The sequence below is a fragment of the Copadichromis virginalis genome, linkage group LG18 (genome assembly GCF_057382275.1).
Source record: "Copadichromis virginalis isolate Kocher_CV1m ecotype Utaka linkage group LG18, C_Virginalis_male_GT1.1, whole genome shotgun sequence".
NCBI classification, from domain to species: Eukaryota; Metazoa; Chordata; class Actinopteri; order Cichliformes; family Cichlidae; genus Copadichromis; species Copadichromis virginalis.
Window position 1 is genome coordinate 35,159,422 of NC_140635.1, and position 58,491 is coordinate 35,217,912.

Genomic DNA, 58,491 nt, shown 5'->3' on the forward strand with positions numbered 1-58,491 from the left:
CAGGTTTCCGCACTGCTCACATAAATAAATATATATATGTATTATATATATATATATATATATATATATATATATATATATATATATATATATATATATATATAAGATGCAACATATGAATTCAGCTAACTGCAATAATTTCATGAGTAAAGCTGCTGAGATGATTTAATTGCACTTTTAGTAAGTGTTGAACTTTCTTTGCAATTTCTGTTTTTAGAATCAATAGCCCACATTCTGATTTATTTATTATTATTTTTGCAAGTTGCTGATTTCACACAGATCCACTGCTGAAATGTGCCTTTGAGTTTTTCATCATTTAACAAGAACAGTCTCAGGCAATAATTAGGCTTAATGTATGCGACAGTACATAAATGCAAGCGACAGCACAAAATGACTTTCATGTATCTAAATCCAACCCGTTCTCACTCCCGACGCGTAAAATACTGACGATTTGTCACGTCCCTTAACTTCCCATGCTGACGGTAAAGCTACCCTTCCACGTTTCTATGAGACGCTGTGGGTTGTCAATTCATTCCAATATGAACCCGCTCGTGGCGATAGGAGATGCTTCGAGCAGAGGCTCCAGCCATCCATTTACTCCAATAATAACCCTGTCAACGCGAAACATGACGCTGTGAAGTACAATCTAACTGGAGAACCGGGTACCCTCTCCCCCGACGTGTTTTTCTCCCTAATTTAAAGCTTTCTTTTAATGACATCGTTAACATTTCTCAACAAAAACATGAAAGTATCACTGATAATTCAACAATAAAATCGCTTCATGTTGTGGCCATCACACAGTGTTTTCCAAAGTGATTCACAATCTGAAAGTGCGCAGATTTAACGTACATAATCCTTTGTTAGGTTTATTATTTTTATTTCATAGTTTTATTCACCACTCCTGTTAGTTTTGGATGCGCTCAGCTCTAACCAATCAGACGCAACATGTGTAAGCAAAGGATGATGGGAGAACAGAGAGACCCATTTATATGTCGTGTCCAAATTCATGGGCTGCATCCTCCTGAGGATGTAGACCGATTACGTCACAGCGACGCGCCGAAGGCTGTCTCCTCCGAATGCAGCCGACAAATGCGTCCTCCTTTTCCCCGAATTTGAAGGATGGGTCGGGTGTGTCCTTCGTGGCCTACCATATCCCAGAATTCATAGCGCGGCCCAGCCAGATGTCGTGTCCAAATTCATGGGCTGCATCCTCCTGAGGACCCAGCCTTCGCGGTCTACGTGGGCCGGGTCCTCAGAAGGTCGGGTAGGCCGGAAGGCTGAGGAAATTGGACGGTCTAGCCTTCTGATTAGCGTCACCGCTGTCTCGGTGGAGTTTAATAAACTCGGCCGTCTGCTCCTTGCTGTCTAAAATATAACCAGACACTGGCATAAATTCTCGACCGTCTCACACTTCTGTTTAATAAGTTTTCTGTTTGATGTTTAGTCAGCTGTGTAAAAACCAAGGAGGAACCCACCCCGGGGATTAATAAAGTTTTATTTTATCTAATGTAATAATTTTAAACTCAGCCAAACCGATTTACTCACGAACAAACAAAACACTGAAAAAAGCCCAACAATAACATTTTTAGGTTGTCTAAGTGACTTATATATTACGTTTAACCCGAGTAACGAAAGTTAGTAACGGCTGCCACTGTTGGAAACTGGAGTTTGGCTGGGCTGCGCTATGAATTCTGGGATATGGTAGGCCATGAAGGACACACCTGACCCATCCTTCAAATTCGGGGAAAAGGAGGACGCATTTGTCGGCTGCATTCGGAGGAGTCTACGAATTTGGACAGCCTTCAGCGCGTCGCTGTGAAGTAATCGGTCTACAAATGCGGCCTCAGGAGGAAACTCCAGTTTCCAATAATGACGGCCGCTACTAAGTTTTAAAATTACTCTTACTAATCTTTCTGGTTCACAAAATAAACTTTTAACATATTTTCATCAAACATCAAATAGCTGCTCGGTTTATCAAGATATCGCATATTTGCAAAAGTGCTTCGACGTTTTCGGAGACGTCTGCTACCCACCAGCTCGACAGCTAGCCGGGAGCTCGAGGGTCACTGAAGCCGCCGAGAACGGCACAACTCCCGGTACATCATTTTCAGATCACCGCGGACTTTTGCTTTGAGTTGACGTGACGGCGTAATGCATTGTTGGAGCGCGGCGCCATTTTCGGGGTCTATAAATCAAAACAAACACAGTGTTGGAACGACGACTACAAGAAAGATGCTTAAAAGCAGCTCAAAAGAGAATGGACTGTATTGCGTTCAGAGGCGAAGCAGCGGTACTTGCAGAAATAGCGTGCATTGGAAATGTGGACCCGTATGACATACGGCCGTGGAGTAGAAACCCCGAACACCTAGCGCTATTGACGTAGCCTGACATATTTTCGTACCTTGTCTGTGGAGTCAGCGCGTACAAGTTGTCATTCAAACAAAGGCAAGTCAGCTCGGGTACTGCGAGTGAAATGCGTTTGATTTCCCTCCAAACATTCAGATTAGTGCAGCATAAATTCATTCATGAGGGGAAATTACAGTGAGAACATGTGGAGGCTGTTAGAGAGATAACAGTGAGTTCAGTGCATTGATGTGACATTGCCTGAAGGATTTAGTTATTCTTTATGGTTAAAGAAATTGCAATAATTTATTCAGATTTATTATAAATAATTCTAATTATACATCTTGCTTCAATATTTGTATCTTGTGTCACTAACAATACATTTTATTTTAACTGTATATGTAACCCAACCAGTGCAGGGGCCTCCCTACACCCCGGACTCTGCGTTGTGTAAGTTTGTGTTGGATTGGGGTGCACAGTAGAGAGAGCAGTCGGACACAGGCGTTCAATTTGTGGCTCGGACCGTGCCGTTTATTCAGATGCTGGGGCAAACACCACTCCAACTCTGCTGCTGGCCCTTTTCAAATCACAGTAAACACTGAACCAAGATGGTGCCCGCGCGAACGAGAAATCTGAACTACGGTGTCCTGCAGAAGACAAATAGTCAAAATTGCTTAGATCTACCATACATATGCAGCTCAACAGCGACACCTTGTGACTTATTCCAGTCACTGCCTTACATATACATTGATTAATGACCTGCAGAATCTCCTTATCATATTAAGTGATTCATAATGGTCACTTTATGCTTTCTCCATTTTGAAAGTGAAGACATCCTTGCATTACATACTTTAGGTTTATTTTCTGCAGGCAGGTTTCTGAGAGAGAACAGGCAGATTTACACTATAACATGCAGCGTTCTATAGATGGATGCATAATAAAATGAAAAATTACATGTATGTACATTTATGATAAAGTAGATAAAACACATTTATGTCGGCCTTGGCTCATTAGTTCTTGTCTTTAAATGAAGTTTGTGTATGTTTCAGGTCCTGCACTCTCAAAGACTGAATGAACCAGCATTGCAGCCATGGGTCACTGTGAGCATCACAGGGAAGGTTGAAGCCGCCCACTGCACCTGTATGGCCGGAGTCGCGGAGACCTGCACCCATGTCGCTGCTCTTCTGTTTAATGTAGAAGCAACAGTGTTGATCCGTGGCACAAGGACTGTTACAGATGAACCTGCATACTGGGTTTTGCTGGGTAATGTGACCAAGATACAGCCAGAGGTTGGCCATAAGACAGACTTCTCCTCTTCAGCTGCCCCAAAAAAGGCTCTTGATCCAAACATAAACAGACCATCTGTAGTGACAGGTAAAAGGAGCCGTCCTCAAAAAAGAAAACTCCCAGCTGCTACTGTGGAGGAGTTGTCACTGCTATAATGCCATAATGTTTTATCTATAGGGGTCTAGATTTATGCCTGTAGTGCACTGCCGTGTAAATAATTTGCATTTACTGAATATGTACTGACTGAGTCCCGCTGTTCAAAAGTTGAATAAAGAAACAAACTAATTTTTGCCTCTTTTTTTATTTTATTAAAACCACTTTATAGAACATCACATCAGTTACAATGATGATGTCATTTATAGTTTACAAATGACAAAATGTTTACACCAAATCATGACAGTGTTTACATGATATCACCCACTACTAACATTACTTTATTTACTGTGTCTTTTGGGGAAAAAATACAGCTATTTATACAGCAAAAGACTTAAGAATATTTAACAGGAGCAAGTTTAATTTTTCCCTGGTGTTACTACCACACTGTTCAACAAACCTTCACCATCTTATCCAGAAGGGTCACCTCTTCACCCTCACATGGAAGAAGTAATCTGATTGGCATGGTGGTTTGTTTGAAGCAGGTCCCTTGTGTAGCGCTGGAACTCAGTCACGATTTCATCCTTGTCATAGGCTGGTTTTCTGCAATAATGCCAAATAATTAGCAACTCTAGAAATAGAAGGTAGTTCTGCAAAATCACTCAGTAGGATGTTTGTTCTGACCTCGGAGTGCATCGAACATGAAACTAATAGGCTATAAAGAGTGATATGAACTAGAGCAGGGAGATATGGCCAAAAATATTTATCACGATATATATCTGAAAATTTGCGATAACGATATAACTGACGATATAATTGATGCGAGACAAAATCCAACTCCACAACATTACTAGCGCAAAAAAACACCATCCATTTATTTTCACTTAAGCAAGAAGCTGGTTTTATGGGGGAGGCTAGTGGATGAACAGAGGTTGGTGAGTCTAAGGCTGGCGGAGCTACGGGCAGAGCTAAAGATGGTGACAACGCTGCAGCCTGGGCTAGTAAAGCTGGTGCCTGAGCAGGGGACAGGTCAGCTAGCCTAACTAGGGATAGTCCTAGTGCATGAAAGGCAGGATCAGGAGGTGGATGAAGTGGTGGAGTGACAGGTGGAGAGGCTAGCTCTTCCGAGCCTCTAGCGAGGTCAGGCTGGGTTCCGGCTGCCCTCAGCCTGGGCGCTGGGACAGGCACGGGAGGTGGCTGGACACCAGTCACCCCCACCCGAGAAACAGGAACGGGTGTGGAGACAGACTGGGTCACAGCTGCTCTCGTCCTGGGAGCTGGCACAGGTTGGGGTGTTACACGGACAGGCTGAGCCTTAGCTGCCTTCACCTGAGAAGGTGAAACAGGTGAAGGGGAAGGCCAAATCTGGGCCACCGTGCTGGCAGGAAATGGCTGAGCGATGGGTGAGGAAATAATGAGGGAATGGGAGAAACTATCAGGTTTAGCGGGGATAATGCCTTTAGCAGTGGCTTGTGATGGTGGAATAGTCTCTTTGGAGGCAGGATGGTGAGTATTAATTGGGTAGTCCAGAATATAATCATAGTACACAGTCTTTGGCTTAGGTGGATGGTGAACAGTCTCTGGATTATGGCGAGGTGAAAGAAAAAAGTCAGTTTCGCTCACCACCGGATGCTGCTGCTCCGAACAGGAAACGTGGTGGCGGCGTGAACCTCGCCTACTCTTAGATGTAGTAGCAGGCGCGGCGAGCGACAGAGCCTCCATCGAGGCGAGATGGGAGGCAGATTTGCGGCGCCCTGGCGACGTGGAAAGTGCGATGAATGGGGCAGGCGGTGGGTGAGCGAGGAGCGGAGTGGCGAGAGAGGGAGCGGCCGAAGCGTGGCGAGAGACACCCACTCTCTGAGGCGAATACTCCGGTACAGGTGAGGCAGCAGATGGGAAAACGCCATTTGACCTTAGAACTGAAGAAGCTTCTCGGATGAGAGGTGAAACGTCTTCAATAACTTAAAGAAGTCCAGACGCTTTTCTTTGCAAGCTCGTTTGAATAATCTGACTAATGACACAAGCTGACATTAATGTAGATGGGCTCAGCAGGTAACACAGCCCTTTGTGTGGTATAGATGGCTTCAGAGAAAGGACAGGCCCTGGTGTGCTTTAGATGGCTTAGTCAGAAGCACAGGCCTTGGTGAAATGTACATGGCCTCATCCGGCAGCACGGGCCCTGGTGTAACGTTGGTGGCCTCCGTCAGCAGGACAGACCCTGGTGTCGTGAAGATGGCCTCACCCAGCAGCACAGACCCTGGTGAGGCTCTGTTTACTATTTGCTGGAAGCCCAGGTCCTGGTGTAATTAAAATGGCCTCAGCAAGCAGGAAAGTCCCTGGTGTAATGTAGATAACCTCAACCAGGAGCACAGACAGTGGTTAGCTTTAGATGACCTCATCCAGCAGCACAGGCCCTGGTTAAATGTGGATGGCCTCATCCAGCGTGCAGTAAAGGCTCTGGTGTGGTGTAGATTGCCTCAGCCAGCAGCCCAGGTCCTGGTGTACTGAAGATGGCCTAAGCATGCAGCACAAGCCCCCTTGTAAAGTAGCCCCCATCACTGGCTGGTGATGTTGCTGACATCACCAGCCAGTGTGGAGGAGAGGAGGCTTGACGACATCACCAGCCAGGGCAGAGGAGAGTGGTTTCCTGACATCAGGGTAAAGGAAAATTCGCTTGCTGAACTCATCAGCCAGGCCAGAACCGAAATCACCAGCCAGGGCAGAGGAGAGTAAATTACTGACATCACAAGCTACGACAGAGGAGAGTTGATGGCTTACATCTCTAACCAGGGCAGAGAGGAGGAGGCTTGCTGACATCACCAAATAGGGCAGAGGAGAGTGGCTTGCTGACCAGTCAGGAGGAACTGAAAACATCAGAAAGGGCAGAGGAAAGTGGCTTGCTTACATTACCTGTGAGACTAGCGCTGAAATCACCGGCTAAACATGCCTCTACTGCTCTGATTGTGTAGGGGCTCAGAGAAAACTATAGATGGTAACAGATGACTAATATGTGACATTGTCTACCAGCATCACTTTGCAGTCATCCTATAGACTACCATTTTAGTAGCTTAGAGACATTCCCTCGTACCACCATTCTGCAATTCAGTTCAGTTTAGTTCAGTTCAATTTTATTTCTATTTCGCCATATCACTACCGCAGTTGCCTCGAGAGTCTTTATTTTGTAAGGTAAAGACTACAACAATCTGCAGGCTCCTCTTTACTTCACATTCCACCTCTATAGGACTACGAACGTGTGTAAATGTTGGATAGATAGCACTTACTTAGAAAAAAACATTTTTAAAAAGTGCTTGGGCAGATTGTATAAAGTGCTTTGTGAAGAGAAAAGGGTTTACAAGAGCCAGTATATTAATCACCTGAGTGCACAGTGAATCTACCTCCGGTGCTCCTGGCCTTACTTCTCTTCAACCTGGCTTCATCCACATACATTATATCTACCTTCCTTCTCTCCTTCATATCAACCAGCTCTCATAGTCTCCACTTTTAAAATCCCTAGTCTCACCTCCAAAGTCCATGTCTCATTGCTTCTGAACCACCTTTCCCTTCTTTGTTTTATTTTGGCGAGCAGTAGCACAGTTTCCTCCAGGACATTTTTGGCCAGCAGCACTGGAGGGTAGCCATTGTTAACCCATGCCCTGAACTATCTGCTATGGACATGTCATTCTAGATAATTCATGTTTAATATAGCAAAGATTTTATGCCAGATACTCTTCCTGATGCAACACCCGTGGCTTGGTTAAATGTGAATCAGAAATTGCATACACCTAATGATAATCAAATGTGCATCACAACTACTAAAAATCTGCTCATTCAAGTTTCAAGCAAATATTTATCCAAGCCTTTTTATGTTTTATAATCAAAACCACACGCAGGTGTGCTTGTTTGAAACTATTTACTCACACTCATAGTAGCATTGTGTGGGCCACACCTTATTTTGCCTGCAGTCCTTTAAATGCAGTACACTGACTAGCACAGTGTTTGTATGTCTTAGGTTGTATGAACTTAGAACTAAGTAACCGTATTGTTTGTTTATCCAGTTTATATTCTCGCTAAGAAAAAGTGAAGCTGGAAATATGTTTCTGAGGATGTCTCATCTGACTGCTTTTTAATTTATAGTGGGATGCAACCAAGTTACTTTGAAACATATTTCAGCAGTTGACTCTGATTTGTACGGATATGAATTTCCTAAAGCTGTCAGGTAAGAGAAATTGCTTTCCAAATACATGTTTATTAGATATGTTGGACTTTAAGATTTTTGTTTTTGAAATATGCAGTTTCACTTGAAGAGTTTGTCATGTTAGCTGCAGAGATATACACTCTGTTCAGAAAGTATTTTTAGTGAAAATACCATGTGTAGCTGTCATATACATACATATACATATATACATCTCTCTCTCTCTCTCTCTCTCTCTCTCTCTCTCTATATATATATATATATATATATATATATATATATATATATATATATATATATATATGTGTATATATGTATATATATATGTGTATATATGTATATATATATGTGTATATATATATATATATATATATATATATATATATATATATACATATATATATGTATATATATATATATGTGTATATATATATATATATATATACATATATATATATATATATATATATATATATATATATATACATATGTATGTGTGTATATATATATATGTATTAGGGGTGCAACAATGCACAAAATTGATGGTTCAGTTCGGTTCGATACTTTGGTGTCACGGTTTGATATTCTTTCAATACAAAAAAAAGTTCATGCCATTTATTAAAATTATAAATATATATTTTAACTCAGAAGTACAGTTTTTAAATTTAATGTTGCTGAAACAACAAAATAATAAATCTAAGATCGAGAAATCACTCATCTTTGGAAAAGAGAGTTTATTACAGAGAAATGTCTCTTTCCAAAATAAAAGCTATACTATCCGCTTCTTCTGGGCTATATTCTCAGCAGCATATTAAACATATCAGGTCCCCACAAGGAGAATCATGTGCTAACGGCTGTCTAAATGACTCGGGTAAAGTTTGTAGCATGCGTGCTTGTTGTTTTTGTCTGCTTCCACTTGTCTTTGCACTAGGATGATGTCGGCGTAAATGTGCAGTCATATTCGTTGTGTTCCCACTAGTGCTGTCAGCGTTAATCTCGTTAAAATGACATTAACGCCATAACGTGGCAAATCTCCGTTAACGAGTTACCGCGGATTGCCCCGTGCATGGGGCTGGACGGCGTCAACACGTTAACGAGCTAACTGTGCTAACGCACTAGTTCCCACCAATTGAGCATTGCGTGGCACATCCAACATACTGTTTTACTTTAGTCCATGACTCGCTTACCTTCAGGGTCATACTTCACATGAAAACCAAAATAGTTCCAAACGCCAGATCTGAATGAGGGTGGGGGAGGTTCAGTTTCGGGTAGCGTTGAGGCAGTAGCCATGTTGCAACGAGCTTAGCTTCTGTCTTGCTAGCTTGCGCTGCGCTCAGTGGATCTGCGCTCAACGGTGCAGCCTAGGCGGCGTAGTCGAACGCAGATCCACTGAGCGCTCAACACAAAATTTTGTATTGTTCGATACATATATGTACCGAACCGAAAGCACTGTATCGAACGGTTCAATATCGATACGAGTATTGTTGCACCCCTAATAAATATATATATATATCTATATCTACACACACACACACACACACACACACACACACACACACACACACACACACACACACACACACACACACACAGTTTCAGTCAGTTATATGTACAATCTTTACTTATTTTAAAGTTGAAGCTTTGTGGAGGGAATGGAAAAACGAAAGCCCTCCAGGGATCATCTTCCATATTGTGATTTCAGACAGGGACTTTGGTGAAACAGCTAGCACGGACAAACCAAAGCGGAGCTCAGAATTTAGTGAAAGAAAACTGGCACCAGCTGACTTCAGTGGCATCTACAGCAATGGTGAGAACACAGATTCGTACAGGTCTGGTCTTTATCATCACAGGAAGAGCAAGTGAAGATTCCAGTTAGCAACATTTTAATAAATAAATGATGGGTGGTGCTGTCACTTGGTGTTGGCTCTCTCTGCTGTACAGTCTCATTTACTCTTTCTGTTACATCTCACAGTGGTGTAGCCCATTTAATAAAAATGTTTAGATAATGTCCTATTACACAAATCTGGCCAAATTTATTAAATCCCCTGCAAAATAATTGTCCATGGTTGAGACCAGAAGGCAGAGTTGCAGTCTTACACGCCTCTCTGGAGCTTCTCTCCTCCTGTTATACTCCCAAAACCCCATTCCTATAAAGACTGTGTTTGACCACTTAAAAACAAACCAAATATCATCAAACGTTTATTTCAACATTAAAGAAATAACAAAGAAAGTAGAATATGATTTAATAATTCATCAATATATCGATTTATTCTGCCTTACAGAAACCTGGTTACAGCAGAAGGATTATATTATTTGACATGAATCAACACCCCAAGTCATACTAACTGTTAGAATCCTCGAAGCGCAGGCAGAGGAGGAAAAGTGTAAACAACTTTATTAATCAATCATAAAGACCCAGACATATGGAGAGAAATTTACCTCAAAAGTGTTATGAATTCATACAATATGAACATAAACAAAGATTTATCAATCTGTACTGTGATTTGTGTGTAATTTTTGAGGACTCGCATATGCATGCTCAAATCCACGCACAAATACACAGATATGTGACAACATGTTTGACCCCAACTATAATAAATAGTGATCATTTACACACAAATGATTAAGTTCTGCTTTACTTCAGGAGGCCCAGATACCCCAGGTTTACACTGGGACAGGAACACGGCCTACATTTGTGTATCTGTGTGAAGTTGACAGTGTGATATTTCTCTCAAAACCCCACATGGACATTCGATGTGATCTGTGTGTTCTGTGAAGTTTTTATTTATCATTCACCTGGTCCTTATACAGAGTTTCTGTCTAATTTCTCAAACTTATATTGTACTGATGTAGTGGATTCAGTGATTTAGTACATCTATGTAGATACTGAAAATGACATCCTCAACATGGCATTTAATCTATTACTACTCAACTGGCTCTCTTAAAATGTTAAAGAACCCACTTACTACTTTAATCATACTCTGGATCTTATTCTCACATATGGCATAGAAAGTGAACATTTCTAAGTATTTACTGAAACCCCGTTTTGTCTGATGATTTCTTTGGTTTTCATTGGAAGGTTGGTGGTTTGATCTTTGGCTGGTGCAGTCATCATGCCAAATATCCTTGGGCAATATACTAACCCAAGTTGCATCCACCAAAGTGTGAATGTGTGTTAATGTTAGATAGAAAACACTTAAAAGCATAGAAAAATGTGTTTGAATGAATAGGTGAGTGAGGCCAGTTATGTAAAGCAAATTGTGTAAAGTAGGTAAAATACTCGATTTAACACAGTGCAGAGCAGCTACCTGAACACTGCTCGGACAGAGGCCAATTATCTTTTTTAACAGTATTAGATCTTCACATCATACAACTCTGGATACTGTGGCTCCTCTGATAAAGAAAGCATCAATTCAGATGCTTTCTTCCCTGGTAAAACTCTCAAATGCACATGCAGTCTGTTAGTAAGATGGCACCAGTGGGGATGGCTGCCATCACTCGATGTTCTCCTCAGTTTTGCATTTTTCTCGTGTAGCGCTATTTTTTTAGCATGCAATGCACTGGTCACCTATGACAGATACTCTTTTAGATGTCCTCAAATATTCACAATCAGGAACCACACCAATTGACTGTACGTGGGTATGGAAAAACCGCCGGAGGAAAGGGTTGAAAAGACCTCGAGTCCTGGTCAAACTGAGGAACAGACAACACCGTTCCCCACTTCCCAGCATTCTTCTAGCTAACGCCAAGCTAGACGAACTATGTCCTGTTAAGGACTGTAATGTCTTTCATTTTACAGAGACATGGGTGGATCCCATTGACCATTGTTCCAATGGACCTTTCTGTTCTTTCAATAACCGTTAGGACTGTACAAAGTTGGGTAAGTGCAGGGGAATTGATGTGTGCATAAAACAGTGGTGTGTGGATGTACAAGCAGTTTCATAAGGGTTCTCTCCTGATCGTGAACACCTCGTCTCACCGTTTTATCTGCCCAGAGAGTTTACAGCGGTGTTCTGCACCACTGCTTGCATTGCCCCTCCACACCATGATACCATGCTGCTGACGTAGTGGCAGATGTCTTCACAGACATCTTTAACCTCTCCCTGCTGGTGTCTGTAGTCCCCTCATGCTTCAAGAATAACATTATCATCCCTGTTCTGAAGAAACCCAGTGTGAGCTCCCTCAATCATGATTGCCCAGTAGCACTCACCTCCATGGTTATAAGCATACAGTCAAAGCTCATATCACATATTCACTGCCTGCTACACTTGACCCTTTTTAGGTTGCCTACAGGCCAGATAGATCCACAGATTATACAACAGTGCTGGCTCTGCACACCATTTCCTACCTGGACCATAAGAACAGTGGACTCATCTCCATGAGGCGACTTTTGTTGTGATTTGGCGCTATATAAATAAAATTGAATTGAATTGAATTGAATTGAATTGAATTGAATTGAATCTCTGTGCTTGTCCTGCTAGACCTCAGCGCAGCGTTCGATACTGTCGACCATAATATCCTATTAGAGCGATTAGAACATGCTGTAGGTATTACAGGTACTGCACTGCAGTGGTTTGTATCATATCTATCTAATAGACTCCAATTTGTTAATGTAAATGGAGAGTCCTCTTCACACACTAAGCTTAATGGTTGGACCAGTTCTGTTTAATGCTCGTTTTGCACTAGAGGTGTCAAACTAATTTTACATCACAGGCCACATACTGCCCACTTTGATCTTTAGTGGCCTGAACCAGTGAAACTCCTCTTTCTGTCAGTGTAAAGAAGTTACATTTGAACTGTTTTTCTGCATAATAAAAAAAAAGTTGCTGTGACAAAGAAGAAATCTGTCAGCAAGACTTTGAACTTCAATAAATAAATCTGTAAAATTACAGAAAAGTTTCTGGTAGCTCATTGCCCAGACTGCCCTTTTCTTAACTGTAGTCATAAAAAAAGGAAATTTCTATAATAGTAAGTGAAACCTTTCTGCCATTTCATTGTTTATGGCTTAGTTACTTAGTGTTTTATGAACGGCCATAAGGGAGGTTTTTATCATTAGGAAAAGCTGTAAAACTTGTAAAAATACAGTCAAAAGTCCAAAGTTTCTGTTGGTGCTTATTTGTGGTGAGCAGCAGATCAAACAAGTTAACAATTATAAACGGCTTCAAACACACATTCAGGCCTGTGAGACTCATTTAGACACTCAGACAATGAGCCATGGCTCAGTCTGAAACCTGAAGCCTTTTGTCCTCCACGGTGGAAAATGGCTGAAGATAAAAATGGGTATCACTTTAGCCAGCTCCTAATTTGATAAATTCTGCACTTAGGTTTGCAGTCTCCAACGTCATTGAAATTCGTTTCTTTACTTTTTCCCAACACGCTTCCATTTAAATCTGACTCCCCCGTCTCTCTGTGTAGCTGTCTTCAAAATGTCTGCCCCCCTTTCTTTTACATAATGGTATGATCCCATCTATATTTGTATTGGCCACATGGTGTGCCCATCAAAATAAAGTCCGGCTCCTGTCTGCATGAATATGGCTCCCAAATACCAATAAAAATCATATTTTGCATGTGTTGGGTTGTATGGAAGCCCCAAACGCAATTTCATTGTTCTTGACAATGACAATAAAATAAATACTATATAATTGTGGAAATTTTTCCATTTAAATAAAGCCTGCAGACGAGCGGTGAGCGGTAGCTAACATTCTTTGATCCAAACACACAAAGAACAGACAACCAAGCTTGATGAAGTCCCTGCATGACCGCGGGACAGACGGTCAGCAGAGTCTCACTGAGCCCAGCGTGGCTCTCAGTTAAATACCTTCTTCAGGAACAAAAGGCAGTACACAGCTGTTTCACACCTTAAGGTTCACACTCCCTTGCTACCTACCAGAGTCCTCAAAGAGACAAAAGACTGGTCCTCTGGAGTTCCTGTTTCCCCCAACATCCTTACTACACCCCCTACCATTTGTCTTACGTATGAGTGTCAGACATGTTAAAATCCAGTGGCACCAAGGCATTACAATAACATGATTAATACATAAGTGAAAGAAATTCCTATACAATCGGTTGGTTACAAGTATAGCGCTTCAACATGCAACAAGAAGAAATGGGAGTGAGACAAAATATTTTCTGAGCATGTAATTTATTGAAAACAACATTTATACTTAAACTACAGCTTTTTGTTTATGATTTGTTGTTCAGTTATTAACTCATGTGCTGTAACAGTCTACACTGCCTTCGACTGCACCGGCTACAGGGCCTGTCTAGCTACAGATATTTCAAGGGCACGCAGCTGGGTCTCCAATTCAGTGATCCTGGCCTCCAGAGCTGCCATCTTGTCTCAGAGTGATGCTAAAAAAATATTTTGTGCATTTATTATGTCTAAGCTGGAAGATTGTAATTCATTATCAGCATGTCCTAGTAACTCCCTGAAAAAAGTCTTCAATTTAACCAAACTGCTTCAGCGAGAGTACTGACAGGGACTAGAAGGAGGAAGCATATATTATTTCCATATTAACTTTACAAGGTATTGAATAATCAAACCCCTTCTTATCTTAAAGGCCTCACAGTACCATATCGCCCTAATAGAGCACTTGCTTTTTAGACAGCTGGTTTACTTGTTGTTCCTAGGATATTTAAAAGTGTAATGGGAGGCAGATCCTCCGTCTTTCAAGCCCCACTTCTGTGGAATCAGTTCCTAATTTGGATTCGTGAGACAGACACCCTCTCTACTTTAAGATTAGGATTAAAAACTTTCCTTTTTCAGGCGGCCCTGAGCCAGCACCTAGTTATGCTGGGATAGGCCTAATATACTGGGGGCTTCCCACAACTTGTCCACAAAGATGGACTGTTGTTGTGATTGGGAATTATATAAATAAAATTGAATTAAACTGAATTTAATTGATGTCTGACTATTTTCTATAGAATATTTAATCAATTTCTTTTTCTAATGACCCACATTCCATTAACCAAGACTTTTCATACCTATAGTGGTGCTAAGGCATCAAATTGTTTGATTGGAAACACTGGCTTTGGTGCATGCTTCATCTTACAAGTAACAAATAGTATTTAGGCACCTGACATTTATGAAAGGATTGTGTGTGTGTGTGTGTGTGTGTGTGTGTGTGTGTGTGTGTGTGTGTGTGTGTGTGTGTGTGTGTCTGTGCGCAGACCTGCTCCCAGCTTCAGGCGGTGAGGAGATGACCAGAGGATTTCTGCAGGAACTGGTCGGCATCTTGTTGGGTTTTATCTGCAAGTCTAATCAGAGGAGCTCTAAGGTACTGTTTCTATTATTACTTTAAACAGTTGTACTTTGATCAAAGTAGCTTTCTCTGTACGTGATTCAGAATACAGCAGTACCCCTATTCACAAGTGCTTGCCAGATCAGGCACATGATTAATTTGCCAAACTTTTTTTTGTTTCTTTTGTCAAATACTCTTCCTGGTGCAACCCTAAAGGGATTGTGTCTTCTCCTGGAATACAGCTCGTGATCTTTCCCTTGATAGACTAATATGTAAACTAGGGCCGAACAGTTTTAGAAATGATCTAATTATGATTTCAATTCAATTCATGATATTCTTCAAATTAAGCTTCAGCACAAAATTCACAATGTACAGTAAGATTTACAAACATCACAGAAGATGACATCATACCATCAGAGCATTAAAAGCTATTAATATGATGTAAGGATGAAAACTAAAGGTAAGAAGTGCTTTCAAATGTATTTATTAACAAGAAACATGCATGTGCATTCTTACTCTACATTTTTCAGCTCTGTTACTACTTTTTCTTTACACTCTGCATATAGCTGTGGGATGGCAACCTGGCTGAAGTAGATGCGGGAGGGTATCACATATCTTCTGTCCAACATGCAAAGGAGGTTTTTAAATCTGTATTTAGTGACCGTGTTAACAAACACCATGTCCCTGACAATGTAATATGTTATGGCATTTGTTATGGCCTGATATCTTTTGCTGCTCTCATCAAACAGAGTTCAGCTGTCAAAAGATGCAGTAATTATAGACTGTTTGCTACAATGAACCTGAGCGCCACTTTCACTAGACTTTTCAGCAGACTTTTTTGTCATGCACTCCTCATGCAAATGCCTGTGGTGATTTTTCAAGTGTCAGTATAAGTTGGTTATGTTTCCGCTACATGTTGCAACTTTAATGCAACAGGTGTTGCACAGTACCTGTTTCTGGTGCACATCTGCAGCCTCAAACCCGCAATACTCCCAAATGACCAACATGCTGGTTTTTGAGAGGCCAAACGGACTGCAACTTAAAAAAAACACCAGCAATAAGAAAAACGCTGAAAAAGCACACAGAACACAATGGAAATGGGAAAAATTACAACAGAAATAAGAAAAAACTGATTTCCAAAAGCACAAGGGAAGTGTTTCTGGGAGATAATAACCTGATGGACCTGTTCCAGGAACCCAAAACATGATAGGTGTGTTTTATCATGATTCATATAATACTGATGACCAAAATATGCTAAGAATTGCGATGGGAGACACTTAAGAGAAGTGGAGGATCTATCGGTTTTGTGAGGAAAGAAAAGATGAGAGGTAAGTGTGTTAGCCTAACTATTAGCCTAAAAATCTGTCATTAGTATTATATGAATCATTATAAAGCACACCTACCGTGTTTTGGGTTCCTGCAACTGGTCCGCCGGGTTATTGTCTCCCAGAAACACTTCCCTTGTGCTTTTGGAAATCAGTTTTTTCCTATTCCTATTTCCGTTGTCGTTTTTCCTATTTCCATTGTGTTCTGTGTGCTTTTGCAGCGTTTTTCTTATTGCTGGTGTTTTCTTAAGTTGCAGTCCGTTTGGCCTCTCAGGGCCACCGTAGAAATCTCCTAACTGCGCTTCTGGTTCGGCTGAAGCCATCATCACATGTTCAGATTTCAAAGCGTAAGGGGCCAGCTAGTTTTGATTGGTTAGCGTGACCTGTCCAGTAGCATGCCACTTCTGATTGGTGAGCTTGGCAGGATGGTAGAGAGATGACATGTGTGTGTTAAAAAAAAAACATAAAAAACCTACAGATCCTGGGTCAGTTAGGAGTGCTACAAAAAAACGCAGCTTTGGTGATCACGTGATCACTTTGTCTGAAATCTCAATTTTGATCAGAAAACGATAAATCGTTCAGCCTTAGTGTAAACCATTAGTGTCCTAATATTCTTCTTAGTAGTGTAATGCCAGTCTGGAGTCCACTGTGACAACTTTCCAGCAGTGTGTTTGACTGTAAAACATGGACTTTCTGTTTTGCACACTCCTGTTGTCACCAAGTCTGTGAGGAGGTGGAGTCAGGAAGCCAGCAAGGCTCTGCATAACTCCTGACTGGGACACGCTCTGTGATCCAAATGGTGAATATGTCAACAGCATCACAGACTGCATAATTAACCTATATGCATTTCTGTGGGGATCTTCCCAACTAGAACTGTACACTGTTTTCCCAGTAACAAGCACTGGATCAACATTACTTAATTGCCTTTTTCTCACCATTTTTGTAGCAACACACTACAACTACACTACACACTACAACAAACCTGTAGGAATTAGTAGAACCAGCTTTCAAGGCTTAATCAACCTCCACTACTGCAGAACAGCTTTAAATTGTTGACTTACGTTGTTTTCACTGAAAAAGGCCTTTTTGTATAATTCTGAAATGTACATTCTTTTTTGGTTTTGGGTAACCTTACCTTTTTTTTAAACCTCTGGCAGTTCATCACTTACCTTTGTACCATTTCAAGCTATTCATTGGACTTGAACGACTTGAATTGCAATAAATAACTCAAAAAATTGGGGTGTTCTAAAAACCTTTGGCCAGTAGTGTATATACAGTAGTTTTACAGGTTATTCTGTGTTTATAGAATTACTTTAATATCTAAAAAACTAAAATAATAGTCATTAATTTCAAATCACTTTGTCTATTTGTAATATATGTAAAGCACATGTATGCTGTTAATCCTGTTTTTCACTTTTCACTTCTACCTACTGGCAAAAAATGTAATTCTTAATAAAATGATAGAGGAATGAGTCCCCATATTAAAATCCCAGCGAAACTGACATGATTGAAAATGTTTTTATGTATGTGTAGGATTTAAAATGTGTATGATTTTAAAATGTAAAAAATAGTATCTACCATGTAGGTGCTGGACTTCCATCATCCTCATCAGCTAAAGGAGGGACTGGAGGGCTTCAGTCTTGACCTGCCAGTACAACCAGAAACTCTGGAGCAGTTACTAGTGGACTGTAGAGACACCCTCAAATATGGTGTTAGTACAGGTATGGGAAGTACTAAAATATGTTTATTGTGTCAGGTCTGAGTTCTTACCTACAGATGTGTGTTTTTTTTGCAACTTAAAATACAAAGAAGTTCTGTTCCACTCAACAATGGAGGATTTGTCTCTATGCAAATTACGTTACCTGGATCACTTGAGATTCAGATGTGCTCAGTGTGCCATGCAATCTGCTGAAGTGCTTCTGCAGGTCCTTGTTATTAATACTTAATTGTTTATGTATTTATTTTGAAAAATATAATTGGTTTTTAGCACACTAAACAGCAGTGAATAAGCCTAGTTTTGTCCAAGTGCTCCAGCGAATGTAGAACCAAGTCAGGTTTTGAGTCACAATGTAGAACCATAACTTCTTTATGCAGTCTACATTTTCCTAATGAACCTTGGCTGCAAATATTTGCTTTCCCCACTGATTAGTACAAAGAACCTTTTCTAAAACATTTGATGGCAGGAAGTGCGTTGGAAAATATATTACTTGTACTTTCTGACCTTGTTCTCTGTCATTTGTGGAAAATGCAAGGAACAATTTGTTTTTCAGTGTCTTATGGAGTAGTTTGTGGCATAGCAGCATTATAAATTAACCACAAGCTAAAAGAAAAAACATTTATAAAAAAAACTTTCATATTTTCCAACACTGCCCTTACCTTTAATATCTCAGCTGCCATCACTTTATCAGTGTAAACAGAAGGAGTAATAAAATACTTAATAATATTCACCACTGATGCTGCTTCTATGGCTAAGGAAAATTTCACCATGAGATTTCCTCTTCCAATCAGCACCGTTATCCTCAGTCCTGTGTATGATAGTGACATTGAGTTTTTAAGATCTCACCAGACTAGACTGAAAATGTTTTTGCTTGATTGAAACTCTCTTTATTAGCGAAGCATTCCTGGTCCAAGTTCTCCCGTGTTTTTCGTATACAGCAGATAAAGTAATTATTGAGCATGTCACAAGTTTTCTAAGAAAATATATTCCCACTGCCTCGAAATTCTGACCAGATGTGGGTAACGAGCCAGGGGGGCACGTTCGTCAACAACAAAGTCGTCAATCCTAAATTTGAAATCCAGGTTCAATTTTTCTTCTAATGGAGATGATATGTTTTAACTGAAGAGACTTGCAAGGAGACATGAGTGGAGAAGGTCCAGTAAAAGAAAATTGTGTCTGTAACCCTTGGATCAAAAATGGTCCCTAGGTGAATGGCAAACAAGCATATGGGAATCCCGAGGACACCACTACACCACTCTAATCAACCTTATGCATTTTATCTATGCTGTCTAAAAAATTGCCACTGCATTATTCATCGGGAAACTGAATTTACTTTACCCAACCCACTCACCAAGAGCCAAACATTTAAAAGTCAGAGGCACCTTCGTGGGATGCTGGCAAGTCAGCCACTCCAAACCCAATGCACTCAAGCACACATGCACGCACGCGCACACCCAAGCACAGCTGCCGAAATACTGTAAAATGATGCATGCACCAAAGTTACTCTTTTTATGCCAGTGTTTCCAAACAAACAATCTGATGCCTTAAGAGCACCACTATAGGTATAAAAAGTATTGGTTAACAGAATGTGGGTTGTTAGAAAGAAATTGATTAAATATTCTTTAGACAATAGTCAGACATCAAATACATTCAGTTTCATTCAGTTTTATTTATATAGCCCCAAATCACAACAACACTTGCCTCAAGGTGCGTTATACTGTAAGGTGAAGAGCCTAAAAGAATACAGGGAAAACCTCAACAATCATGTGACCCCTCTGAGCAGGTCCTTTGGTGACAGTGGGAAGGAAAAAACCCTTTTAACCGGAACTGCTGGTGGAACAAGGCTTCCCTGTTACAGGGAATAATGAAGGACATTTCTGTTACTGTACATCTTTAATCACATTCTTTGTTGTCTTTATTTTATTGGAGATGTATAAATGCACACAAGAAATGTCAAACCTTAGTAGTAAAGTATTATGTATTATTTTATAACACACACACACATGCACTCATAAGCATAAAAACACATATATAAACCCCAAACAGAAAAAACCCACACTATAAAACTATATATACACTAATTCTTCTTTACTTATGTTTTTCAGGTCATCCACGTTTTTTCAATCAGCTCTCTTCAGGTTTGGATGTGATTGGTGTGGCTGGCGAGTGGTTGACCTCAACAGCCAACACGAACATGTAAGATCTCAAAAAAGTCACATTATACAAAAGTTATACATTGATTTGCATGTCATTGAGAAAAAATATTGAGGGAAATAAGTATTTGATCTCCAATCAAAACATGACTTAGTACTTGGTGGAGAAACCCTTGTTGGGAAGCACAGTAGAATACATCTCAGAAAATCCTTTAGGCTTCTTGGCTGCCTAATGGACAGATTTTCTATCCGGTTGTTCAGTCTGACGTCACTAGCCGTGTCGGGGCCTAAACTCCGCTGCAGGTCCATATATCAAACGATCACTATGGCATTACTGAGAGTTGAAAAACTGTCTAAAGTCTTTCATCTTTAATAAAATGATCAGCGTTCTGCTCTACCAGGTGTAACAGCTGAGTTTAACATCCAGGCATCCATGAAAACGGAATTTATGACATTTAACGGAGTTAGAAGTTAGCAGGAAGTTAACTCGCTAGCTTCCATCTAAATACAATATAGCATGTCCTGACTGCAGGGTTTTGGAAACAAATTCAAACGTACAGCTCTGTTATCACTTCCAGCATAAATGAAGACAGAAAACTAAACAGCAGTGACGTTTGTAGGGTTACTGAAGTTGAGCTACCTGGTATATAATGATGTGCTACGTGACCGCTAGCGACACAGCTATGTTAGCATAATATAAACAAGCTAACTTTTTTCCACTCGATAAAAGTTAACGTGAGTGTTCTAGGTGGTCAGGAACAAATGTAATCGCATAGCAGGATGCTGTAAAAGGACCAAACTTCAGCCAGGAGAACAACTGAGATAATCCATCCACAATACGAGGTTAGTCATTCATATACTGCTGCATGGGCTGGGCTGTAGTTACATCCTAAGGTTTTAAAAACTGAGCTTAAATAAATGATTAGCGGTAATAAAAGCCGAGGGAGGTCAACAGTGATCACTGACTGTTTTACTAATAATACTAAGTGCAATAATCCTTTCAGTCATCGTTGTATTTTTACTCAGTTGTATATAGTATTTGTATTCTATTTTTATCTTATTGTATATTTATTTTATTTTATTCTACTGTATATAGTATTTTATTTTATTCTATTCTGTACAGTTGTGTACTGTATTTATTCTTATTGTATTCTAATTTTTGCCTCATAACTTTTGCACTGTCCACTTCCTGCTGTGACAAAACAAATTTCCCACGTGTGGGACTAATAAAGGTTATCTTATCTTTTAGGGGCTTTTTGAGATTAAATAGAAGAAAATACAAAACATTAAACATGTTAACAACACAAAAGCCATATTAAACGCAGACTACTTTAGGCCCGGAAGTAGGATTCGTCGCGTCATCACTTAACGACCGGATAGAACTAAGGTGTGTTGTGCAAGTGTTTTAGTGTGAGTGGGTTTATCTATTGCTTTGTTCTTGTACAACGCTTTGGGAAAACTTTTTAAAGTTTTTAAATGTGCTATATAAATAAATTGGATTTGGATTTGGAACTTGTTAAATGTAGAAAGCTGTCTATAAAATCAGTTTGTTCCATTCCAACCTGGGCAATTCTAAAAAATTGTGAAGGAACATCAGTGACAAGCTTATAAACCTGCACAAGGCTGGAATTTGTTATAAGACCATCAGTGAAAAGCTTGGTGAGAAGGTGGAAATGGAGGAAATATAAAATTACCTTTGACCTTTGCTTGTTAATGATCTGAAGGCAGCTGGAACCACGCTCACCAAGAACACTATTGGTGACACACTAAGCTGTAATGGATTGAAATCTTGCTGCAACTGCAAGGTCCTCCTGCTCTTGAATAATCAAGACCCTTCTTATCTTAAAGACCTCATAGTGCGACGAATCCTACTTCCGGGTCTAAAGTAGTCTGCGTTTAATATGGCTTTTGTGTTGTTAACATGTTTAATGTTATGTATTTTCTTCTATTTGATCTCAAAAAGCTCCTAAAACAGTCAGTGATCACTGTTGACCTCCCTCGGCTTTTATTACCGCTAATCATTTATTTAAGCTCAGTTTTTAAAACCTTAGGATGTAACTACAGCCCAGCCCATGCAGCAGTATATGAATGACTAACCTCGTATTGTGGATGGATTATCTCAGTTGTTCTCCTGGCTGAAGTTTGGTCCTTTTACAGCATCCTGCCATGCGATTACATTTGTTCCTGACCACCGAGAACACTCACGGTAACTTTTATCGAGTGGAAAAAAAGTTAGCTTGTTTATATTATGCTAACATAGCTGTGTCGCTAGCGGTCACGTAGCACATCATTATATACCAGGTAGCTCAACTTCAGTAACCCTACAAACGTCACTGCTGTTTAGTTTTCTGTCTTCATTTATGCTGGAAGTGATAACAGAGCTGTACGTTTGAATTTGTTTCCAAACCCCCGCAGTCAGGACATGCTATATTGTATTTAGATGGAAGCTAGCGAGCTAACTCCCTGCTAACTTCTAACTCCGTTAAATGTCATAAATTCTGTTTTCATGGATGCCTGGATGTTAAACTCAATTGTTACACCTGGTAGAGCAGAACGCTGATCATTTTATTAAAGATGAAAGACTTTAGACAGTTTTTCAACTCTCAGTAATGCCATAGTGATCGTTTGATATATGGACCTGCAGCGGAGTTTAGGCCCAGACACGGCTAGTGACGTCAGACTGAACAACCGGATAGGAGCCAGAGCCTCCAGCTTTCAGGCCCCTCCTCTGTGATTTGAATTTTTAATTCATTAAATAAATATGGACAATCATTTCAACCAGGAAAAAGAACTGTTTAAAGAAATAATTGAAATTACCATTACACCGATGCCGATGAGTGTGTGTAAACCAGGGGTAGGCAACCTTTCTGATGACGAGTGCCATTTAGAATTTCTTCAGAAGTCAGTGTGCCATATGATTGCATTAGCAATCAATTTTAGAACGCTCTATATTAACAGTTACAAACTATATAGAAAAACTTTATAGAATTATATTTGTGCACAGATGTTGGCAGCTATCAGCGAATAGTTATCAGCTATTTTGAAACAAAAAAAGACTTTTTATCCATAACAGCAAATGAACTGTACAACAGAAAATGCAAATGCTATTTACGGTCTCCTCACAACAATAATTAAGAAAAATAAACTGGGCCAATATGGCATGTTTGTTAATACAGAGACACACATGTTAATGTGATCTCTGGTCTCCCACTCAGAGACACAGGTCTCCGAGTGTCCAGCATTCAGAGGCTACCTGAGGACTCATGTGAGAGAAAATCTGCTCACACAGATATGTAGAGCCAAATACTGTCAATAAGGCCTCTGCAATGTTCTGAAGACAGTTAACTTTGTCAGGTAGTGATGTCCAGCAGGTGAAAATGCAGCTCCATGAACACGCACAGCTGTGGATTCCAGCTGCTTCAATGTTATATGTATGATTTCTATACATTTTACGTCAGATAAAAACTTTGGTTGTAAGCTTCAGATAATTATTTAATAAAAGCGAGACATTTTAAATGAGAATAAGAAAGTGTTTCTTTGTGCCCCCCTTTTCCTGTTAATGCCCTACCTGGCCCCCTGGCAACACTTTGCTAGACCCGCCCCTGCACAGTTACCAGCTGTCAGCTGCTTAGAAAAGGATCCTGGTGTTATTTGTCTCTCAGAAACAGTTCATAACTTCCCTTCAACTCATTCATGTCACCTAAAAGGTAAACCTGTTTCTCCATCACCTGTTCAGCTCTGATGGTTCAGTAAGGACATCTCCTGGTTTCATCTTCATGTTTCCCTCTCACCACATATACAAACCGACATCATGACCAGCAGCTTTACAGCTGTGGCTCCAGCAAACATCAGCTGATACTAGAAATTAATATTAAATAAATTCTAACAACAGCCGATCAAGCTTAAACGTGCTGCTGTTGTTTAGCGCGACATCCGCTGGTTTCCTCTTTCTGGAGCAAAGTGGGCGATAAATAAACAAGAGAGAAAAGCCGATCAGCTGATCATTGATCAGTTTCATGATTAAAGTAGCAACAGGAGAGAGAGGGGAGAGAATGAGAGAAGAAGAGGCAGCTGTGCAGCGTAAACACAGAGTAACTCCAGCTTTGTGTCTTTTTCCATTCTAGCTGAAGTTCGGGACAAACTGTTCTTTTTCAGCTCAACACCAAACGCGTAATATTTTCGCTCAATACGAGACGATTCCATCTTTTTACGGGACGGTTGGCAACTCTACTAACTAACCTTATGAATAAAATAAATTTCACTATCAGTAACATCATAGCACCCACCCAGCTGTATAGAAACTCCGTCATGCTAGCTAGCACGCAGTACGAGTTATTGTAACTGACTGTAAAAAGTCAGCACAACGAAAACAAACTCCACCTAAACTTGTTTATATCTGACCCAGATAGACTGCAGGTCATAACTTCTTACCTGAAGTTCAGTTCACCTGACACTCGGACCTGCAGCTGCCTCGGGGCTCTCCTCCTGCCTCCCCTTTCTCTCATCCACCTGCTGGCCTCCACCACTTGCTAATGTTACTGAATCTGAGGAAGCACCGCCATAGCCACCACCAAACAACTGAGTTATTTTTACACACTGACCAGCATCTGGCCAATCCACCACCTTTCATTGTTTATACCGTTACAAAGAAAAAAAAAAGTCACCGGGCCACCGAGCAAATGCCCGGTATGCCCGATGGCCAGTCCAGCTATGGTCGTGCCATCAGTTAACCCTTCGCGTGCCAGCTGTGGCATGCGTGCCTAGGGTTGCCGACCCCTGGTGTAAACTTACATATTAATGTATGTATAGTCCAAAAAAATGGATGAACACTTTGAAAATGCATACTCTTGCCACAGAAGGCATATGAGGCATTGTTGTGCACCATGAGGAACCCAGGACCCACTGCACCAGCGTAGGCTCTGACAATCCAAGGATTTCTTTCTGATACCTAATGGCAGTCAGGGTGCTGTTGTATTCATGTATCCACCTTGAGGAATCACCAGTAAAACACTTCTTTCTTCAATTATTATTTATTAAGACATAGACATAGAATGATTAAATATTATCATGTGCATGAATCTCTTTTGTTCAGAAAACCACAGGCTGTAAACCAGTTAGCGGAGTTCACAGAGTTTTATATGAGAATGTGCAACTATCTAAAACTGGCTGGGAGATGCTGCTTGTTTTACAGGCTTTATTTGTAATAGAATTACATTTCTATGTAATTCTAGAATGTACATTTCTTTACCAGGTTCACATATGAAGTTTCGCCTGTTTTCCTCCTCATTGAGGAGGCTCTGCTGAAAAAAATGCGAAGCATTGTGGGGTGGGCTGATGATGAGGGTGACGGACTCTTCTGTCCAGGTAAAAAAAAGATATGACAAAAATCTGCTTCAAGTAGTTAAAAGTAAACACCTTTAGATATGGATAACTGACTAATTAAAAAAAAAACCTGAACCTTTGACCTCTATGAATGATAAAGCTATTTTTTTTATATATTATGGTCATTTTATGCACTAAGGGGAATTTTTACTGCCATGGATTTTGTCAAAATGCATGCACACCATGATTTACACTCTTTACAAATCAGTACAAAATTGATTTGACTTTGAGTTTAGATTGAGTAAATTGAGTTTAGAGTATCAGTAGTTAAAGAAAGGTATACAATGGACTAACTTTCTACTTGCATTCTATTTTCTATAGGAGGCACGATATCCAATCTGTACAGCATCCTCTTGGCCAGGTATCACTTCTACCCAGAGGTGAAGACCAGAGGGATGGGAGCTCTGCCTCGGCTGGCCATGTTCACGTCAGAACATGTAATCATAACTCGCACACTCTTTCAATCTATGGGCGTAAGCCCTGCAGCTCCACATGAAAGTGGCATTATTTTGACTTCTTGCATTGTTTCTGGTCTAACATGTCTGATGTTCATTTTTGCGTTTAATAAGACCTCCAAAAGAAGTTACAGTACTTCAGTCCAATTACAATCCAAGTTTCAAGCCACCCCCCCCCCCCCTTATTTCTTTGTATTTTGCTAGGAAAGTTGTAAATAGGTTCAGTGAAGCATGTGCAAACATAAAGGGAAATATATATGTAAAATGATATAAGAAAAACCAGAGTTTCTACAATTCTAAAAACTAAAAAAGAATATCACTATTTTGTATGAGTACCTTTATTCTTCAGCACAGCCTGAACAGGAAGGCATTCTTCAGATGTCTTTAAGTAGTCTTCAGAAATCCATTCAAAGGTCTACTTTTAATATTCTCCGTCTTTTGTTCTGTTCTCTGTCAAGATGATCCCAAACTGCTTCAAAAATAAGATCAGGGTTATTGGGAAGCCTGCTCATCACTGATAGTCTTCCCATTGTGTGTTTCCAGAGTATGCTGTTACCATTTGAGATTATTGTTATGTTAAACATGCAGACTGGCTGTCAAGAAGGTGGCTTCTTGGTTCATCTGCTGAACTAGGTGCCCTGTTTAGGCTTGAATGGTACATATGCCAGCATCAAGTGGTGTGATGAACTAACTAAAACTTTGAAAAACTCTCAGAAAGCTGAGCTGCTCAAGATGAGCTCTTTTAAGAATTTCAGGAAAGTTTGGTTCTTTGGAAGCAAAGTGAAAATACATAACTAGGCCAATGAAAAAGAAGGGTGGCACTGGCTCAAAACCTTTGCACTGTGCTGTTTATGGTTGGCTGTTTTTGTCAGTGCAATATCCTAAAATGGCTTGTGTGCAGCACGAGTGAAACACAATTACAGAATAATAAATATAAACGAGCACCTGCAAATGCCTTAATGGAACCACTATGAGCACTTCTTTCAGTTGAATCAAAGGGTTAAGTCTTTTTCTTGATATTGAAGTGAGACAAATACAGATGAAAGGCTTTCTCTCCTTCTATTCAGAGTCATTATTCAATAAAGAAATCTGCAGCTGTGCTGGGCATAGGCACTGAGAATGTGGTTGTGGTGAAATGTGATGAAAGGTGAGTAAGGTGCATGCTAACCACACCTGACATTAACACGGCCTAATCAAACATGTTTGCTCACCTGTCCCAGTTTGTCTGTATTCATTTATATGTTTTGCTAAAATTGTTCCAATAGGAGAAGATATTTGATATTATGTTTCATAGATATTAAAAAACAAAAGACAATAAAAATATTTTTATAGTGATGTGTGTCATACATTATATTACATAATTTCCTCTGATTCTGATCCACTATATTACAATATATTGCATATATTTGGCATAAATAGATTTGATTTTCATGTGTTATAGATTAATGAAAGGGAATAGCACATTTCTATTTACTGAACATGTATACACTTTTTGTTTAAGAGGGAAAATTATTCCTGCAGCACTTGAGACTTCCATTGCCACAGCTAAAGAAAAGGTATGAATGAAAGGTTTTTTAAAAAATACATCAGTAAAAACAATCCTTGTCAGTACAAATCCCTGCCTCTCTCTAGGGTTTGGTTCCTTTCTATGTGAACGCCACAGCAGGAACTACTGTGTATGGAGCCTTTGATCCCCTTAATGCCATTGCAGACATCTGCGACACACACACACTCTGGATGCACGTTGATGTAAGTGCTCTCTACACCTCTCCCTGCTTTCACACAGAGGACATTATTTACAGTGTAACCTTTGACCTACACCAAAATGTTTTCCTAAAATCAAATGGATTACAGTGCGCATACTTGCTTTTTGTTTTCAGTATCATGTTTGGACTATGTAAATAATTTATGCACCTACTTCAGGAGTAATACAATATACACTCAAACCAGTCTCTCTTTGTGCATAATTGCATATTATTACATTTGAGTTGAGTCTTTCATGCACCAGTTTTATTTTCCGTTTTGTGTGTTTGAGAAAAGAGAATCTGAAATCTAAAATCAGGAAGTACAGATTGCCGAGTGTTGTGTGCACACCACTAGCATCATGCAAATAAATTTGATGTTGTGCAAGTTTTCAAATTACTGCTACTTATAACATTTAAAGTACTTTTTGAGACAGTTTAATTAAATTTTATTTACATAGCCCCAATTCACAACAACATTTATCTGATAAAGCATCCAAATGCGACTTAGAGTCACATTTGACTCATATTCATCTTGCCATAACCAATTTTGTAAGGAAGACTGAATCAATATGTTGATCATTTACTAACAAGGACCTAATATTTGGTAGTCCACAGTCCTGTAATTTACTCTTCCTGCTCCCAAATCTAAATAGTCAATTTTTAAGGGGTGTGTAATAAATTCTAGAAACACATTTGTAGAAACATAGATGGTCTATCTAAAGTGCCTGTATTCTTTGATTCTGTCCCTCCAGGCAGCTTGGGGTGGAGGCCTGCTGATGTCAGACAGACACAGAATGAAATTGGAGGGCATTGAACGGTAACTATCCAAATATTCCCAGTCAGTTCACACAGCATATTTCCACTGGAACAGCACTATTAAGAGCCAACAAGCAATTTGAGAGCCAGCTCAACAATAAAGCAAAGCAAGGTTTCAAATGACACTGAACATAATGATTAGTTGAACTGAAAAGAAAATAACATACCCACCATCCAGCTTGACCACAGGAAGCATTTATGTTATATTGCATCGTGTTAGTACAGAACGTTTGAAGTGCATCATTTTTTTTATTATCTAACACACAATGAAACCCCTCCTTTATTAAATGTCCTGCCAGATGGAAAAGCCATCTGTGTTTATCACTGAGCCTCTCTTTGAGGCCCTCCCAAAATTTAATTGAAGGTAAACTCAGTGTGTGTGCATTGCACAAACTGAGAAAAGAAATTTACTGGTAAAGGTAATGTTGTGTATCTAATGTCAAACTTCAAAATAAAAAAAAAGATATTAGCAGATTCAACAAGCTTGTGACAATTTACATCCTATTGCAAGATCTTCTTCATATGTTTTTCACATGTATCCACAAGCAAACACATCTTTTCCAATGCCTCCCGGGGCCAGGGGTGAAAGGGAGAACATCTGGTTTAATTGGCTGTACCACCAAATCTGTTATTTAAATATAGACATGTGTGGTATCCATAGAAACGTCAGAATCTCTGTGCAGGAAGTGTACTTCGATACCAGTTTACAAAAAATCTTTATTTTCTCTCTCTATTGTAAGGTCGACCCACTATTCTGCCTTTTTTGTTTTCTTATTACACACCAGTCTACCGTTGTGTATAGTATTTTTGGCCACTTGTTTTCTTTTTCCCCCAAAAAATGACCTCTGACAAGAAAGCCTAATTTTTGCTATTGAATACCAGATTGCTTCACCGCAGCAGCATTGATCTTTGCACGGGTAATGTCCATATGTTGATTCATTGTTTTCTTCAGTTTTTGATCTACAGTAGCATATTTTCAAGGGAGCTATATGCTATAAAAAGACCAGGCCAAGAAAAATTCCTATATATTTTTCTGTTTTATCCAGTGGCATCTGCTCTGATGCGCACACCTCTGGTTAAGTCTCACAAGTACCAAGATGGTTTTGGCACCAAGATGGTTTACACACAGTTTGTAATTGAAGAGAACTAGTCAATTATTTTTGGGCAGTTGCAGCTGTGGGGAAAAGATCTCAGAAGAAAAAACAACAACAAACAAACAAAAACAACATCAAATTACAGTAACAACAACCTTGAGTAGAGGCCTATTCCAAGAGACATTCACAACACAAACACAAACTCTAAGTTGATTAACTCATAGATCGGCAACTCTGAGATTTCTGTTCCAGAAGACCTGATCAGAACTCAGTCAACTCATTGAATTAGTTCACTGAGTTTGTCCATGCAGAGCACATGTGCGAATACACAAAGAAAGCCATCATCAGTGGAGCTCACATACCATGGGTATGGGACAAATAAGCCATTCTAAATGGATCCAGAACAGATCTGGATTGGATGATGGAATGAAATGACAGAGTTGAATTAGAGTCAGCTTAGCCTCATCCAGAATCGATTTTAGATCTGTCCTGTTGTGCAAGTGGACCCAGACACAGACCCAGTTTGCTGATCCATTATGGAGTCTGATACGTTCGGGTAGTTCTGGTCCTGAGTTACTGGTACCTGGGTAGATTCACTGAAACTGCTTTACGTTACCTCATTTACTGGTTAAGTTAACCATTTTTCTGGAACAGAAAACCAGTTGTTAGTTTAACCTGCTTGGAATACAGCTCAGGTTGGTTGGGCCACTAAGTCCTGATCAAGAACCTCCACCTGCTGCATAGTACATGGGAACAGACATGACGGAGAGGAAAAATAAAAATATGAATATGATATGAACCATACACATTGCAGTATAATACTAAAAATTACTACCCTATGTGCCGCATATTTTTGTTTTCTTTTGTGTTTGTTTTTTGTTTCATTTTCAGAGCATGTTCAGTGACATGGAATCCACACAAGATGATGGGTGTCCCTCTGCAGTGCTCTGCCATACTGGTCAAGAAAAGAGTAAGAGATTTGCTTTAATCTGGAGTCAAGACTGCTATTGTCAGTCTGTATTTTCCTCTGTTTACCACTTTAATGAAGCAGATGTGTGGGCTTCAGTTTTTCTGAGACAGTTTGATTAATTGCTATAAAATGTTGTTAGAACATTAAGAAATAGGTATGTTTGTGGTGTTTTATACAATTTTTAGTTTTTTGTTAACTACTGTAGTAAGTAGCATATTGTAAATAATTTTTGAAACTATTTGAAAACTGTTTCAAAATAAATTATGCATCAGATTAAGTACACACACATGATTTATGTGCATGGTTATGTAAAATTAGGTGTCCACTTTCCGTTTTTGAGCTTTTGACGATTTTTCCCTAACCTTAAAATTTGAGGAGGTTCAAAACTTTGAGTTTTTGCTGCAACACTATACTTGTCTTGTTAATTGTCTTATAACAAGTGTACATGACATGGGCTATAATATATTGGATTGTGACTCAAGAACAAAGAACCGCTCTGCTGTTAATATCTTTGAGCCTACAGGGGCCTATTAGATTTCTAACCCTGCCCACCTAGAATGCCGAGTATATTCCTAAACTTTGAATAACATGGCGAATTCCCTGGTCCTCCAGGCAGGTCAAAAATCTGGCCACTTGTAGACTGAAAAATTGTTTCAGTAGATGTAGGTACATTTGATAACAGGTGCAGCTCAGGTTCACAGTAAAACAGAGCTACACTAGAGCATAAACTCAGCTTCAGGACCAATATCTCTTCCTTTGTGTATAAGGAGGAACAGAAATACACTGCCAGAGTCCCACAAAATGACTTCCAGCAGGCTTTTTATGCATGTTTCTAAACAAACTGTCAGACTTCACGAGGGTGTGGGCCCAAAAACTTGGGCAGTACACTAAGGAAAACAATGGTTGAGGATGTTTGGGCAAGACCAAAATCATTGTGACTGTGTGCAATCAACTTGCAATCTCTTCATCCATGCTCAATCATACAGGAAATTACTAAAAAGTTGATTCTGTTCATCTGGAAGTTGCATTTTCAGTGGGAGAAATTTTTTTTTTTTTATCCAAGAGAGCACTTAATGCACAGCTAACTGCAGTTTTTCCTAACCTTATAAATAGTACATTTGTACAGAGAGTGCAGAATTATTAGGCAAATGAGTATTTTGTCCACATCATCCTCTTCATGCATGTCGTCTTGCTCCAAGCTGTATAGGCTCGAAAGCCTACTACCAATTAAGCATATTAGGTGATGTGCATCTCTGTAATGAGAAGGGGTGTGGTCTAATGACATCAACACCCTATATCAGGTGTGCATAATTATTAGGCAACGTCCTTTCCTTTGGCAAAATGGGTCAAAAGAAGGACTTGACAGGCTCAGAAAAGTCAAAAATAGTGAGATATCTTGCAGAGGGATGCAGCAGTCTCAAAATTGCAAAGCTTCTGAAGCGTGATCATCGAACAATCAAGCGTTTCATTCAAAATAGTCAACAGGGTCGCAAGAAGCGTGTGGAAAAACCAAGGCGCAAAATAACTGCCCATGAACTGAGAAAAGTCAAGCGTGCAGCTGCCAAGATGCCACTTGCCACCAGTTTGGCCATATTTCAGAGCTGCAACATCACTGGAGTGCCCAAAAGCACAAGGTGTGCAATACTCAGAGACATGGCCAAGGTAAGAAAGGCTGAAAGACGACCACCACTGAACAAGACACACAAGCTGAAACGTCAAGACTGGGCCAAGAAATATCTCAAGACTGGTTTTTCTAAGGTTTCATGGACTGATGAAATGAGAGTGAGTCTTGATGGGCCAGATGGATGGGCCCGTGGCTGGATTGGTAAAGGGCAGAGAGCTCCAGTCCGACTCAGACGCCAGCAAGGTGGAGGTGGAGTACTGGTTTGGGCTGGTATCATCAAAGATGAGCTTGTGGGGCCTTTTCGGGTTGAGGATGGAGTCAAGCTCAACTCCCAGTCCTACTGCCAGTTTCTGGAAGACACCTTCTTCAAGCAGTGGTACAGGAAGAAGTCTGCATCCTTCAAGAAAAACATGATTTCCATGCAGGACAATGCTCCATCACACGCGTCCAAGTACTCCACAGCGCGGCTGGCAAGAAAGGGTATAAAAGAAGAAAAACTAATGACATGGCCACCTTGTTCACCTGATCTGAACCCCATTGAGAACCTGTGGTCCATCATCAAATGTGAGATTTACAAGGAGGGAAAACAGTACACCTCTCTGAACAGTGTCTGGGAGGCTGTGGTTGCTGCTGCACGCAATGTTGATGGTGAACAGATCAAAACACTGACAGGATCCATGGATGGCAGGCTTTTGAGTGTCCTTGCAAAGAAAGGTGGCTATATTGGTCGCTGATTTGGTTTTGGTTTGTTTTTGAATGTCAGAAATGTATATTTGTGAATGTGGAGATGTTATATTGGTTTCACTGGTAAAAATAAATAATTGAAATGGGTATATATTTGTTTTTTGTTAAGTTGCCTAATAATTCTGCACAGTAATAGTCACCTGCACACACAGATATCCCCCTAAAATAGCTAAAACTAAAAACAAACTAAAAACTACTTCCAAAAACATTCAGCTTTGATATTAATGAGTTTTTTGGGTTCATTGAGAACATGGTTGTTGTTCAATAATAAAATTATTCCTCAAAAATACAACTTGCCTAATAATTCTGCACTCCCTGTATTCCTTACTGTTGGGGTGAAGGGAGCACCATGTATCGCAAAGGCCAAAGTCACTCATATACTCCTTTGATTATATTTGCGGACTGCCAATTACGCTGAGTTCCTGTTGTGTTGAGCCTATCCATTTCTTCATTTAGTCCAAGGCTGAGGTCGCCTCCAAGAACCAGTGTGGCATCTAAGTGTTCAGAGAGTGCTCTGAAAAAACCGTGAAAGAATGAGGGATCATCAACATTTGGACCATATACACTTGCAATACATAGCTTTTTATCACGTATAGATAGTTTAATGATTAAGAATCTGCCCTCTGGATCTATAACTGTATCGAGTACTGTGAAATTAATATTTTTATGTATTAAAATTGCTGCTCCCCTTTGTCTAGAATTATAACAAGCTGAGAACACGTTAGGAAACTCAAGTGTTTTAAGTTCTTTTAAACCTCTAAGAGGTCTGTGGGTCTCTTGTAAAAGGACAACATCTGCCTGTAGTTTTTTAAATATTTTTAACCTCTTTTCTCTGGAGCCAGCTCCATTTAGTTTCCATGTAACATACCTTAGCGCGCCCATAGATGTCTGTGTATAACTAGGGGTGTGTCGCTTAGACAGGTGGAGAGAATACATCACTTGTTCGTAAATAAAGAGAAGAAGAGAGAGAAAGAATGTGTGGCGAGATGCTCCCTGAGTCTGACTATGTGTGTGCATATTTACTAATATGAGTAGGCTTGGCTTAAGTGTGTGTATCCTATACGACTGTGTGCGCTGTCTGACTGAAGTAAATGTGCTGCCGTTGAGCGCATGATTGTGCATGATCGTGCTGTGCGTATGTGTCAAAATAAAGGATGTTGTTTGTGGATGTGTGTGGAAGTGTGGAAGCAGGTGATCGAAGCAGTGAAAGAAATTAAGAAAGAAACCAAGGACAAGGGTGAGCAGCATAAAAACAAGAGGGGGAAAAAACGAGAAGAAAAAAATTCTGCTATGATATCACACTTAAGATGCAATTTGATATTGGTAAGTTAAACAGATGTTAATGCAAGTTTGTGTGAGTGGATAGGAGAAGAGTGTAGCGGATTCTTATCTGGTGTGAAGTTAATACACAGGATCTCTTTGGGGAACTGGTCGTTTACGCTGAAGTCCGTTCTTTTTAATTCCCTGCCGCGACTTTTCACCTTTCACCTTCTCCAGCAGCTTCTGGAATACCAGAAAATACCAGATTATCACGCATGCTACGAGCTTGTAGATCAATAACTGTTTCTTTTATTTTTTTATTTTCTCTATTTGGCTGAGTAACATTGTCTGTGAGACATTTCACCGACTCCCTTAGCGTTGCATTTTCAGCAGCGAGCGTTTCCACCTGCTGCTGGCTGAACTCCAGGGATTCTCGCAAGGATTTAAATTCTCGGTGAAGAATCTCCACCAAGGACAGCCTCGCATCGAAACTGGACAATCGTTGGTCGATTGACTCCAGTATGTCGGCAATATCTTTGCCGGTTGGGGATGTTGTGCCGGGGGAATCTGCCGGGTGACATCTTTTCGACGACGGCATCTCAGATTTGGCCAGGGAAGATGCACTCTGCGCCTTCTTCATTACGAGATCCTGGAAGCACTGATCAATGTAATCTTGGAGAGCCTCTAAACTCCAGGGTGTTGGAGATGATTTAGACAAATGTTGTTAGTTATAAGACAATTGATAAGTGTATTTGGTAAAACTGAAACTTAAAGGAATTTGTTCAATTCTAAACTACCATTCGCTTTAATTTTCCGCCAAAATCTCCGGCGTCTGACGTCAGTTACAACATGAGTCGCTTACCTTGCCCGTCACTTCCGTCACTTCCGTCACTTACCTGCCCACATTGGCTCTTGGCTGTTGTTTAGCGCGACCTCCGCTGGTTTCCTCTTTCTGGCGCAAAGTGGGCAATAAACAAGCAAGAGAGAAAAGCAGATCAGTTTCATGATTGAAGTAGCAACAGGTAGCTAATAATGGTCAGCTCCCCAAATTACAGTTTATTTAATAATTAAACTGTGTTTACAAACATACCCATACCCTAAACTCTAAATAGAAAATGCAAACAAAAGCTATCACAAACTGTACTTTTTTTATTTACACAAATACAATAACCTTAAATATTTAACAGTAATAACAATATATCACACCTCAAATTGGTAGTCAAGATTCTAAATCACTGAGCAGAGGCCAGGAAATGTACCAATATATTTTGATTTCATGGCCATCTAAAGAAATGAATAAGTAAATTCAAGCAAGCAATAACACTTCTGAAAAACAGGTAGCCAGTGATAATTAGTGTTACTAGCCTCCTGGACAAATGACTAGTTTCCAAGACAAAGCTGCCACTAGTGCTAAAAATGGTAAATGGCCTGTATTTGTGTAGCGCTTTACTAGTCCCTAAGGACCCCAAAGCACTTTACACATCCAGTCATCCACACACTGGTGATGGCAGCTACATTGTAGCCACAGCCACCCTGGGGCGCACTGACAGAGGAGAGGCTGCAGGACACTGGCGCCACCGGGCCCTCTGACCACCACCAGTAAGCAACAGGTGAAGTGTCTTGCCCAAAGACACAACGACTGAGACTGTCCAAGCCGGGGCTCGAACCGGCAATCTTCCATTTACAAGGCGAACTTCCAACTCTTGAGCCACAATCGCCCTGTAAACCAGACAAAGGCCTAGTGCAGGCTAATGCCAGTTGCCTATTCAAACAAAAAATGTGATGAATGCAGTCTAACTGTATGCAAATGCAATTTATAGGAAACATAGCTCAGAGCTGAGACCTTAGCAAGCTTCTGGTAGGCAGGCAGGTAGTCAGGATGTAGTGGCCCATCTGTGTAGTTTCCGCTTTAGTTTGTATGAATGATTTCTGCCTCTTTCATCTTCAGGGTCTCTTACAGGAGTGTAATAAGTTGGGGGCCCAGTACCTTTTTCAGACGGACAAACCATACGATGTGAGCTATGACACTGGAGATAAAAGCATCCAGTGTGGCCGACACGTTGATGTGTTTAAACTCTGGCTGATGTGGAAGGCAAAGGTATATTTTAAAGTACAACTAAAACCGCAATGTTGGTGTGGGTGTGTGTGCGATAGTGTCAGTAACATAACCTCTCTAACATAACCTTTAAGTATAAGCATATCAAACATTTAGTAAACAAGAGTAAAATTATTGAAATACAATAGAATATCGTGAATTATTTTTTGTAGTAATTTGTTTTTTGCAAATGGTTTCAATTCCCTCCCTAAACAAAACCAGGTTATGAGATGTCTTTATGCCCTTTTAACAATAACTATTTGTCTCTCTCACTATGTCCACTATTTAATATGTGAGGGCTCAGACGGCTTTGGATCTCAAGTCAACAAATGTCTGGAGAATGCTGAGTATCTCTATGATCAGCTGCAGAAAAGGACAGAATTTGAACTAGTCTTCAAAAACAAAGTGAGTGTGCTCTTCACAGATATTTTTCCAGAAATATTGATTCTTTGATAGTACTATATGCCAAACCAATTTTCTGTTCAGTTTGCACTGCAACATGACCTTATGTTGGAGACTGGGTGTACGTGGTACATGGCCATTTAAAATGATGAATGTTTCTTCTATGTAAGTTGAGTTCAGATATTATATTAGAGGTGACAAAGAAGGTTGGACTAAACCTCCACTTTATAACAGTATCTACTGTTACTTTAGCAAAATACTTTTCCTGTCCAGAACACATCATACCAAAAATGCTGGAATGATCGCGAATTCAACATCAAATTTAAAATAATCCTAATGTTGTGTTTGCACAGTATCATGGTTGCCAAACCACTCCATGTCTACAGGTGAAAGATTAATTTCACATCACTCAGAGATCAGAGATCCCACACAACAGGTACCAGATGGTCCTGGAAAAGTTTGTGGCGGGGCTCTCCAAGGGGACAGCATGGTGGGTTTGATGCCACCAGCCAGCAAGCTTGGAGGCAGCCATTACACTGATGGAGGACAACCTCGCTGGGCGGCCAGAGAAGGCGGAGGGTCACGGCCAGCCGGTCCCTGCTCTGAGGACGATGCCACACCTCCTTGTGTTGTGGTTCTTGTGTCGCGGTTCCTCACCCCACGGATAAAAGGAGGGACGCGAGAAAACTCAGAGATCCGCGTACAATTATGCTTCTATACCACCTACTTTTTGAGTTACACGACGTTTTGTAACACCAAAAAACTGCGTTTTTCACCTCTCAGCGCGATCTAATTCTGACTGCTCATGACTCTGTTTTCTAGGCCCCCACTCCCATTCCAGGTGGCGCAATTGGTAATGACACGGGTCTGCAGCCCAAAGGTCATGGGTTCAATTCCACCTTGTTTAACATTTTTTTTTCACTATAAATTAATACACTATCACAGTCCTGTAATTACAAGTACACAGCCTGATGAAGCAGACAGAAGCAGCACCTCTGATTGGTGGATTGAAATTGAGCACAAATCTCAGCCTCTTCTGCTGTTTTTATCAGAATTTTCAGCTTTTTCACCTTTTTTCAGTTACGTGAGAACCAGTTTGGCTCAATGAGTAGCTGAAAAATTTCAGCCTCTTCTGCTCTTTCAGAAGAATTTTAGCTTTTTCACCTCTTTTAAGCACAATTTTAGCTCTTTAACTTGTTTCTAGCATACAGTTCTGCTTCTTCACCTCTTTTCACAACAATTCAGCTTCTTGGGCCCCCTGCATATTTTTTCTCTCGTCATATCTTTTGTTGGGACAAGAACTGCTTTGGCTCAGTGAGATGAGCAGCTGCTGTGAGATCTGTTGGTGCAGGTTTGAATCCTACTTGTGGCTGTTAGCACACTTCTGCTCTGCTTGAATGCACTCTGCTTTACACTTCAACTGTTTAAACTCTTTTGCATGCAAATTTCAGCTTTATCACCTTTTTTTGCAGAATTTTCAGTTTTTCACTACTTTTCAGCACAATCCATCTTCTTCAGCCTTTTTAACACAAATTTTAGCTTCTTTTCAGCAGAATCGTTTGTTTCGTGGTGTCGCAAAATAAACTGTTTACGGCAATATTTTTTCATCGTTTTGATGGTCACTGTAGTGGCTATATTAATTTCTTAAAGTTCTCTCTTTCTCTTATATTTAATATAACCACACTACGGACGGACAAGCGCCTGTTTTTATGCGTTGTGGTTAGCAACAACGACGGTAACAGCATCGCGTGTCCGCTTGTTTATGTTCCACATAAACCTTTCACAATAAAGCTCAAGATCCTGTTGAGACTTTTCAAAATAAACGGAATCACGTGAAAGAGCAGAGTATTTACGGATGAGAAGTAAAAAAAGAGCCGCCAGGTGCTAAAAAATAAACCTTAGACTCAAACGTTAGAACAGGCTTTTCCCCGCAGCACGCCGTGTAATAAATACTCACAAAGAAAATGGCGGCTGTTACAACTTATGTCTAAAAATGTATCGTTTCATGCATCGGTTAATCCAGCTACATGACACACAGCTGGAAACACTTCCCGCAAGACGAGCTTCCCGAGATTCACAGAATCTACAGAAAATGTTACATTTATGTGATTTATATCGTTATCGGACGATAGAATTCTTATATCGGGATATGAGATTTTGGTCATATCACACAGCCCTACGTGAGAACCAGTTTGGCTCAATGAGTAGCTGAAAACTTTCAGCCTCTTCTGCTCTTTCAGAAGAATTTCAGCTTTTTCACCTCTTTTCAGCACAATTTTCAGGTTTCTTATCTTTTTTTTTTTTCTGAACGTTCAGCATTTTTTTTACCTCTTTTCAGCACCATTTAGCTTCTTCTTTACAGTGAACATTTTTTCTCTCATCATATCTTTGTTTGAGACCAGAGCTGGTTTGGCTCAATGGGAAGAGCAACCGCTGTAAGATCTAGTGGCACAGGTTCGAATCGAACATGTGACATTTGCTGCACATCTTCCGTACTTGCATGCACTCTGCTTTATTGACACTGCATAGTGTACCCTTTCACATACAGCCATCTTCAGCGAGCACTTCAGCTTCTAAATCTCATTTCAGCACATAATTCTGTTTTATCAGTTGTTTTGCTGAATAGGACCACATTATCAGTGTGATCACCAGTTTTGCTTGCCAGGCTGAGCCATGTTTTAGCTCAGTGAGATGAGCAGCCGTTCTCGGAGCAGGAGGCCTGGGTTCGATTCCCGCTTATGACAAAAAAAATTTCAGTTAACAGTTCAACCGTTTACACTCTTCTCCACTCAAATTTCAGCTTTATCACTTCTTTTTAGCAGAATTTTCACTTTTTCACTACTTTTCAGCACAAATTCTAGCTTCTTCAGCTGTTTTTAGCACAAACTTCAGCTTCTTTACCTCTTTTCAGCAGAAATTCTGCTGATTCACGTCTTTTCAGCAGAATTTTTTACCTTGTTGGTCTGTTTTCAGCGGAATTTTCAGTTTCTTCATCTATTTTCAGCAGAATGTTCAGCTTTTTCACCTGTTTTCAGCACAAAACTCAGCCTCTTCTGCTCTTTTCAGCAGAATTTTCAGTTTCTTTACCTCTTTTCTGCACAATTTTCTGTTTCTTCATCTATTTTCATCAGAAAGTTCAAAAATTTCACCTCTTTTCAGTGGAATTTTCAGCTTTTTCACCTGTTATCAGCACAAATCTCAACCTCTTCTGCCCTTTTCAATAGAATTTTTAGCATCTTCACCTCTTTTTCAGGACAATTTTCAGTTTCATCTCTTTTTAGTCACCTGAGAACCAATTTGGCTCAGTGAGATGAGCAGCCGCCTTAAGACCATATAGCGCAGGTTGAAATCCTACCTCTGGCTCTGGCTGCACATCTTCCCTGCTTTCTTGACACTCTTCAGTGTAGTCTTTCAAATAAAGGAGTTTTCAGCAGAGTTCAGCTTCTACACAGTGTTTTGAGCAGATAGTTCTCCTTCGGCTTTTTTCAGATTCCACTACACGGCATTCACACTGCATTTTCGCAGGAAATGCAGCTTTTTCTAGTTTTTGTTTGTTTGTTTGTTTGTTTTTTACAGCGCATCATGTTCTGCGTCCTGATTGGCTATAGATTGTCAATCAATCTTGTGCCGTGTATCTTGTACAGTACAGAATGCGTTCAGCTTGTCAAATTTACATAAATCTTCGATCGCTAGCAGTGTGACTGAAGTGCTGTAAATTTGTAGGTTTTCTCCACAACAAACACAACAATGTCGATGAAACGTTTTGCACCGTCAAAGGCAGCCGCGGGTGCCTTTGGCTTCACTCTATAATACTGGACTTATTTTTCTACGAAGGTTTGGACTGTGAGAGTGTTTAAACATGAAAACAAAAGTGTGAAAACGTTCATGCTTGTCTGAGAAAAGTTTATAAAGTTTGTAGTGAGGACTTTTACAGCCTTAAAACATCTATAATAATTGTAAAAAAAAAGAAAAAAAAAAAGAAAAAACATAAAATAAAGTTGATTTCACCTATCGCGGGTTATTTTTAGAACGTAACTCCCGCGATAAACGGGGGACCACTGTATTGCTTAATGTTCAAGATGTGTTAAAAATAAAAAACAAACAAAAAAGACTCATAACAGCAAGTGTGAGTGTGTGCATTGGGATTCTAGCAATTATAACAAAATACAGACATTTAACAAACTGCTGCTCAGTGTGCCGTAAACATGTAACTGCAAACATTACCACCGGATGGGTGGATGGATAATTGACCAACCAGAAACAGCTCTTTAATATTGCTTTTGCTAATTACCTTATGAAAACTAGTGCAGTGTGCTTTAATTTTGTACGGTAAATAAAGAAATGTATCAAACTAAAATTAAAAAGAATTTAAAGAAAATTGTGCAAGAAATATTTCAGCAGTGACAAATTGTTGGCTGGTTAGCTGAACGGTGATAACAACAAAACATAAAAATTAAGCACACCTAGCACGCAGCAGCACAGATTGTTTAGAGACAAATGTGTGACATGGACAGAATTCCACAGTGCTCTGTAATGTGGCAGTAATAAGCAAAGTGACAACCCATCTGAACCTGAACCAGGTCTAACTTACATGTAACCAGGAACTGTTGTAGGACATACATGTTTTGGTTTGTTTGTTTTACCTTTAACTAGTTTAACTAGTATCTAACTAGTTAGATATTATTTGTTTTTGTTTTTTTTCTTCTCTTTTTCTCTTTACTTTATTTAGCTCTTTGGTTTCTCATCTTTTGAAATGAACAAACATGGTCTGTCCCTTTTCCTCCTTCAAACAGCCAGAGCACAGTAATGTGTGTTTCTGGTACATCCCTCCCAGTCTGAGAAGCTTGCCACCTGGACCTGACAGAGATAGAAGACTCCATCAGGTCAGTGCACATCATTACAGTGGTTAAGTTCTGGTTAAGCTTTGTGTTATTGTTGTAGTAGATATTTCTTGGTTTATTTCTTTGATTATTTTCTTATTTTTATCCTTAGGTTTCTGAGTTAGCTTTGGTACCTTTTAAAAGTAAGGCTATTATTATTAGTGACTGTTATGATTAGGCGGTTGTCGTCTTTGTGTTAGATATTTGTGTCATGTTACTTCCTGTGTTATTTTGATAACGATTTGTCTTTTTAGTCTGCATCTGGGACCTCTTCTGTCTCAGTTTCTTCATGTGTTCATACTACCAATGATGATCTTTAATATATTTCTCTTCAGGTTGCTCCTCGGATCAAAGGCAGGATGATGGAAAAGGGCTCTGTTCTGATTGGCTATCAACCGTTGGGAACCAAAGTCAATTTCTTCAGGTGTGTGTTTTCCAATCCTGCCACTCAACAAGAGGACATCGACTTTCTGCTGGATGAGATTTGCCAGCTGGGTGCTGACCTTTAAAATGTTTAAGTTAACAGGTTTTTGATATTTATACAAGCATAAAGTAATTTTAGTTTTCCATTAGCCTACATAATATGCATTGAAGTAAAGCCTGATTATAGTGTAGAAGCTTAAGGAAACTTTCTTGATTTATATTCCAGCTTTCCACAGATTTAATAATTCAGTATTGACTGTTATTGTCATTTTCTACTATGGATTTTTTTGTCTAATCAACAGGCCCTTCAACTTTCAGAAACCATCTGAAATAACCAAATGATCAAATGATCTTCATTGTTCTCAACATTTTTTATGTATTGTTATGATGTGTAAGAAACAATAGTGGAAGATGTGTTCTGTCGAGAGAGGCAGTCCCCTGGCTTACCTCTCATTACATCTGAGACAGCGTAAAAGGACAACATTCAGGACTTGACATTTATATTAAAAATTATACGGAGTGCATAAGAATAGTCTATCTACATGTGGTTTTGTTATCTTAAATAAATCATCTTTATTCTTAATCAAAGACATGAATTAAAATATAAGTCTGATAAATCCGGGGTGGCTGTAACTCAGGTGGCAGAGCAGGTCAGCCACTAACCAGAAGGTTGGTGGTTCGATCCCAGGTTCCAGTTTGCATGCCAAATATCCTTGGGCAAGATACTAACCCCTTGTTGTTTTCTGATGCATCCATCGGAGTGTGAATGCATATGAATGTTAGATAGAGCACTTAAGAGCTTAGAAGAAGTGCTTGTGTGATTGGGTGAATGAATTAGTTGTATGAAGCGTGTAGAAAAGCGTTATATAAGAACCAGTCCATTTACCATTAATGAGTTGAGTAATGGAAACGTTTCTAATTTGTGGATTTTGTATGCATAGATGTGATCCGGTTTCAACAGACAGATTAGTCTCTGTGTGTGTCTGTGTTGCCAGCCCATCATTATACATAATTCTGAAAAAGAGAAAGGGTATTAAGTGTTGTAAATGTGTGTGGACAAGAAGGATGGGAGGAGTGAGTAAGTGAGAAGCACTGAGCAGCAAAAGAACGTCTGGCTATGAACGGCATGTCTTATTAAAAGAAATTGCATTATTTTGTGATTGACAAACAGCGTTTGAAGAGAAAATGTTTTCCTATATATGTGAATTAAAAGCAGTTATGTTTAAATGAATGTTCATGTGAGAATGAGCTAACGATAAATTAAGTAAGATTGCATAATTAATGTAACATGAAGCGTATTCATATGTGACTGAGTGTTCATATGTAGTGCAGCTTTCTATGTTAAGAATAACACAGAAAATAAGAAAATGTAATAAATTGATTTTAAAGTTAAAGATTTCAAACTTTAACTGTGTTAAATCAAGTATGTGTTAACGTTAGAGAGAGGATGATAAGGTGTGGCTGGACGTTGGGTGATTAAATGTTAACAATGGTGATTGGATGTCACCGTGGGTGAGACCAGATGTCATCTCATAAGATGCAACATACAGTAAGAAAGGGAGGAGAAAGGATGACCGGGTATAAAAGTGTTGTGCAGAAGAGATAAGTTGTTCTTCCCTTTGTCTTCTGTGGGATGAGCAGTACAGAAGATTGGATCTCAGAAATTCACAGTTGGATAACCCAACAGAGATATGAGAGGGATGTACCACTGCCCCAACTTTTAAATTGGTTTTGTATTGCTCCGGTTTTTCTATGCTTACTTTTGTGTTGTTAGATTATAAAATCAAGAGGATTTCCACTAAGCATGGAGCACTAGATAAGCACATCCTCAGGCTTGGTGTTCTCTCTCCAACCTTTCTCCTCACAAAGATCAGAACAAAGCGAGCATTAGCTCAGAGTAGGTTAATTGAATAAACATAAGTGATTTGATTCTCTTTTTATCATTATTTGATTCTGCTTTCCTTTGCTCCTGCTAAATTCATTTAATAAAACATGCAATTAAAAAGTCTCAATTGTGGACATTCCCTTTTTCGCCCTTTGTGAAAAAGGAAAGGTAGAAATCTGAGTATTAATCTACATTAGTACAAATAGCTCTTACACATTACCCCAGCCTTTAAAAGTAACAGACCCTTGGAGCTTAGTTTAGCAAGCCGCTAAGCTAAGCCCAGTTATAGTTCAAGAGCACTGACCTACTAGTTGGGGACCTGCTGTTAACGAGTGTGGCTGGTAGGACCAGGCCTGCAAGTCTAATGAAAGTTCCTGTGTTGTTGTTTTTTTTATATAAATATATATATATATATTTATATATACCAGGGAAGGCAGGGTGGACACCTGGGGGCTTTGAGGCAGTTAGTACTGGGTGAATCCCTTCACCCATCAACTCCATCTAAGCCCTGTATTGGCTATTGGTAAGACCCACATGATCAAAGATTCAGATTAGTTAGACAGAGAGCTGATCCACACTTCCTGTGCAGGGGTGCTGGGGTCCCCCAGATCAATACTTCACTGGTTTAAATAGCATGACTACTGATGCATGAAATACATGTCCTAGGTAACACACCTCCTGCTGGAAGAAGGCACACTTGGCCTGCTTTACCTTGAGACCCTCTTTATGCAGCCTCCCCAGCACTACCTCCAACCTTTCCGTGTGCTGCTTATCATGGATGTTTTAAAATAACCGGCACACACACCTCGTGAGCAAAGTGAAGTGAATTTAATAAACACATTGCAACGTGGAGAGAAACACTGTAGCCAAACTCCAGGGTGCTCTCTGACGATGGCCGCCTCCCTCACATCTTCTATACACACACAGACACTTTCAAACAAAGAAAATTCCACAACACAGCTCAGCTCAGCTCATCCTGGAAACCTTCTCTTCAGAGACAGAGAACTATGACCTTGTTTTCTGCTTAGCTGTCACCTGGAAATTTACATCCCTGATAAGCAGAAGGAGTCCCACTACCTGCTTAACATCTCCCATGAACTTACAATGGCCCGACTGTTTATGTGTATGTGAGTGATAGAGTATAAGACCAATTTGTGGTGCTATTCTACATACAACTGGTGACAATATGAGTCTACAATTACTAAAGTGATATGGTTAAAATATGTGATCAATATATCAGAAAAGAAATCTTCCACCACATGCTCAACAGTAGAAGAGAAGACCACAATGTCATCCAGATATAGGAGCAGTGACTGACACAGACAGGTCTGCTGCATCAGGAGCATCACTAAGGCCAAAAGGCATGCGTGTCCATTCAAAGAGACAAAAAACAGTTTTTGGATGATCTACCTCAGCAACTGGAACCTGGTTGTAACCACTAGCCAAATCCAATGTGGAAGACCAACATGCGCCTGTAAGAATATCTAAAGACTCCTCAATACGGGGACCAGGAAAGGCATCTTTCCTGGTCTTACAATAGGGCTTTGGAGCGTGGTGTCACACCCCCTCCCGCCATGACAGTAGGCCAAACAAAGCACACGGAAGCGTCAGCTATGGTTCGTACGTGCTGTGTTGTCGGTTGCAACGTTAGATCACACGATAGGGAAGGCAAGAAGCTGGAAAATGGGCTCTCTTTTCATTGTTTCCCCTCCTGGAGGCAACGGGAGGGATCTCATGTATCCGATATTACTAAACGTCAGGCTTGGATCGCAGCGGTCCTACGAGCAGATATCGAGTTCTCTGCCATCCCCATTTTTTTGTTGGTTTGCTCGCAGCATTTTCTTTCCGGTGAGTTCTAAATAAATTCATATCTCGCTTAATAGGGTTTTAGTGTTATTTTGAATGCACTGAGGTCATAGATCATTAGATAAAACATCCTAATGTGCGATGCTGCAGAACCACGTCATGTTGACAGAGTAGCTTATTATTTGGCATTATTGCAGGCAAACCAGCATATGAAATATGAAACAGAAAAGAAAAGTATGTTTATCTTTTTTTATTCAAGATCTATTCACATGTACTTAGCAAGTGCATACACATGAAATGCAAACTATTTACATGGCAACGCACAGCTGGCAACCTCTGGCTGTATCTTGGTCATATGGTCAACATACTCACAACGTGGAGGCTTAAAAACGGCCAAATCTTGTACCCAACAGTTTGTGAATTAGATGTGCGCCTCCAGGAATTTATAATTTCGAAAATGATTCGCCGTGTATGCGCTGACTCCACAGACAAGGTACATGAAGATATCGGGATAGGACAACTACCGCCGTCTGGGTTTCCACTCCACTGCCTTTTTTCACACGGGTCCACATTACCGATGCACGCTATTTTTTCCAAGTACCGTCTCTTGGCGTCTGGGCGCAATCAGTCGCGATACAGCCCTTTTGATTTTAAGATGGACCGATCCGATATTACGTATCAGTATCGGTCTGATACTGACGTAAATTTCTGGATCGGATATCGGAGAAAAATAAAAAAATGTAATCCGATCCATTAAATATCAAAAAAGCACCTCACAAAACTTGCAACATGGCGTACCTCGGCTCATAACCGTAGCACGTTGCAGCAGTACGTGTCACGTGATAGAGCGGCTGTGTGTATTTGTAGCCTCGCTAGCCTTTGCTAGTGCAATCATATGGCACACTGACTTCTGAGGAAATTTTAAATGGCACTCGCCATCAGAAAGGTTGCCTACCCCTGCCATAGAGCTTGTTCTCAAGAAGGTGTAGGGGATGTACCACCTCACTTCCGGTGACTACTTGGCGGGTGCCTGTTGCTCGGTCAGGCCTGTTCCGGGGCAAAGGGGCCAGCGGCTCGGTTCACTCTGGCACAGCTGGCTGCCGGCAGAGCCGGCGGGCGCCCCCTCTGGCTTCTGCTGCGTGGCTACTGGGTGACCCCTCATCTGGGGCTCTCCTCAGCTCTTCCCATGAGGGTGGCACGATGCCCCTCCGGTGGTCCTCCTTGGGCTCTCGCACTCTGGGGCCTCTGGATGTCTGGGGCCTGGATCTCCTCCATGCCTGCTTCATGCCCTGGGAGACGGGGCTATGGCTCTCTACACCCTCTAGCAGACCATTACATGGGGAAACCTTTTGAATACAAGCGTGCTGATCCACACAGGTGTGCACACAGGTGTTCACTGTTCATAGACATAAACTACACCTTTATTGGCTGCTATTTCCAAGCACATTGTGCGCTGTCGGTCCTCCTTGCTGCACAACAACATTGAATGTTTAGTATTTACTGCTGTTTACTCTTAGCTAGATTAACGTGATGGTGTCGTGTTTAGTATGTTGCTTTGTTTGTTTTGCTGGTTTTCTCTTTTTCTCTCAACAGGTGATCCAGGAGATTTTTTTTCCTCTTTCTCTTTTTAAGTTTCCTTTCTCACTGTCCCTCTTCACTCCTGTTTTTCTTTACCTTCATCTGTCTTTCTGTTTCCTATCCCTCAGTCATGTCTGTCCCATCTGTAACAACTGAAAATAAAATAAACAATAACAACAAAGGTTGATCAAATGGACCAATATGGCAAGACCGTGATGATCCATTTGGCAAAGTAAATCCATTGGGTATCCTCGTTGGTCTTCAGACAACAATTCTGATGGCTAAAGAACCAAATGGGACAGAAGAAGAAAAGAAAAAAAAAAAGGGTGTAGGAGTTGCCTGACATGGGACAAATTTTCATGGATAGACTTGGAGAAAATCAGGATGTCATCCAAATAAACAAAGAAAATTATTAAGAAAGGCCCAGAGGAAGATCTAAAGACATGGAGGGAGAGTCCAAGTTAACAGAAGGGGAGGCTGATTTCAAACAATGGTATGACACCAGATAATCCAGCCAAGGTTACTGTTTTTGCTCAAGTCTGTGTTTGGGTTATGGAGGCTTAACCAGGGGTGACCAAGAACCAGAGGAGTGCAAGGTGTCTTTAAAGAGTATCAAAAAAATCTACTTAAAAGTCTGCTACACTCCTGTAACCTTGTTTCGACGTAAAATGTCTATGAACAGCCAGATCAGGGTTCATGCCCTTAAACACTTTTGAATTTGGTGATCAAATTATCAAAAGATTTGGGTCAGTCTTTAACCTTGACACCATATCAGCTCCAGAGCAACTCCACAAAGTAATTTTTGGACTGTCTAATTCATAGATTTTAGTTTACTGCCAGAACACTTGGAAACTAAGATAAACACCGCATTTCTTTCTCAAATCCTCTGTAGGACTGGTGATGTTGTCAGAGGAGGAGCCAGACATTTGAAACACCCGGGGCTTAGCCCTAAAGGGTAGTATGCATGTGGGATTTTTTTTTTTTTTTTGAGGGGGGGGGGGGGGGGTGTAGAAATGACTGAAAGATTAATAGGCTCTGTTTTGAGTTTTGTTCAAAAAAGAATGACTTCATATAGGGAAATATATATATCACACATGCAGGACACCTTAAACTAGTTTTTTAATTAAGCAGCAAGACAGAACGAAGTCGGGGCTGTATCAAGACACAGGGACTAAACCCCAATTCAACCAGACGCAGAACTGATCCAGAATTAAAACAGGACTACAACAGTTCAAAAGCAGGACTACTGAGGACTTAACCAAGACAGAACCAGAATCAGAACTAGATGATAGTAGCACTAAAAATCATCATAGACCTGCACTACATTTATTTATTTAATTCTACCAAAGTACAATATTTAGATTGAGAAAAGTTTATATAATTATTTAGTCTTGTTGTGCAAACAAGCCTGCAGAACTTAATAAATATAGAATTTGAAAAATAACAAACCTAAAAAGAAACACTAGGTACCAGATACATGAGGACCTATGATACAGTGATACTTTTAGTAAGCAACCATTTGACTAACATGTGTGTCTCACCTGCTCTTGTTCCACCTCTGTTCTGTCCTCATTCTGCATCTCAATCTCTGCTCCTCTCTCTCCCTCTTTGTGCTGACAATCATCAAATATACAGTTGAAACCAGATATTTACAAACTCTTCAGATCAAAACACAAACACTTTTTTAATTGTAACATCAAATCAGACTAAATGTTTATTTTTTTAGATTGATAAATATAAAAACATATTTGTTAACTTTAAGAGTAAAGAGAGAAACTGTCTGTGTTTTTAAATTGTAAACGGCACCAAATTGTATTCAAACTGAGCCACACTTATGGAGCTCCACAGTTCTGTTCCTGGTGTTTTGTTGACATCTCTTGATGTTCCCATGTCACAGAAACAGGCTCTGTGTTTTGCCTTATATGCATCCACAGCTGTGCCACCAGTTTACTCACATGGACTCTACTAACCAATCAGAAGCTTCTTCAGCTCAGAATGGAATCCTCTGGAGTTTTCTTATTAATTAACAATAAACTTAGTGTACATGTACTCCTAAATTTAATGAAAGTGATAAAAAATAGACAGCTCTGTCTCTCTTTATTCTGACATTTAACTAATTCAAAAGATATTTCAATATTTATCTAAAACAAAAGTTTACTCTAAATTGATGTTGTACAGTAAAAATGTTTTCTCCCTAAAGTGTAAATATCTGGTTACAAATGTGAATATCCTGCTGTGTACTGAAATCCCTCTTGTTTTGCATAGAAATATACTGAACAACATACAAAGCATAATATATAAAATAACATTTACCTGAGTTTTTCTTTGAAAGAACCCTCTAATGTCCATTCTTATATTTCAGTACATAACTGAAACCGATTTAGTCGGGAGGGTAAGAACTGAAAATATGAAATAAACACACGTAAGCTAAGACTCTAAAAAAATAGCATTTGTTCGGCTTTTCATTTCGCCATTTGTTGATTCACTTGAAGAGCAAGTAAAATAACATGGGTCAAGTGATCAGTTTGATATCAATCTTTCGTGATGCACCGTCATATTTACATTATTTGTACGGTACGAATGATTTGCTTTGGTACCTGGTCAAACTTAAGCTCTCCTTAGTATGGCTGGCTCCGTCTCTCCAACAGTGCACTCACAGGCAGCAGCTCCCCCCGCCCTCTCGCTCAGTCGCTTAGTGCCTGAGCTTGGATCATACCAATATCAGGGGGGGATTCACGCACAGTCGTAAATTCCCACAGTGTGCACTATGTGCTTCGAATATTGTGTGTACTTTTTGTTTTATACAGTTGTCAGCCAGGCATCTAACTATGAAAAAATTACACTCCAAAAGACCCCGGGCTTCTGACAAAACAACCCGGGCTTAAGCCCCGTAAGCCACCCCCACGCTCCGCCCCTGGATGTTGTCAAAGGCTTCTCTAGAGGCTGCTGTGGTTCTAGTTGGGGGGGGGGGGGGGGGGGGGTGACGCTATCCTTTGGTTCTGATCCAGATGACTTTATCATACCTTTTAATTCCACAAGCCAATGAATGATTGCGATTTAACTGGATTAAGATTTAACGTATTAAACAACTATAGATATGATGGATCTTGAATAAAACACTGTATAAAGGAGATCTTTATACAAAGGTCTATAGTTTTGTTTTCTGTAGTGACTGTTTAAATACTTTATATATTTTCCTCTTACTGTTGCTAGCGGCTCCATGAACAAAGCAAAGAGGAGGACATCCTTGCTTGGCCCCACTGAGAAGTGGGAAAATTTGTGAAAGTAAATGAGGGTAACTAGGTTTTGGTTAAGTTTATAGTGCCAATTAATAAATTGGTGTTAAAAGTAATTTCCAATTAACCCTAACATTTAATGATTGCATCAAGTGTGAATTCCAATTCTGGAGGGAAAAAAAAAAAAAAAAAAAAAAAAAGTTCTCACTTTTCTAAGCACCCAATTTCACCGCTGTGAAATTATCACCGACTTGGGGTGAATGTTGTTAAGTAACCATTGTCATTTACCTGAAGAACTGGTTAAGTTTGCTATACCAGTCAGAAACCTGTGCATCCAAAGTAATGTCTGACAAGCAAGATGGCGTAAAACAAAAAACAAAACACTTAAATCATGTTTAATACAAGGCTTTTATTGAAAAGTAAGAAACTTTTTAATGACTCAATTTAAATTAAAAACAAAAACCAAGTGTTGACTTGTGGTGAAGTGTGGTCACTGTCAGTACCGTGGGTACCTTCCACTCCCACCTGAAGGAGGAATAACCAATGCAAACTTCAGTAAGATGTGAAATTGTGGTAAACTGACACAAAACACTTTTCTACTTCTTTTCTTATGCAAAGATGCTTTGTTTTCATTCAAGCACCCCTTTCTTTTTCTAAAGACTTAACCTTCATAATTTCATAAAGTACTTTTATCTATGCCTAAATACTTTCCAACATTCACAACCATGCCGAGGATACTTGGACATGCAGACCAGAGGATCTGGGGATCAAACCATCAACTTCCCGACCTGGTCTACTAACCAGGTCCAACCTTTGTTAGCTTCCAAGATCAGATGCCATCAGCCCACCATTAAGGATATCAAGTTAATGATCTTGTGATATAGAACTGTAGTGAAACGTTATTTTATACACAATATTTACCTCAGTTTGAGTTGTGGAGTTACTGCATAATTATTGATTATGTTACTTGATCAGCTAAACAAACCAAAATGACCAATTGGTACTCAATTTTAAAATCAGATCTGCCCCATGTGAGCACAATTTTCCATCCAATGACAAGCCAGGATCATTTAGTGACTCACCTTTCAACTTCCCAGGTCTGCTTCCGTATCCATTGCAGTCTTCCTGCTGGCCGTTATGCTTTTCTGTCAACAAAGAAGTAGTGTTGTCTCTAACTTAATACGAATGACTGGTCCTACATGGCCACTCTTTCATTCAATGGCCCAGATGCATTCGGCTGCAATTTTTCATCAGGTTATTAAAGTACAGTGCGTCAGTTCTAGGTACAGTATACAACAGTGCATTCCCAAATTAAGGAGTCTCGTCTGGCCGTCAAATATATAAATCAAAGACTTGAAGCTAAGGCCATCTGAGAATAAAGTTAGCCTTGCACGTGTGCAGCAAACTTGCTCACCATGGGCATGAAGCTACGCAAGTCACTGTAGGACTGAACAAGTTTGCACTAGAAAAATGTGACAGCAAAGATACAGCGAGTCTTTTTTTGGGCAGGCCTTCAGATGACCCATGATTATTTTAATGTGACGCTTGCATCTCATTACCTGGACCTCTGTTTCGCCACTGACCATTCTTCTTTGAATTTTTCTGATTGCAGAATACTTCAGCTTTTCCATCATTTGCCTTTTTCCAGTCTATGGAGATAAATTACAATTAGAGCACTATACCCGCATGAAAGGAAAAAACAATTAAAAAACTAAATAAATCAGACCACCTGGATATTTATGAGGTTTTCTGTTTGATCCCACGCCTCCCTTTAACTCCTCACATAAACACTTTAGACCCTGTAGTTCAGTACACTGGATTGCACAGTCTACTAAATTTCCCTTTGATGGTGTCACTTGAGCCGTCTTCTGGTCAGTTGTTGGCACGCCCAGTTCCACATTTCTCATTTGACCATCTACTTTTTGTGCGCCAGTCGCCACCTCCATTTGTGTGTCATTTTGGAGAGTCATTTGGGAAGTGGATGAGACTTTGTCCTCTGCTGCAGAGTTAATGGGGCAGGTTTCCTTTCTCTCAACTGAGCTTTTCTCCTCTTGCTCATATATAAGAGTTCCCTGGTTTGGGCTTTGGTTAGCCTCAGGATTTGAAGACCCATGGTCATTCATCTCTTCATCACTGGAGGCAGTTAAAATTGTACCCTGCGGGGTAGTAAGTGAAGTTAAAGGATACTTTTCTGAAGGAACTGTGCTTTGGCTTTCTTCAGTTCCTTTTGTTTCAGAGACTTCAGTTTCACACACCATGTCTGGGGTCGTTGGAGGACTTTGCTTCTTAGCTGGGGTACTAAAAGTAAGAACACTTTCTGACACCAGAACAGAGTCCGGAGAAGAAAATCTTGAAGATTGCCTTCTTTCTTTAGCAAATGTACCAATTAGGTCATCTTTTTTGGTTAACCATTTACCATTGTCAGCCCTCTCCATCTCTACAATGACTTCAGGTTCAAATACACCATTCTGCTGTAGCCACTCCTTAGTAGGAATGAAAGGAGCTAGAGACTCCACAGACCAAACTGATTCATTAATATTTCTATTCATCTGACATCTACTTAAAAATGTGTGCTTTGGAGTGGTCTCTGTAGACTCTTCATGCGTCTCACTGCCATTTTCTGTCCCCTCGCGGAGTGCATTTAGTGCCTGCAGAATTTCATCTCCATTAGACAGGCAAGGTCTAACAAGTAGTTCCACAGAATCTGCATCTCTTGTTGACAGTGAAAAGGGTTCTAAAAGAGAAGGAAGTTTAAGGATCTTAAAGATCATTTCACTGTCCTTAGAACTTGAAATAACTTCGGTATCGACATCATCAGCACTGCTAACCACCACTGCATAATTCTTTGGCTTACTTGGACTTTGATAAAAAGCCTTTTCATGCTCCACTTCATTTTCATAACATGGAATCTCAAGATTATTTTGAAGGAGTGTCTCAGCTGCCATTGTCATCGTTTTCTGTGATGCATCACCTCCCCAGCTTAGAATGTCAGGAACAGAGACGCGCCTCTCTTTGACTTCATCCTCTTTTTGAGAAAAGCTACATACTGGCCCCATGCTATCCTGAGAACTCACTGACCACATGTTGCAATGTGCATTTCTGCAAGGAGGGATAAGAGAGGACTCCTGAACAGCACCATCCTTACATCCCTGCATTTCTTGAGTTGCCCTTCTAGATGACTGAACAGTCATCCCTGTAGGATGCACCATGTGACAGTCCTGTATGACTCTGTTTGTGCCAGCCCCTTTGACCTGTTCTTTTGCCTCAGTACTGGCCAACATATAGGTCTCGACCTCAGCTGAGCCTTGTTTTTGGGAACCAGAGCTTAAGGATGAAGGAGAATTTGAGGCAGTTGCACGTCCAGAGTCTGAGCTGAGAATTGGGCATCCCTCATCATAGCCACCTCCACCTCTGTGTATGGGTTCTGTCTGGACCTCAGAATTCACCGTTTCTCTAACAGGGGTAGTATGAGGCAGGCGAATTCTGCGAGTCTGGTTTAAATTTTGAAACGATCCACAAGGAGCATGACTGTGGACTTGGGGATGAAGCAGGCGTCTATAGTCGACTGGTTGTACCTGAGGGTGTGGTACAATGTAAGCTGGAGACTCCAGGTAAGAGGGAGGGGGAAGTGGGGGCATGACCATACCATATCCTTAAAAAGAAAAAAAAAAATGAGTGAAGGTGATCATTTTGGAATAATATACAGACAGTACCACCTTACAGTTTAATTACTCTACAAGATATAAACATGTTACTGCTCTGTATGTGATGATAGGAGCTGCAGAGCCATTTCACACATGTTAGAAAGACTGAATCTTGCATGCATACATGTAGAGCGCGCAAGGGGTACAGTATGGGCTCCAATTGTGGTCATAAATAATTTGTACTTTTAAATCAAATGCGCATTTGTGAACTGAGTTTTGTAACCTTGTAAACCAAAATATCTGAAAATTTTATGTTTGTGCATCTGTAGATGAGAATATTTGTGTGTGTAAAAATATTTACATAAGTTAAATTTTTTCGTTAAGGTCTAGTTGCACACACAAAGCAAAAAGAAAAATACATGTAAAACTCTGCGCTCAGATTCCCTGGCTGTTTGTTACTCAGCTTACACATACAAAACTTGACCAGATTCCTTTCAGCTGATTGTGATTGACATGACATTGACCAAATTTAACAATCTAATCAGAGAACAGATGGGTTTGGCTGTTGGAGAGGTGCTTTACTGAGCTTCAGGTCCTGGAAGAATAAATGCCCTTTTACTACTAATGTGCGATACCACTGATTTCCTTTCCGATCCCAAGTAAAATTCAGGGTGGTATCGATGATACTGATCCGATACACTGTACAAAAACTTAATGTTTCATGATACAATATGTAATTGTATTATGAAATTGTAATAATATAGCTTCATAATGATTACAGGACATCAGACTACTTGTTCTTATTGCTTAATAATGCAGAATTATCATATAGAAAAAAAAAATCTGAACTTGTGCGCTATTTGAGCATGTTGCCTGCCTGCAGGACTAAAGGACTCCGCGAGAGAAGTCTGTCTCTAGTAGCACCTGTCCCGCTCCTCCTCAACATAATCATTCTGTGATATGATTTACCGTGAGGTGTTTGACGAGGTTAGTGGTGTTGTCACAACACCTCACTGTCCTGCCACATGTATCGCAAACCGAGTCTTGGCTGTTTGTGGAGGTAAAATACGTCCACATATGACTCCGTTTACGCTCAGCCATTGTTGTGAGTGCGCACGCCAGGTAGTGATGTGCCAATCATGACCCAATCGTTCAATACCGCCCCCTGGCTCACAGCTCAGTGGACATTTAGATGAAAATATATATATTTGACACATTTGAGGAAAATACTAATAAAATAAAAGTAAAATAAATGATCCCTTTAGAAATCTTAAATTTTTTTTGCTCTATAAAAATAGTTGTTTTTCAATCACTCATCTTAGCAGTAGGATTTACATGAAAAGAGAAACATTAAGTTTGAGTGAAAATGTACATTTTTTGCACTCTCTGGGCAACTGACTCAGTGACTCAAACCCGATTCATTTTGGTGAGCGACTCATTCAAACTCTATTCAGTAATAAGAATAATATACTATACTTGGCCACTAAGGCCAGGGGCTGCGACACATTTCTACAGCCGTATTTTGCATATGACTATGAAAGGCAGAAAAGGAAGTAGTTCCTTCCAATTTGGACGATCCGAATGATCGTTTCTTTCCACTGTGTTCCTGTTAATGAAAAACTGCAAATTTATCCCAAAGTACTAAAATATCGATATTTTAATATGAGAATCGATTCTAGAACAAATTACTGGTATCAGAAGAATCGATGTTTCAGTATCGATCCGCACACCACTACCTTTTACATGCCAACCCAGCATTTTCAGTTTTGTGGAAAAAGAGTCTTCACTAGTGGGGATAGTTACAAAGCTTTCTTCGTTATGAATTAGCGATAAACAAATTCTGGATACTTGGCGCTTGTTTAGCATTAGCAGGACATGCTGCATCCACTGTGAAAGGACCTTCATGCTGCGCACACTGACTCACAGCAGTGGTCCCGGGTCAGCCCTGACTTTGTGTTAGACTAATCCTAAAGTACAAATGGTATTTCTAGCCACTGATATAACAAAACTTTACCCTTTCAACAGCTACTGAAAGGCTTGTATGACCCCTATGGGATATTTACAAAGACATCCTCCAGGTTCAAAATGAAGAACAAGATTTGTTCTTGTAACTTTAAACTAGCACGCAAGTGAAGGGACTTTAGCGCAGAGTTTTACACGTAGTTTTTTTGCTTTGCATGTGCAACCAGACCCCCCCACACACACACACACACAAATTCTCATCTACAGATACGCAAACATAAAATGCAGATATTTTGGTTTACAAGGTTACAAAACCCAGTTCACAAATACGCATTTGATTTACAAGTACAAATGATTTATGACCACAATTTGAGTCCATAGGCACAGCACCAATTTAACATATTTATAAACTAATGAAAATTCTCAACTTACCCATGCCTAGGAAGCCTGGAAAGGGATTATAAGGCAAGGGCATGGGCCACTGGTATTGGAGGAATGGGGGTAGCGGTGGAGCATGAACATAAAAGAGAGGTCTAGGAAAGACAGGGTGTTGAGGATGAGATGGTCCAGGAGCTTGGCTGGTGCTGTGTAGTCCTGGATCTTGCTGTGCAGAGTTTGCAACGTCAGCGTTTGCAACGTCAGCGTTAACTTGATGGTGTGGGTTCGCTCCACTTGGCCCTTCAGGAGCCAGAGGAGGCGTGTTAACCACTGCTGCCATGTTCAGTCAACCTACATGGAAGGGGTGTCAGTTATGAATCTATGTTGTATTAATAGGAACAGTTTAAAAAAAAATTTTAAAAAAGGAAAAGACATTTACTACCTGTAAGACAAATCTTAGAGACATTACACACAGGGAATGAAGGTCATTATTCTTCATTCAGCATATGCCATACAGAAACATGACCACATACAAGGAGAGAGTAAATGACCTGGTTTGGAAAGAGAGAAACCTGCACTGTGGTCTTCAGCCATCATCTCTCAACCCAGTGGGATCTATGACAGATTTGATACAGCCCAAATCCTTACTATGGCACCAAATTTTCATTTAGTTTGAAGCTGTGTGTTTGTAACTCAAAAAACCTGTACACCATTGTCAATTTAACATTTCTGCAAGGAGCAGCATCAGGTTTAAGTGTTCAGAAGGTTAACAGTTTAAGAAATACATTAAGTTGGCTTGACAGTAGTGTTCATACATCAGCTGATTTCTTGAAAAGAAAAAAAAAAGTGGGCTATAGTGTAAGATTTAGGACCCACCATGGGATGATCAATGAAATGGAACACATTTGCAAAGATAAACAGCATTTTCTATCCAAGCCTAATTAAGAGAATAAATGAGTCAGAAACAGAAAACCAAAAGGACTGAACCTTGAAACCAGCAGATGGAAAAAGCTCATCAGTCATTGTGATACTAGCACCATTCAAAATCCTGCTTTGATACATTTTAAAAAATATATAATAAAATATACATATATATTTATCAATTTTACCTTGTCAAGGACCTGAATGGTTAACTGACAGAGCAAACACAAATGAAATAGAAGTGGGGATGAACACCTGATCTTAAGTAGCTCCTGATTAGACACATGTGTCTACTGTGTGCTGATTTGGAGTTTGCAGCAGGTCTCTAACACTAAGATGTCTTGTTAGACTGACATCTAAACACTAGATGGAGCCAAACTTCAGACAAATGATGAATCTAATGAGGCTGTTCTGGCAGATATATAGATTTCAGTCTTCTATGAAACATTTGCTACAATTACATCTGCATACTTTTTTGCACTGAAGTATCAGAAAACTAACCTGTGCTCATATAAGCCATTTCATCATACACTAACTTGGTGGCAAAAGCCCAAAGTATGATACTGGGACATCGGTTGCACACAGTCCAAAAGTAGCCACCAAAGTGATATTCTACCCCTTAAAATGATAAAGAAACTATAAATATTGACATGCCAGGAAATCTATTTAAACACTCTTCTGCCATGTTAAGGATCCCATATGTGTTGGATTATGTAATTTTAGATTTTAACCCTTCTTTGTCCTTAACACAGGATTACCACTGCCCCAGAAAATATCCTCTAATGCTGTCCACAGAAGATAAACTCTGAAAAGGTCCATATCTGATCTCAGCAGACATTT

General features: G+C 40.0%; 2 protein-coding genes across 2 annotated transcripts; one reads left to right on the plus strand and one right to left on the minus strand.

Moving 5' to 3' along the window:
- Window positions 1–7,749: 7,749 nt before the first annotated feature.
- Window positions 7,750–44,238, plus strand: LOC146688390 (glutamate decarboxylase 1-like). Its single transcript, XM_085438503.1, has 16 exons — window positions 7,750–7,939; window positions 9,618–9,722; window positions 15,086–15,192; window positions 18,067–18,202; window positions 20,304–20,394; window positions 25,603–25,715; window positions 26,055–26,170; window positions 27,256–27,335; window positions 27,690–27,744; window positions 27,821–27,937; window positions 28,686–28,750; window positions 30,735–30,813; window positions 36,390–36,539; window positions 36,834–36,941; window positions 41,732–41,821; window positions 42,154–44,238. The coding sequence occupies exons 1-16, from the start codon at window positions 7,918–7,920 to the stop codon at window positions 42,325–42,327; spliced, it is 1,608 nt and encodes a 535-aa protein (XP_085294629.1). The 5' UTR covers window positions 7,750–7,917; the 3' UTR covers window positions 42,328–44,238.
- Window positions 44,239–51,145: 6,907 nt separating this feature from the next.
- LOC146688391 (uncharacterized) lies at window positions 51,146–57,070 on the minus strand. The gene is made up of 5 exons (XM_085439478.1): window positions 56,785–57,070; window positions 52,476–54,398; window positions 52,306–52,395; window positions 51,829–51,891; window positions 51,146–51,271 (listed from the first exon to the last, which is right to left on the minus strand). Exons 1-5 carry the CDS (start codon window positions 57,068–57,070, stop codon window positions 51,243–51,245), a joined length of 2,391 nt encoding a protein of 796 aa, XP_085295604.1. The 3' UTR covers window positions 51,146–51,242.
- Between the last annotated feature and the right edge of the window lie 1,421 nt (window positions 57,071–58,491).

Coding starts and splice junctions, on each gene's coding strand:
- LOC146688390 (XM_085438503.1), top strand. CDS start 7,918: ATGAATTTCCTAAAGCTGTCAG. Junction 30,814..36,389: donor CCATACTGGTCAAGAAAAGA/GTAAGAGATTTG, acceptor TTTCATCTTCAG/GGTCTCTTACAGGAGTGTAA. Junction 36,942..41,731: donor AACTAGTCTTCAAAAACAAA/GTGAGTGTGCTC, acceptor TCCTTCAAACAG/CCAGAGCACAGTAATGTGTG.
- LOC146688391 (XM_085439478.1), bottom strand. CDS start 57,070: ATGGCAGCAGTGGTTAACACGCCTCCTCTGGCTCCTGAAGGGCCAAGT. Junction 54,399..56,784: donor TCCAGGCTTCCTAGGCATGG/GTAAGTTGAGAA, acceptor TTTCTTTTTAAG/GATATGGTATGGTCATGCCC. Junction 52,396..52,475: donor AAAACCTCATAAATATCCAG/GTGGTCTGATTT, acceptor TTATCTCCATAG/ACTGGAAAAAGGCAAATGAT.